The sequence below is a fragment of the Prunus dulcis genome, chromosome 7, assembly GCF_902201215.1.
Source record: "Prunus dulcis chromosome 7, ALMONDv2, whole genome shotgun sequence".
Taxonomy (NCBI): Eukaryota; Viridiplantae; Streptophyta; class Magnoliopsida; order Rosales; family Rosaceae; genus Prunus; species Prunus dulcis.
In genome coordinates, this window is record NC_047656.1 from 2393293 (window position 1) to 2465381 (window position 72089).

General features: G+C 38.1%; 1 protein-coding gene across 1 annotated transcript; it reads right to left on the reverse strand.

Moving 5' to 3' along the window:
* Positions 1-10239: 10239 nt before the first annotated feature.
* On the reverse strand, positions 10240-12976 carry LOC117633513 (transcription factor MYB15). The gene is made up of 3 exons (XM_034367149.1): positions 11763-12976; positions 11126-11593; positions 10240-10961 (listed from the first exon to the last, which is right to left on the reverse strand). The coding sequence occupies exons 1-3, from the start codon at positions 12268-12270 to the stop codon at positions 10699-10701; spliced, it is 1239 nt and encodes a 412-aa protein (XP_034223040.1). The 5' UTR covers positions 12271-12976; the 3' UTR covers positions 10240-10698.
* Positions 12977-72089: the final 59113 nt, after the last annotated feature.

Genomic DNA, 72089 nt, shown 5'->3' on the forward strand with positions numbered 1-72089 from the left:
TTCTATTTATATGGTTGTTGATCGATTTTCTAAGATGGCTCATTTTATCCCGTGCAAGAAAACTACAAGCGCAATCAATGTAGCTCAGCTTTTCTTTCGAGAAGGGTATCAACTCCATGCGTCGCCAACGTTTATTGTGTCTGATAGAGACACAAGATTTCTTAGCCACTTTTGGAGGTGCTTGTGGAAGCTTACTAATACAAAATTAAATTTTAGTAGTGCCTACCATCCTCAAACTGATGGGCAGATTGAAGTTGTTAATCGATCCCTTTGAAATTACTAAGAAGCTTTGTGCGAGATAATTTGAAGTCATGGGATCAAAAGTTGAGCCAAGCGGAATTTGTTTTCAATCACTCTATCAATAGGAGCACTAGGTTCAGTCCATTTTTTGTTACTTATGGCTATAACCTAAAATGTCCTCTTGACCTGGCACCAGTTCCAGATTTGAAGTGAATTAATGTCAAGATAGAAGAATTTGTGGCTACACTTCAGCAAATTCACTCAACAACAAAGCAACGGCTTGAGGATGCCAATGCGAAATACAAGCAAGTGGCTAATGTGAAGCACTGACACGTCGAATTTGAGGTAGGTGACTTTGTTTAGGCTATCTTGACAAAAGATCCTTTTCTGGCTGGGGAATACAACAAGTTGGCTAGAAGAAAGATTGGTCCAGTGGAGATTGTGGCTAAGATTAATTTAAATGCTTACCGCCTCAAGCTTCCTAGGCATATACGTACTACCGATGTGTTCAATGTCAAACATCTTTTTTCTTACCATGGTGATAGTTCTGACGAGGAAGATTTGAATGCAGGGACGAATTCTTCTCAACCCAGGGAAGATGATGCAGCATGCATTGCTCATAATTTTTTGTTTTAGTTTAACAGGCGTATAAGATGCATAACTAATGTTCTAGGAATCTGTTTTAGGCAAATATTTTTGTTTTCCTATTTCAATTAGAATTGAGAGTTTGGTTTAGGAAGTAAGTTTGTTTTCCTATTTCAATAGAATTGGGAGTTTGGTTTAGAAAGTAAGTTTGTTTTCCTATTTCAGCTAGGGTTTGGAGTTTGGTTTGTTTTCCCTAAGTATAAAGCTCTTTTATAGCTAATTGTAAGACAGTTTTTGACGTTGAATATTAAACTTAAAGAATTCTCTCTATTTTCCTATCAACTTGGTATTCTGCAGAAACCAACAAGGCATAGAACCCTTTTGTCCTTGGTGATTCTCATCTAGAAAATCAACAAGGATTGAAGGTTTATTGTTTTTCTTTTGTGTTCTTCATCATTCTTGCTATCACGCGTTGCGTCAAATAGTCTCCAAAATAGCACGATCAATAGCCTGAAATAAATAATTCTTCACCTTCAAATCTTTTAGCCTTTAAACATCAAGTTTCTTTTGTTGTTGGTGTGGTAGTTGTTTTCCTTCTTCTAGCTCTTCGTATCCCGTCTCCACAAGATCCTAATATTCTTTGGAACTTAGGAAGTTCTCCATTAACGTGCTCCAATGGTCATAATGACCATTAAAGCGAGTTATGGTTGGCTGGACAAAGTTCTCTATTGGCTTGTCAGTCACCATGGATTCTTACTGCTGCAAGACACACAAAAATTGTTGTTATTTAGGAATTTTTTAGTCATGACCAGTAGGGGCTTTGATACTAGATGTTGGATAAAATTGAAAATCTAAGAGTATTTTATTGCTTAAATGTTGAACACAAAAGCTATGATTGAAAGCTTCAAACTTAATAAATTGAACTGAATGAAAGAGTACACCTTAAATAGGAAAAACAAAGCTATTACCGCAAGTAACATGATCGTTACTTAGCAGATTTTGTAGGGATGATTGTGTGGTAGATTGAGAATGGACATTAGGTTTACATCCAATTAAATATTGAGCCAACAGGGTCAAGCCTAGTGGAAAATGGCCTTGACGTGCAGATCATTGGTCTCAGGTTCAAACCTCCATGGCATCTTAGCTGTGTGCGTGTGTGTGAGAAACCACATCTCCCTCATAATTTAGACTATCACTTGTACTAAAAATAAAATATTGATTTCGATTGAAAATATCCATAAAGCTTGCCAAAAAGAGCCCAAAAAATAAAAGACCCAAATTATCTGAGGAGGTAGTTGCTCCCAACGACTAGAATCAACAAAGGATGCCTTATCCGCACCTAAAGAGGCTGAAAACGAGTAAGGGAACCCGACCATGCCAAACCAAGGTCTATGTGACTAAAACCCAGCGCACATGGCCCCTACTGCCTTTCCTCAGAGACCCACAAGTGGGAAGCCGAAGTGACAAGTAAAGGCTCACGAGATATTCTCCTTATGTACATTTTTCCCGAAAAGGAGAGACACACTTTAGGCTACCACCAATCACCCACTCAAAGGATACCACGTCATCAGCGACTCCTCAATCCCACATAAAAAAAGGGCAATAGAAAGGTTCAACCTTCCGTATTTAAAAAATAGTACTTTTCACCAAAAAAAAGGTAATCATAATCTCCTCCATACCTTTTGGGAACCTCCTTTGAGGGGTACACTCATTACCACCTCTTTAGAGTGACTCCAGCGAACGGGCCGAGCCCGAGGCGAGGGGAGAAAAAAAAAAATTTCGTTCCACCGCCTAGCCCAAGCCCGGGGGGGTGTGGGACCCACCAACTCGGACCAGCCCGAAGGCAAGACGAGCCCTCGCTCGCTGACGTCAGCGCTCGCGTCACGCTGACGTCAGCTAGCGTGTTCAAAAAATTTTTACCGTTGGCGCGTGGACGGGAAGTTGCCACGTGTCGCCTCCCCAGCCCTCCGATCAGCATCTCCGAATCTATCCTACGGCTGAGGCTTTTTTGGGCAATAAAAATATGAAAAGAAATCGTAAATTTTTTTTAAAAATTCTAAAAAATTCTGATTTTTTTTTTCTATAAATACCTATCAATGCCCTTCACTTTCAACACCAATCCTCATACATTTCATTATACTTCTACTATTATTCACTCTTTACTCAACATTTTCCTCTTTTTCATCTAGTATTTTGATTTCATATTTTTATGGCTTCTTCTATCGAAACCGGAGGGGCTTGGAGCACCATGGAAGATGTTTTCTTGTGTGAGGCTTGGCTCCAAATTTGTCATTGTCCCGTGTCCGGCAATGAGATGAAATTTTTTCATATGTGGAAAAAAAATTCATGCCGAATTTTGTGAAAAAATTCCGGGGTCTACTCGTACGGAGATGGCATTATCCAGTAGGTGGAAAATTCTCAATAAAGAGTTGGGAAAATGGAGAAATGCCCTAGCAAAAGCGATGGACAACTATAGAAGTGGGCAAAATCGTACTAATGAGGTAAGTATTTTATAATTTTTGTTTTATTAAGTTTAATCTCCTAATATATATATTTTGTTAATATTGCTTGCATTTTAAATATTTTGTTAATATTTCTTGCATTTTAAATATTTTGTTCATATTTCTTGCATTATCAATATTTTGTTAATATTTCTTGCAATTTAAATATTTTGTTCATATTTCTTGCATTTTCAATATTTTGTTAATATTTCTTGCATTTTCAATATGTTGTTAATATTTCTTGCATTTCCACTTGTTTCTTAATTTTCTTGCACTTCTAATTTATTTGTAAGGTTAATTGCATTTCCATTATTATTATTTTTTGTTACTTGCATATCCAATATATTTTAAATATTTATTGCATTTCCATTTTTTTGTTAAATAGATGATTCAAGCACAAATGTGGTTCGGTGCAACCGGGGGTGGCAAAAAAAGTTTCAACCATCATGAATGTTGGGAGGTGGTGAAATATTGCAAACGCTTCATAATTATTCCGGCGGGTCCCGCCGTTGTGTTAAACGAGACGCCACTCCGTGATTCAATGACATCGGATTCACCTCTCGATTCTCCTATGAGTCAAGACTCACCCATCGAAAAGGAGCCAAGGCCCATTGGCCGAAAGGCCGCGAAGGCAAAGAAAGCGGGTAATTCAAGCAATAATAATTCAAAATTTTTGGAGGAAATTGCAAGGCAAAACGGCATAAGAATAGAAATGGAGCAAAAATGCCAAGATAATGAGTTGGCCCTTCAAGCTGAGTATGCACGAGAAAGGGAGTATTTGCTCAAAAAAGATATGGACAAGACGGATCGGGAAACCATGGCGATGGATACAAGTCATATGTCCCCTGAAACAAAACAATTTTGGAAGCTAGAACGAAGGGATGTTATGAGAAGAAGACTTTTTCGGGATGATGGGCCTAGCAACACGGATTGGTTAAATGATGGAAACCATTAAATTAGTTAGCATACCTTTTATGTATTTGTATTTTTCATGTTTTCTATTAAAGTTGTTGTAATTCATGTATTTTATTTTAGTAGTAGTAATTCGTAATGACTTGTATTACATTTCGTTATTTAATAAACAAAGCATTCAATAAATTACCTTTTTATTCAACATATTCCATACTTCAAACAAAACATAATAAAAATAAAAAAAAAGTACAAACAAGGCACAATAATAATAACCAACCACAACCAAACCATAATAAATAAAAATACAACACAACCTAACCATAACTAAATAAAACATAACCAAAGCATCTATGCTCCATCATTCATCTTCATTGCCTTTCACCGCCCATAGATGCTCCATCAAGTGAACTTGACGCATTTCATGAATATACGAAGATCTCTGTATATCGATCTATCATTCGGGTCATCAAATGACCATCCCTCACCAACGGTTCCGGCTCAAACGGTTCTCCACTTGGCCCCATGGGCCTTTCATAAATCCGTGTCAAGGCCGTGTTCATTGGATCCGGTTCGTAGACCTCTAAAGCATCATAATCGTACTCATCCTCCACAATCATATTATGGAGGATGATGCAAGTCATCATAATGCTTCTGAGGATCTCCTCATCAAACATACGGGCCGCACCTCGAATAATCAACCACCGAGCTTGAAGGATGCCAAAACACCTTTCGACATCTTTCCTGTATCCCTCTTGATAGGTAGCAAATAATTTTTGCTTCTGGGATCGGGGATTCGGAATGGATTTGACAAAAGTGGTCCACCTCGGGTAGATGCCGTCAGCTAGATAATACCCCGTCTGGTACACTGTATTGTTGACTTGATAGGTGATATTGGGGCCTTGGCCTCTCAATACATCGTTGAAGACCGGGGATTGACCCAGCACGTTGAGGTCATTTTGGGATCCTGCAACTCCAAAGAAGGCATGCCAAACCCATGTGTCGAAGCCAGCAACGGCTTCAAGGATGATACTTTTTTGGCCTTTTCTATTTCCGTAATCACCTTGCCAGGCAGTTGGGCAATTCTTCCATTGCCAGTGCATGCAGTCGATGCTACCAATCATTCCTGGAAATCCTCGAGCTTCAGCTTTTTGTAGAAGCCGTTGGAGGTCCCTAGGAGTAGGTCTACGCAGGTAGTCCCTAGTGTACAGAGTTTCAACTGCTTGACAAAATCTTACCAAAGCCTCCAACGTAGTGGACTTCCCCATCAGGGCAATCTCATCCACCTGATCAGCAGATGCTCCATACGCCAACATTCGTATAACAGCTGTAAGCTTTTGCTCCGGAAGAAGCCCCAAAACCCCAGTAGCATCACACTTTTGAACAAAGTATGCATCATAATTGCAAATATCATGCATGACTTTATTGAACAAATGAGGTTGCATTCTAAATCGCCTTCGAAAATCAACATCATAGTACAAAGAAGTTGGGATAAAATAATCTTCCAAAAGATTCTTACCCCGAGAATGCCTATGTCTTTCCACATTCCGGCGGCGGCCGACTTGTGAACCACGACGGCGACCTTGGTTCTCTTCATCTTGCAAAGCCACTGCTATGAGAACTTGTTCATCGACTTGTCTCTGCAACTCATTGATTTCATCTGCTCTACGGTTTCTCTCATTTGTTTCTCTCTCTTGCCTCTCCAAGCATCTCCTAAATTCTTCCATTGAGAATGAATGAAGTATGAATTCTAAACTATGAGAAATGAAAATATAGAAAGATGTGGTGTGAGAGGTATGAGCTGAGCCTCTGGTTTTATAGAAAATTTTGGCAAGATAGACATGCCACGTGGCTTGATTTTATTGGATGAAAATCTTATCTGAAATTTGAAATTCATCCAGAAATTTGAACCCTAATTTGTATGAAATTTGAATTTTGAAATTCATCCGAAATTTGAACCCAAATTTATCTGAATTTTGAATTTTGAAATTCATTCGAAATTTGAACCCAAAAATTTATCTGAAATTTGAATTTTGAAATTCATCCGAAATTTGAATTCAAAAATCTTATCCGGAAATTTTATCTAATTATGAATAGTCTTGACACGTAGGAACCTAGAAATCTTAGCTGAAAATATTACTCAAATTAATTATTTTTATTAAAAAATAGGGGGGGAAAACAAAAAAATGAATAGTAATTGCCCTTAGCCATGGCAATGGGTGGAAACACAAAATACTATTTGCAAGGGCAACCACTATTCACGTGAATAGTGGCTGCCCTAGCTCCACCCTCGCCATGGCTAAGGGCAAATGGGTGGAGTTGCTCTTAGTGATCGTTTTCGGTCTCTCTTTCAAGAAAGAAAAAGCTAGCATCTGCCTTATTTGGCCACTTCGAGTAAGAAAAAACTATACATAAGTGTAGCCTCCTAACTAAGTCCGTCCTTAGGAAATGATTGACTTAGTTTGACTCACTTTGATTGGTTAAGAGATTTTTACAGATTAACAAATGAGTTTTATATTAACTAAAACCATATTTGAATTGAGGGATATAAGGTTCATTTGATTGAATCATAAATTCTTGATTGAATAGGATTTGGATGATATCACCTTAATTGAAAAGATTAGTGAGAATTGGATACAATTATCCAAATTACATCCAATTTCCTAATTAAGTGGATACAAGAAATAGAGGAGCTTAGGGGCGCTTGCGACATACCACTCATTAGAGAAAGTGTGAAACTTGTGCGCTTCATCTCACTCATAAAAATTAGTATGTTTTATCCCTAAACACTCTTCCAAAAGTTATCACCTTAGCCCTAGGTGTTAGGTATGTGGATTCCTAGTATGATTAGGTTTTCGTAGCCAATCATACACCTTTGCAGGTTCCAAAGCCCTGGTTCATGGGTTCTAGATGAGTGGTCTCATAAATTCTCAATTATTCTTTTCTTCCACAAAGGAAACTCCATTAATTTGCATCACTATCGGTAAACAGCAAATTATCAACATGAAGAGACAATAGGTATTTAAGTGTTACTTTGAGTCCTGATGTACAAAGTGAATTCAATCTCTCTTCTTTGAAATTCATTTTATTGACACCCTACCTCGATTATATGTACTCATTGCTCTATCTTCTAATTCTGGATCATAGTCTGACAGTGGTGGACCATTGAACCCTTAGTATTAAGGAGCCTTCCTATCAAACTCAACCCTTTTCACGAACCACCCAATTTCAAACCTCATTTCCCACAAATATAATCTCCTTCTCAAAATCATACAACATGCATCTTTGTAGAATCGAACTCAACTCAGCATAGATAGTTGGATCCATCGAAAGACCCTCAATCTAAGAGGTAAAACCCTAAGGGAAATATATGTGAGAAACTCTCCAAAAACGCCAAAAAATATTCATGTTGTCTTTGGACAATCAATCCAACTGATCCAAACAGTCATTATCGATTTGGTTTGACTTACCAAGAAAAACTCAAAAGGTTTAAAATCGAACCAAACCGTATATGGTTTAGTTTGGGTCGATTTTGAGCTTTTGTAAACTGGCCTAAACTGAACCAAATTGTCTACTTGTATATTAATTTTTTTATTTTACATGTGCAGTACTCTAATTAGATGATAACTTTTTGAGTAATTGATATTTGAATCGTAGCTATATTAATTATTGAAATTTGAAATTTTGTGGCATGTTGAGATTTAGGATAGTTTGCTACTCTAGAAAATAGAAAAAGTATGTAGCAAGTTGTGCACTTTTTGGTTGCAAATGGGCTAACAATGTTGAAAAAATGCAAAATGACAGAGAATTTGGCTTAGGCCTAAACCAGCCAAATCAAACCGAACTAAACTATCTTAAATTGGTTTGGTTTAGTTTTTTTTGAGAGTTTTATCAAAATCGAACCAAACCAAACCGTTGCAATTAATTTGACTGTGGTTTTAAGGTGAAACCAATTCAATTAGGACCGTATCCACCCCTAATAAGAACTAATAAGACATGGTAGTGCCTGCATTATAAAAGTATGACATGTCCCTACATTATTGAGAATTAGCAAATAAAAAATCTCTCGAATGCCTATATGTAAATATAATTGGCAGTTCCTTCTAGAACTTACACTTTGTACCAAAAGGAAGTAAAATCAAAAGCCAAAGCCCAAGACATGAAAAACAACCTAGTTCATGTCAAGCCTCAGTTCCTTTTTAGACTGGAAAAAAGGCCCAAAATAAAACACATCAATAATGTCCATAACCAAAACGGAATGAAAACCAGGTTCATTATTCATAGTTGCAAGAGTACACGGTTGTCATCCTATTTTGTCATGCGTTTTTGGGGTCAACCTCTCCACGTGATTCATGAATGCTGGCCATTCGATTTTTATCCCTTACTTCCATTAGGTTCTATCACATTACAGTGACCACGAAATGCAACCAATAAAAATAAAACGAAAACGAAAAGAACGTGTTCATAATTGTGGCCCTCATTACAGATCAGTTTATCTAAAAAGAAACAAATTTGAACTACGAAAATGAGACATGAGTGTGCCACTTTTTCCTTGAAAAGAAATGCCAATTAAAAGCAATCGCAAGTGACATGACCATTCCCTCCTTACCACTCTCTCTCTCTCTCTCTCTCTCTCTCTCTCTCTCTCTCAAGTAACATGCATTTAGTAACTATTTTAATTTTAATTTTTAGTTTTAATTTTTAATTTTTTATGCTACAATATAGAGGAAAGTAAGAGTAAGAATGAGAGTGAGGATGAGAGGGAGGAATAACAAAAGTGAAAACAAAAACTTAAAAGTGAAAACAATTTCAAATAGATTTCAGTTTATACTTTTGTTACTCATTCCTCACATCCTCCATTCTCTTCTTCCCTCTCAATTCCATCTTCATTTTCACTTCCATTCTCCCTCTTTTTCCTCTATATTCTAGCACACCAAAAAATTAAAATTAAAAAAAATTGAAATAATAATCAAATAGGCCTATTTTCGCGCCAAGTTTGATTATCTTCAAGTTTATTTTCCCTTGCTTCTCAAGACCCCACTGAATGTAGACAAATTACTATGCGATTATAACACCATATAACATGTCCTACGTAGTGTTATCAATCTAACTAAATCGTAAGACGGGTACATAACTATATGCATAAATTCATTCTTCATTATGTTATTATTTGACTGAATTGGTAATATTTTTTTTGTTTCAGAATTGGTTATTATTTGCCGTCATGAAGATCAAGAAATTTCTGAGTATAGCCGTATATAAACATGTTGTTACTAATCTACCGAGATTATAAGTGGGTAGGTGGAGGGAGTTAAAGTGCCGTTTACCCCCTCAACTATCATGCTGGCTTGCTAACCAAATCCTAACACTTGTACATTAATACATTAATTAATAATGTAACCGCAAGTATAAAGTCGTTCTACAGTGTGTTATCATTTAAATGAATTGCTAATGTTTTGTTGTCAAGCCACCTGAAGTGTGGCGAGTTCATACTTTAAGGTTTATGCTGACATGATGCATGGTGTTACCGTTACATCCAAAAAATTACCCAAACTGACCCCATTAGATGTAGCAAATTACCTATGTGCATACCACTAGTTTTTTTTATCCATCATGAAGGCATTGGCATTTTTTTTTTTTTTTTGGATGAATCCAAGGTATCCCCCGCAGGTAGGCGAGGACTAGTCCCTCGAGCCGGATCGAACCCCATTTGGGGGGCAAGCTCTCCCAATAATGTCTGCTCCATTCACAAGGCTGGAACTCGAGACCTTGCTTAAGGGAAACAAGCTCCTTACCACATGAACCACCAAGCATTGGTAAGGCATTGGCATTATTGACTATACTGGCACATAAGTGCATGTTGTGATAAAGGCAGGGGTTTTAGTAGCAAAACAACCAACCAAACCGTATGCAGAGAGGAGGGTATTAATAGCAAGGGCGTGGAAAACACGGTCAAACAAGTAATACCGAAAAACCAATGACATTGACATTCTGAGATGGAGAGAGCATTAAAAACTAGTCATGAAACATGGGCAGGTTCATTCATTGAGTCAGTAAGTCTGCAACAAGTAGCTTTGGCTCTGCCTCGTGTGCAAAATGCCACAAAACAAACAACATCACATAGAGAATAAAGTAACCAAACCAAACCCCACTGCTGCTTGCTTGCTTCCTGCATAAGTCCGAAGACGTTTTCACAATTATTTTGAAGTTGAACCACTCTCATATCATTTTTTTTTTTTAACTCTCTCTCTCTGCTGCTTTTACCTAGTTTACTGTAGCTTTCTATTTTCCTTTTATAGAACTAACTGTACACATCAAAAGACTGTAGAGATGCCCCTCCTTGCAGACGCACTTTTACCACATCACAGATACATGGGTGTTTGCAATGGTTAAGCTCTTGCACTTTTGCTATAGTTCCAGCCTTTCTCCTTTGTTCCTGCCCAAAACCCACATCTTTTTTTTTTTAACCCATGCCTACTCCAAGAAAATCAATGAAGGACATGCTGATCTTCTCATTATTATTCAGATTTTGGTTTTGATTTTCCCCAGACAATGACACATTCGTCCTAGTGGTGGTGACTGATCCATCTCCTGAAATTTCTGAGTTTGAATCTGATTGATGACCAGATTGGTCCACACCCATCACAGCTCCTTCCAGAGGTCCAGTTTTGCACAAGCCATTCCCATTGCCAATGATCTTGCCAGAACGCCCATCACTTGATGAGCCTGCAAGAACAAGAAGAATAAGTCATCAAATATAAATCAAACCAAATTAATTAGCCCCACCAGAGAAAATAAAAATAAAAATTTTAACCCCAAGAACAAAATGCTCATGCATTTTTTATGATTTATGTATAGAGTAAAAGTGGGGGCAAATTAAGGACACATACCCATCTGAGATCCAAAGTTCTGGTGTTGCTGAAACGGATGGAGCTTGCTAAAAAAGCTAAGAGGTAACCTAGTGGAGGGAGTGAGGGAGAGTTCAGTGCATGTTGAAGCAGATTGAGTGTCGTCAATGGTGCTTATTGAGACAGTTGATTCAGTGCTGGAGGTATTCTTTTGAAAATTGGTCACAGGAGGGTGATAAAATTCCTTAGGAAGCTGGGTGGCCTGAGGAGAAGAAGGCTTTCTTCTCTTGTAAACATTGGATTGCTCTCTGTGTTTTCTAGCCATGATCACATGCCAATGGTTCTTCACAGCATTATCAGTCCTTCCAGGGAAGAGCCTAGCAATCATGGCCCATTTGTTGCCATAAAGTTTATGGGCAGCCAGGAGCCTTTCTTCTTCTTCCTCATTGAAAGCCCTTCTGTTGATCCTTGGATCTAGCTGGTTAAACCACCTCAATCTGCAACTTTTTCCTACAAATAAAAAACAGAACACAGCAGTTGATGAACAATGTTCGATGAATTAGCATACATTCCCAAAATTTAAAAAGTGAATAAATAAATAAAAAAATGTTGCAAATTTAACAAACTATCATATAAAATTACAAAATACCAAATCCAAAGAGAGGAAGAAAAGAGTTACCTGATCTGCCATCAAGATGCTCAGCTATTAAGTTCCAATTTTGAGGACCATATTGGGCCACAAGTTCTTTGAGCTTTGAATCTTCAGCAGGTCTCCAATGGCCTCTGGCACAACTCTTTGTATGCCCACCAGTACCAGTTCTCCCAGCAGCAGCAAGGCTCCTACCTTCATCAGCTTCCTCTCCAGCAAGACTTAAAGGCATGCCCTTTTTCTGATCAATCCCAAGAAGCACAGGATACTGATCACCATGATCAGTTATTCTTGTTCCCCCATTTTCCAGAGGCTTAAAACCCCATGGTTTCTTGCTTCGCTGGGATGATGAGGGGCTGAAAGGCTCAGAAGAAGTACCTGAGTGATCTTGCCCTCCAGAATAAAAATGAGGATGAACCATTGCCCCAAAGGTGTTTGACAGAGAAAGTTGATGAGAAACAGGAGGAGGTGGCAAAAAGTTCAAATCTTCATATCTAGTGAAACCAACACAATCACTCTTCAGATGTTGAGGAGCCATTTTCAATGAGAACGAAGATTAAAAGTAGAAACTTCAGCTGCTAATCAAGATGGGTTTTTTATCAAACAGAAATAGGGCAATGCCACAAGGCAGAGAACAAAAGCAACACTTGGTTTTTCTTCTAGACTTGTGAGAATGAAGAAAAGAAGTGATGATCAGAGGAACAGGAGGGCTACCTATCTGGTGATCTAAACCTCTCTCCACCTGTGAGATCACTCACTCAAAAGAAGGGTCTGTAAGGCAGAAAAGAAAGTGAGAGAAAATTAAACAAGAAAGGGAACAGGTGAAAACAGAGAATTGGGTTGGTTTGTATCAATAACACAAAAAGAAGAGAAGAAACCAACCACACGGTTGTAATTTGATTCTCTCTCACACAAACTCACAGAGAGTCAGGTGGGGTGCTTATTTTGAGACTGATATGATCTTTTCTTCTCTCTCTCTCTCTCTCTCTCTGTTTCTCTCTCTTATATATAGGAAAATGGGCTTGTTTGTTTGAAAAGGCAGAAAGTCTGTGCTGTTGTGCATGCACTTCGAGAACCGCTCGTGTGGGTGGCGGTGGTGGGGGTGGGGGGTTTTCTCTAAACTTCTGCTTGGGGGAAGAGTCTTGGTGTTGGCGTTAAATATGTAGTAATATTTCCACTGTTGCCTGTGCTTTGTCTCATCCTCTTTCTCTTGTGTTGTGGCCTTGGGCTTTGGGGAAAACCAGAATCTGTTTGTCTGTTTGCAAAACGTTTTTTGCTTTTTTGAAAGAACGGAAATTTTCAAGGACCAGAGTCATAAGCATCACCCCCACCACCTGTCAATGTCCTTCTGTGCTCTCTCACTTCCCATAACTGAATACCCATCATTATTTTTTATATTTCTTTTTCCCAATATTTAATTCTATTTAATTTCTCTTTATATTGTTTTATTTATTATGCTCCCATTTTGAGCCTCTTGGTTACCTCTTTGGCCGATGGGGATAGATTTTTTTTCATTTATTATTATTCCAAAATTTTCCAATGGTGCATGCATGTACTTGATCCAGCTCAGCAAATTTCCAGTAACCAGCCTGAGCTAAAAAAATTGCTTTCCTTCACGAGCTTCTGCAAGCCAAACGTACAGCTTTTGACTGAGAATTGAGAAACTTTGACAGCTTAGATGTACAATAAAATGATAATATTAATAGGTCACTTATAACCTCAATGCAAACTCATATTGTAAATTAGTGAACTTATTCCTTTCTTTTTCTTTACAAGGAAATTTGAGCAACTTATGTATAGAGTACCTTTCTATTTAGGCATTCCGTAAATAAATTTATTTAAGGAATTTGTTCTCGACCGCACTCGTTTTTGTAGACAATTTGGAAGCCGTTAACGTATTTAATTTGACGCGTAAAATATACGAACATGGTATTTTAAGAAAATGCTAAAATGACAATAATTTAATTGAGCAATTAAATAGTTGCGAATTCGAGTGATTTGTTACAGCGATGATCTTTGAGGGACTTCCTTAAAAATACACCATTCATATTACTGAAATACAAAGCAAAGCAGGCCCTACAAGTATTTGAGGGGATCCCTTGTGTACATACACCCCCAAAGTCTAATCTTTGACGTTAATTTTGTCATTTGCAAAAAGTTTTGGAAGGAAAATTAATGGAAGGGCAAAGGGTTGTGTGAAAAACAATTCGAAACCTTATAAAGTGTCAGTGAAATTTCCAAAATTTCAAAAGTTTTGTAAAAACATGAAAGAACTTAAGAGGTGTGAGTGTAAATAACTATGTATATATTATCATTCAATTAATCTCATAATTAAATGAATATTTTTCTTAATAATAAAACGTGTTCAAAATGCAAAATCAGATTACAATCTACCTAAATGGTCAAACTCTGCAACAAGTAACATTTTTTTTTGTTAATCTGGTATACAATAAGTTGATTTAGGAGCAAGCATCCACAATGTGTACATTCTGTTTTATCCTCTATTACAAGGCAACAAACAAGATGTACACATTAATTTGCCCCACATAAATATGGTTTAGTTTTTTTTAAAGAGCATTTTTTAATATATTCAGCAACTTATGGGTTCAAGTAATTGGTTATCTGTGTGACTATTGTAATCGAGCCTTTCGACTTTTATCAATGATATATCTATAATTTGACAAAAAAACAAGTATAACATGATGGCCAACAATGCAATCAATTATGAATAATTTGAAGTTACATTCAACATAAATATGTATTATCTTTACTTAATTGATTGTACACTCTCTTCTCCCTAATATGAACAATGCCTTCTCGAGAAGTAGCTACAATTGGCTTGCCGACAAACTTTTCTGGTGATAATATATGAAAACGAGCCGAGAAAGTTAAATAGGCTTAGGGGTTGTCACTCATATATGCTTGTGATTATTTTATCATTACCTTTGTTATTTTCATCAATTTATGCAAATTCCATAGAGAATTAAATATGGGGAACACTAAGAAATTTATTCTTAGAACTCTATGGAGAAAACTAAGTGCTTGAGTGGTTTCAACGATCATAAGCTTTTTTCCTTTTTGTGATGACTCGATCTAGTCTCCTCTTCTAGCCTACTTTTGATTGGTCATTTTGAGTTACTTTTTATTTTGGATAGTTTACTACTATGCCACCCTTTGCTAATTTTACAAGTTCTATTCTTTGTAATGAATCTTTTTTACTACTGAAATGATTGCATTGCTTTGTCACTTTCTTTTTCCACAGTTGATTTTACGTTGTTAAATAGCATAGCATGGTGGAATAGATGGATGATGGCACATGATATGTGAAACTAGAGCTGCGCAATCTCACTGAAAAATCACCCAAACCAGCCTAACCGAATTGCTCCGGAATGTAAGGTTTTATTTTTCTTTAATTCGATTAAAAAATTGAACCGAACTAGTACAACCGGTTTCGATTTTTTTAATATTTCAATTCAATCATGAAGTTTAACCAAATCGACTGATTTTTAAATAAAACATAACTTTTGAAATTACAACTCACTATTCGTCAGCTCTACCATATCTTTTATACATTTAATCTTCACCACAAAGAAACTCTGACCTAACATCTCCTCTTTTCTCATATGCCATTGTCGCTCTCTTTGTGATCTCTCTTTGTTCGCAAACCTTTTCGTTAATGCTCATGAGTTATTGTTCAATCCATTTTATCCTAAATTTTAAGTCGTCCTCCCGAATTAATTTTTGGCTAGGATCTAGTGGGTTTAGGGTTATTGTCCCATACTAGAATATTAGATAATTAAGATAGGGGAACTTCTATAATGAGGGGTAAAAGTGAGGGGTTATAATGAGGAGGTTCAATCAAGCAGTCTAATAATAACTATGCACCATAAAAACGACTATTAAGGAACCCCTCATTATAAACCCTCACTTTTACCCATCATTATAGCCTGCCTGATTAAGATAGTTATCTTAATTAGAATAGAGTTCTAGCCTAGTCCAATATTTTAGCTTCATTTATGCTTAAATTAATAAATAAATATTTAATCTTCAATGTAATATTTAAAATACTTAAATAATATCCAATAATAGTATTTACTTAATTTAAATTATTCTTTGGACTTAATAATAATAAAACTTTGGTAAGAAACCTTGCTCTATGAGAAAACCTTACGGATAAACATTCGAGCCATCGCACCCTAGGGACGACGACTTCCCTTCCCCCTTCTCACCCTTCTCCTCTCCTGCCATCCCCTCTCCTCTCCTTCCCTCCCTTTTTCCCACAGATCCTTCTTTGTTATTTTGTTTTGAGGTGTGGAAGAAGCCGTCGTGAAATGTTGTGATCGTTGTGATAGTAGCCGTCGTTTGGCCCACATACGCAAAGATTTAACTCCAGTTGTCAACCTTCAACATGGATTTGGAGCTGCAAGGAGGGGAAGATGTTAGATTATGTTAGGTTCGGGTTTAACAATATATCACTATGGGTTTAGATGGTAAGACACTATGGTTTTCTTCTGGTTGCCTGGGAGGATGTGAAGTCGTGGTTCTTCTTCTTCTTCTTTTGTTTATGTCTAATAAAAATGTTAGGAACTCTTTAGGTGTTCGTTGTGTCTTTTTTCCTCCTTATAAGGTTTTATTTTTGTTTAACTTTCAGCTTTTAATATGGATTTGTCGTTTATGCCAATGCATGTCGGATTTGTACTGCATGTTTCAACATGTGTACTTCTAGTTGCTGAATCAGAGATTTTTGTCACATTGTGGGTGCGTGATTCTCTCTAGATCAATTCAACTTGTTATTGAATTTGGTCACTTGCGAAGATTTATCCATGTTCGACATCATAGTTACTTTGTACTTTTGTTTTTTTTCATAAATAATTACTATTGTTTATTCTAATAAAAAAAAATGGGTTTGTGTAATTTAAAATTAATAATGAATTTCCAAAATAATTTTAAAAAAATTTTCAAGTCTAAAAATTAGTTTTAAAATAGTTTGAAATTATACCAGTTATTTAAAAATTCTTTTGATTACCAAAAAGTATTAGTTTTAATTATCTAAATTTATTTTCAAATTCCAAAAAATATATTTAAGTCCCCATAACCAAAACCTAAACCCCCTGCAACCTCAAAACTCGTTCTAACTTATTCCAAAACCTCTGACTCTAACCCTAGACCAAAGTTAGGGCAAATAAGAACAATTTAAGCTTGAATAAAAATAAGACCGACTTAGAGCTCTTCGATTAGTATTTCTATTTCAACCTGGGGTTAGTAAGACGTAACTGAACCTAACCCTAATTATTAATATACATTTTTACAACACGTGTTAACTCGTGAATTTTTTTCGAACTAGGAACTCATGTTCCTCAATAACGGAGCTAACGACATGGTGTACTCGGGAAAAGGTGTGTGGAGCAAGCTAAGCATTGGACTCCATGTGTGTATTACATAGTATCTATCAGTTGCAAGAGAAATGTGCATTGTTTTGTATGACATATCTTGCTTGGCTTTGGTCGATTGAAATCTTACCTTGTTTACGATATTTTTGTGTAATGTGCTGAGGTGCATTTGAGGATTCGATACATTAAACCTCTAAAGACCGACTAGCCCAAGCCCCACAACTGGTAAGGCTAGGCTATCGTGTATGACCATTGAAGACACTCTCATGATCTTACCACGTGAGTTGGATTATGATTTGTTTTGTGGTAATATAGCAGTTAGCCTATGGAACCGAGAGATGTTACTTGGTTGCAAAAGTTATTTGAGCATGCAAATTATTTTGATTTGATAAATTGCTTATGTTGTGCGAGTTTTTTTACCTTTTTTTAAAAAATTTTATAATTACATTATTAAATTTAAATGTCATTTAACCTATTTACTTTCAAACTTGGTCGGGTTACCCAATGTTGGACAAGTAAACGTATTTGATCACCCCCTTCTTTTGGTGTAGAGCACATACCTGCTAACGGCCTGGATTAGGTTTGCTAGCGCATTGTTTTAGTTTTTTCGGTTTTGTTCTAGTTTGTTCAATAAAATTCTAGAAACCCTATGAGTTTTCTGTGTTGTTTTGTCTCTTCATTCCAGAAACTTAGTTGAGTTTGATGGATGTTCCTAGTCTCTTTAGAAAAGTCATGTCGATTAACATCCAATTTTATCCTTGATGTAATTGTACTAGATTCGGGTAATTGTGATGGTAGAAAGGAGTTATAGAAAAGTAATTTTTTAGAGTAATTCTCTCCGCATCATTTCAGCTAATGTCCGTTTTACTCATGTCTGTCGTATTGCTAATGAGATTATTCATTTACAGTCTTTGTCTTTTGTATAATTTTAAAAAGTTATTACAAACACTAATATGTTATTTGATGAAAATGTAGGATTTAAATTGAAATTGACAAAACAATGAACGTAGCCACCCAACAAAACAACTCATGATTACATTTTATTTGCCCCAAAAACACATATCATTACATTTCACATTAAAAACAATAAAAAGAAAAGAAAGTGAAAGTAAAAGAAGCCAAAGTTAAGTCCATCTCATGCACAAAGAAAGATCATATCAGAAAAGAGTGAGTGAAAGATCTCGTTTTCATTGCTCCGAATCTGAGCAACAGAAGAAAGAGAGCAAGAAAAGCACCAAAACCCACAATGCCAACAACAAGAAACCCCAAAATAAAGCAAAACAATCACTACCGACTGCATTTTCTGATACGCACACGTGTGAGCCATGACATTCATTTTTAAAGCCTCTGCGACAGACAACGGTTTCATCGGTTCGTGTCTTTGATTTATTTACATCTTTGGCATCGGTATTACTGTTGCTTGCTTTTATGAGCATTGGCGTTTTGTCTCTTTCCCGAAACCGTTTTGCTTTTCTGTTTTGGCTTAGGTTACACGTGCGGGTGGATCCTTGTCGTAAACGTGAACGGAGCAACGAAATCTATGAGGATATGGAGTGGGTCCCACGCTTGCAAGAGATGTTGAGAAAGTTTATTGAGAATTGGATGGACGAAAGTGCCCATTGGGTGAGGGGTCCCTTTTTTTCCTCCTGCATTGCTACATTTATTTACACTATGTGCACCCCTCGTGCGATTTAGAAAATTGTGTTCCAAATTTACAATCTTTTCATTTTTAATAGGCTTTAAAATGTTAAAACAATTCCGGTATTTTACTAATTTGGCCAATTTAATTGCTTTGGTCATTATGTTTTATTCTGTTAGTCAATTTTGTTAGTTCTGTTAAACTACTGTTAAAAAAAATTCATAAATATTATTTAAATTAATTAAAAATCTCTAATTATTAAACAAACATAAAATTTCAATTTAAAACTAAAAAGACTGGTTTTAATAACAAAAATTATTGACTAGTTGGAGACGCCCAGAGAGAGTCTTCCTCTACATCTCTCTCTCCCTTTCTTATAGGTTTCTCTATCTAGAAAACTAAAGTTTTATAGATTATAAAGGGAGAGGAGGTACTTCTCTCAAAGCTACTTTGAATATAAAAAAACACAAATAATTGACTAATCAAATATGCAATGGGAAGGACGGACCAGTGTAAGGGTGCAGCTCGGTGGGGGTCGAAAGGCAGGAGATTGACGTTGTGGTGGAGGGAAGGGGGAGATCGAGGCGAGGTGGTAACGGGTCGTGGGGATTACGCGGCCAAAGAAATCGACCAAATTGAAAATACGAGAATTACATTGGCCAAATAAGTAAAACATAGGAACCATTTTGACATTTAAGCCTTATTAGTACTTATTTTTATGATTTTTTCATTGAATTGGATTGGACTTGAGAATTCAAACATCGATATTACTTGATTAGATGACGAATGTCTCTTTGTGATAATGCTCCAATTAATCCTAAAGATGAAGGTAGACTTTTATGTAGTCTTTGGGTGACTAAGTTTCTCGTCATCATGTAGTGGAGACTCATTATTGCCCTCATCATGTCAACTAGTCTTTTGACTTCAAACTTGAGAGCTCATTACTCACATAATGGCTATAGTGACCCTGCTCGATCTTTCCTTACATGGCCCTGCTTGGGCTCCATAACCGTGCTTGAAACGATGTCGTCTGTTCCTAGTCATGCCTGATTAGGTATGGATCCCTTCCTCATGGGGTTGAGGAAAATTGTGTCTAAGGATGTCTGGTTTTGCCCATGTTTCATCAGGTTACCAGGTGGTGAATTGGTGCTCCCACACTCGTATTTATTTGGTCTTAATTGTTCTAAGTATAGCAGACCGAGACAAAGTATATACGTATTTCTTTATTGGTTGAGAGAACTAACAAATGACACATCCACTATCAAGAATTGAATTCCTCCAAAATCGCATTTTGACTTCCGTTTGTTATTGCCTACGTTGTTCACAAAATCATTCAAAATACGATGACAAAGATAAAACATGTAAGGATTAGTTAGGTCTGTTCCTACAGAAACAAAAGGACAGAAAGAGCAGCCATTGTTGAAAAAGAATTAACAATATGACCCATTTACAACTTTATTTGACTGGTAGCCTATTATAAAAATGACTTTTCCTAACAACAACAAAAACTTCTCTGTAATTTCGGTGGCATATATATAACAAAGAAACTTTGCTATTAAAAACAAACATCAAACGAAAAGAACAAACGTAGCATAGAAAGAATCAAATACATGTATGCTTGTTGTTATTTGACCATGCACATAATTAACTCTAATACAAATTATGGAGTCCAAAGAAGAGGATCGCATCAACAATTGCACATAATTTCCGTGTTAATACGATAACGACATCTCGTTAACCACTTCGTGACGCACCATGTTCGTTACTAATGTTGGTTTTACAACTTATATCGACGAGAACAAGGGGAATATGAGAAACTATAGATTAAGGAAAATGATGATTTGCTATTTCACCATAGATTAAGGAATATGATATACTTCTCACATATATCATGCCGTTAGCCAAAGTTATCTTTGGTCACCATCCTAGTGCATGTTTGTGTCCCACCCAATGTTCTTTTGTCTGTTCCTTTTCCCCTTTTTTCTTGCTGATAGCTGACCCCTAGTTTGTTGCATGCATGAACCCTTCTATATTTTTGACTCGAAAGAGACCATGAGCTACAAAAGCCATTTTGTTTCACTTGGAATAATAATTGGTGGAATCAGTACGGTTAACCAACAAAGTCACCAACCTAACCCTAAATTAAGAAACGCTAAGAAAGCGACGAAAATTAAGAAATCATATAGTCAGTCTATAATGTCTTATATCACATCTCGGGTCACCATCACAAAGACAGGTCGTTATTCTCAATCGCTGAGTCTCCTCATTTTGGTAGGTAGACGCAAAAGACATGTTTTAAACCACAGGTTTTAGGGTGTCACCTTCTGCCGACTAAATCGAAACCCTTGCCCAGCTGCACTGCAACGAGTATATATCAATGCTACTGTTTAGCCATGTGCCAATGTTAGGAATTGTGGATAAAATACGATTGTCCTCAAATCAAAACCAGATTGTTCATAATTGTACTTGGACCTTCTGAAATAAAACCCTACATCTTGATGTATCCATGAACTTGATCCATCCTACTGGACCTAAATGGTGAAATTAAGGACAATGTCGGTATATGAGGACCCCACCTATGAAGAACAATATGGAGTGAGAAGTGGAAGTTGTTGGGAAAGAATCTCATGGGTCTCTTAATAGGCTATATTCAGTCACGTACGTACATTCCTATGTCACCGAATATATGTTGTTTACGTATTTGACTCAAATCATATCACGAGCGAGTATTAGAAAAGAAAATAGAAGAAAAAACTAAAAGAGCCACGGATCATCCAAGGAGACTTGTTGAGAGAAGCTCATGTCATCAGAAAATGAATGGTGATTGATGCATGCACACGTACCCTCTGCTTAATTTTTTAATTATTTTTTATGTTGTTTTTTCATACACCTTAGAAACTCACTTGGAATATGTGCCATGTTTCTTGAAATTGTCACTAGTGGGTAACACATGCCGTTAATACCAGAAAAACTTTGGATTCCACATACAAAGTAAGATGGTTAACAGATGTAGGTGGTTACTTAACAAGAACGTACACTTTTTATTTTTGTTGATAAAACTGCCTGGTCAAGTCTACTTATACGAATCAACATTGTACATAGAAAATATCGATAGTCTCAACCTTTCACATCGCCCTGAAATCGATCCATTCCTACCGAAATTGTCGCCTACATTATATAAAAGACATCATCATTAATGTATGTAAGTATTTTTTAGTGAAAAATTATATCTCAGATATGCATATACTATGGGCTAACCTAACGACTATGATGTCAATTTCTTAACACTTGTTTTTCACATCATATCACTGATTAATCTAATAACATTATAATATATTAATAGAAAAATAAAAAATAATCACAAGAAATTCAAATTTAGGCAGGATTTGTTTTTTTTAATCCGAATTTAGGTAGGATTGTTGACAAGGATAATGTAACTTCTAACACTAACCTTGATAAGACATGATAGCAAATAGAGGATCTTCTTAGTCTATGTAGTTCTTTAATACTCTTTTTCTAGATGGGGTGAGATTTATTTGAATATGTATTTAATTGCAAGGGAAGGGACCTCTATTTATATGCATCACCCGCATGCCTTGCCCATCAAGAAACATACGAGTGTTCTGTTTGCTTTAGGTTAGGTTGTTTCAATTTATATAGAATTAAGAATCCTCTTAGCTTTTGTGTTTGCACAAGAGATAATCCGATAAGCTTGAACTTTACTTCTTGATCAAGCAAAATACTCGGGCCCTTATACAATTAGAAGACCACACTTAGTGGATTAAGACAATAATTGTCTTACATGCTCCCACTTAGTCAATTAATCACAAGAGACTTTGTATTGTTCACTTTAAGGCCATGTAAAATAAAACTCAAACTAATTCCAACTAAGGAATTGTCAATTATGAAGAATAAGAAGGAACTATCAAGACTTTATTGAATATCCAATACTTCAAGGCCTTTATAGTCAAACAAGAAATCAAAGAACCCCCAAACTTGCAGTTAAAACCCTAAAAGTTCTTTGAGATTCAATGTATCTATCAAATACCTGATAACCATTGAAAAGAAAAAATAAACCAAAAATATTTTTATATTTTTGCAAAATTAGGGCTCAATTATTTTTTGGTTTAATTGTAACAATGGTCCCTGAATTTATACCCGATTTGTAATTTGGTCCTTGAATTTGCAAAATGATAATTGTAATCCCTAAACTTTACTTTTGTTAGCACCATTGGTCCTCACGTTACATTTTATGTTAAATTTAGGGACAAAACCTTACATTTCTAATGGGCAAAACACTAGCAACCCACCCTCTTCCCAATAGACCCACCCCCATTCCAACAATTCCGTCCCTAACCCTTCCCACCCAACCATAGCCGTTGACAACCACCTTCTCTGACACACGTAGCACCACCCAAGCTACCCTAAAGCACCATTGCAGCACCCCAATCCACCCAAAAATTAATCTCCCCACCGAATCACTCCCAACCCATCGCATAAACACGACACCCACTCTTCCCCTTCACCACTCCCACCAACTCTTCCCGTTGGGGTTGAGATTTTAGGTTGGAATTTATTGAAGTTGATGTGAGATTTGATGTGGGTTTTCATTTTGGCTAAAGTGTAACATATCACATCGACCAACGGAGAGGGGGTGATGTGCCTTATATGTGCATGTCCACCTCCATCTAGCACGAGGCCTTTTGGGAGCTCATTGGCTTCGGAGTTATGCGAGTTTGGGGTAGAGCAATCCTAAGATGGGTGACCAATTAGGAAGTTGTTCATGAGTTCCCAGAAACAAAACAGTGAGGGCAGAGAGGGGGACCCAAAGCGGACAATATAGTGCTACGGCGGAGCCGATCCGAGGATATGACATAAAGAGAGTGATGGATGGTTTCCTGTCAAAGTTAGGGAGGCTGGTTCTCTGTTGTAGTTGAGTTATGGGGTGGTGGGAATGGTGGGTACAAAGTGGTGGTTGGAGTGGTAAAGCTGGTTTACCCTTAAATTTAACCACACAAAAAAGTAGCAGATCTGACGATAGGACTAACATTGCTAACAAAAGTCGAGTCTAAGTTAAGGGACTATATGGTAACTAAAAAGCCTTTAGTTTTTCCTACCACAATCTCTAAAATCTCACGACTAGCGAAGCTATTCATCTTTCAAGCTTACAACCACACGTTAACTCCCACATTACTTACTATATGTTCTTCACATATTTGGTTCAATTACTATATGTTCTTCACATATTTGGTTCAATTCATGTCGTACGTGAGAAGATATGTTGAGAAGACCTATCAATGCATTTTATATTTGTATATTCTAATTGTGTTTTTGTTGCACAGTAAACCCAAGAAAATGAGAAGTTAAACCCTATCAGTGTGTTATATATTGGTTTTTGATTGTATGTTGTAATTGTGTCTTGTAAACTATAATGACTGCACATGATACACATCTTTGGTCTTCTATTAGAGTTGTCAAATATCAAGAATATACAAGAGCACATCTCCTCAATCTAATCCCTTCATACACTGATTCTAGACGGGGTGAAGTCTTTTGTGTGGGTTGACTTGATCGGTTGAGTAGGAGCACTTGTATTTATATGCATCTACCTAAGAGTCTTGCCCATCAAGAAATTCTTAAAAAGTCCTTATTGCATTAATTTTATAACTTCTAATCCACAATTAAGAGAGGAATCTTTCTAGCTCATATATTAGCCTTAAAAAACTAACTTTAATAGAGCGGCAGGTTTAGTCATATTTGAACTCCTAATTGATATTAAGTATTAGAATCATTTGATGATTATAAGACCACACGTTAATGAGATAGACATCTATATGTCTAATAGTCTCCCACTTGGTCTAATGATCATCAATAACTCAAAATTAATTACTGTAAGGCCCATAGAATTCAACTAAACCATAATTACTAATCAAGTCACTGTCATTCAAAAGAACAAGCATGTTACTATCAAGACTTATTGAACATTTCAATATTTCAAGGTCTTTATAATTACACATACAAGCTCTGAAGATCACATGAGACTTCCATCAAGACTATTGAGAATTTATTATAATTAATTTATAAGTCGGATTAGCATCAAGTTTCATGGAAACAAACTAGAGACATTAATCTTCATACAACAAAAAATCGGCCAGCGCATAGCCTTATAAGCCAATTCTTAAACATGCAATTATTCTAGTTTTAATATATACTGTGTTGCGACATTTAATTATTTGTCATGCTTGGAGAAGACAATTGCCTTAAGCTTTGAATATGTACACATGTATTCTTTATGTTGCTGGAAAACTATCAGCAAAACATGATGATATTCCTTCACCAAAAAAAAAACGTGATGATATTAAATTAACAATAACTTCAATCATGGCAAAAGGCAAAGTACCAAATTAATAAGAGAAAAAGTCGCGGCTTTGGATTGAAACATGGCACAGGTCTTTATTGTTCATAAGACATGTCAATTATTTAGGATAAAAATTGATCAACCGTGATTAATTCACACTAGTCCTTAATAAATGTAACATAAATTCATGCTTGTCTTTCTTTAACAATTTCTTTAAAACATGTCACAGCAATCTGATAACAACAGTAGTTTGCCCATTTTTTCAGAAAACTTTAGTTAATTCAATGTAGCCATTCATGATCCATACTTTTGTATCTGGCTATGGACATGGGCAAGAAACAAATTGGGTTGGGGATACTTATAGGGGGATGGATTAGGTAGGAGATATTTTATCACCCAATTGCTGCGGTAGAAAAGGTGGACGATTTCTTTTGGTTCTAAAATGTGCAACCTAGGCTCTGATACCAAATGTAAACTATAATGACTGCACATGATAGAACACACATCTTTGGTCTTCCATATTAGAGTTGTCAAATATCAAGAATATACAAGAGTACATCTCCTCAATCCGATCCCTTCATACACTCATTCTAGATGGGGTGAAGTCTTTTGTATGGGTTGGCTTGATCGGTTAAGCAGGGGCACTTGTATTTATATGCATCTACCTAAGAGTGTTACCCATCAAGAAACTCCTAAGAAGTCCTTATTGCATTAGGTTTATAACTTCTAATCCACAATTAAGATAGGAATCCTTCCAGCGCTTATATTAGCCTTAAAACACTAACTTTAATAGAGCTGTAGGTTTAGTAATATTTGAACTCCTAAGGTTTAGTAATATTTGAACTCCTAATTGAGGATCCCGAGCCTCTGCATTTAGGTTTCGAGTTTTTTTTTTTTTGCTTCCTCTCTCGAGGGCATACTATATATATATATATATATATATATATATATTTTTTGGGTCTTATACTTCTTCATCTCATGCTTCAAAAATTTCAACACCCATCGATCTACTACTCCACGTAATGCGTAGATTTCTAGGTTTTTGTTTTACTATTCTCCCATTAACTGTTGCTTTATATGTGTGGAGTCATAATAGGAATTGAAAGTGTTGATACCAATCAAGACTTTGAGCAAGGAGGAAACAAACTAGGCAGTCATGGTCTAAATTTGAGGAAGAGCAATTGCTGACAGTGCTTGAAGATTTTGTGGCTGGAGGCCATCGATGTGAGAATGGTAATTTCAAATATGGTACTTTGCTCCAAATGGAGAAAGTTTTGAATATTCTATGTCCTGGTGCTGAGCTAAAGGCAAGTCTACACATTGAATCAAAGTTAAAGTGGTGGAAAAAATGCAAGTGGATTTGCATGGAATGATGTGAAAAAATGCATTGAAGTTGACAGTAATAAAGCTTGGGAGACTTATGTGCAGGTACTACTTGCCTATATTTCATTACAAAGATTTTTTTTTGTTCCATAGTTAAACATAAATTAAGTGGTGTCTTATTTTATTGTAGCACCACAAGAATGCAGTTGAATGGAGGAACAAATCATTCCTATTATTTGATAGACTTGCTAATTTTTTTGGAAAAGATCGTACTAATGGAAAAGGGGCTGAAGTCATTAGTGAGATGATGGAAGAGCAAGGGAATAATGAAGTTGATGCTAGTGATGACAATGATACATTTCCCATGTCAGTAAACAAGGAGGGCAACCGATCTGTGGTTAGTCAAAACAAGAGGAAAAGAGGCTTAAGTGATAAAGACAGAATTGTGACTGCACTTGAAAAATTGTGACTGTACTTGAAAAATTGTTTGAAGTATCTGAAAAAATGATGCAATTGGTGACTAACGCTTTCTTAAAAGGTAATGAAGATCGATCTGATATTGCCAAAGAAGTCAAGGAAATTGGGTTTTCTGCTATGGATCAAATTAAAGCATTAAAAATCATTTTAGATAAGCTACAAACAATATCTCTATTCAAGTCACTTGATGCAGATATCAAAAAAGCCTTTGTTGAGCAAGTGCTCAATGAAAATGCTTGAACGAGGCAGCATATGATATATTGGAAACACCACAAGTGCATCTCCCACCTTAGAAACACCACAAGTAGTTGCTGCTACTTTTGTTTTTGTTGCTTCATTAGTCTTAGTTTGGAATTGTGGATGTTTATTTATATATGTTATTTAGTGGATTTTTGGTTAATTATTATTATTGTTAGTCTGTGCGCTTGTGGAAAGTAATACGTGAACTTGAATTTGTAATTTCAAGCTATGTGGATGACTTCTGCATATATATAAAATATCTAACTTTTGCATCTATAAATATTATATGACTTTTGCTTTATATGATGTTGGGATGGTTTGGAGCTTGTCTCACCACCATGTTTGAACGAAGAAAGGAAGAATAAAAGGGTAAAGGTCATGTGGCTAATGGTTCGGCAATTGACAAATAGACATTTTGTTTTTACAAACTGTGATTGCAATTACTTAGTGACAGTTTGGCAATTTGCATTAGGAAAGTTGAGCTTTCACATTCAGGAAATGTTTTTAAAATATAGGCAAATTTTGGAAAATTTAATTCCAATTTTTGGCCTTGGAATTATAGTAAAAATAGTTGATAATTAAAATATTATCACAAGAAAATTTTAAATTTTTTTGTCCTAGACTGAGCATAAACTAAACACAGGATAATATTATTTTCGTTATCCAGCTTCTTAGTCCGATACAGCACTAAACTTAAGTTAGTACATCCAGCTTAGACCAAACCAAGCCAATCCACAAAATTCTAGAATTTAATCCAATTCATAACAGTCCACCGTCTAACATGTCTAAGTTGCATAAACTTTATGTGGTGATTAATGAATGAACATACCCCTTGCTTTCTTAAATATTATTTTTTAGAAACTCACTTCCAATTGTAGGCCATGTTTCTTGAAATTGTCATCCCTAGTGTGATACTTGCCGATAATACCAGATAAAATCTTGGATTCAATAACTGACTAAGAAATCTAAAGGTTAACAAACCTAGGTGGTTACTTAATGTAAGTACGTAAGCCTTTCTTGATAAAACAAATAGCATGTATTTAAGCACTGCAGTTATAGAGTGTCCGTGCATTTAAATAAATATTATGCATAGCAAATATCGATAGTCTCAAGCTTTCACAATGGTACATGCCCCATATTCGATCCATTCCAAACAAATTTGTCGCATATATATAAAAGTTAAAGCCATTTAGTTAAAACATCATCAATGTATATAAGGAAAGCTTTTACATAGTTGTTTTATCTCATATGCTTATGTGAAATATCATCTAATTGGGTGAATTAGGGTTTGAATTGGGGGAAAATAACTACTTATATGGAGGAAAATGGATAGCATAGAGCTGGGTAGGTCGTTTTAGAGGATACTTGTATCCAAATTGACAATTTTACCTCTCAAATAGAGTTGAAAGACAACTTCAGACAAAATAAAATTCAAGTATAAATTCAAAGACGTCTATTATAGAAAGTCCTATATACCCATACATTATGGGTGGGCCAAGCTAACAATCAAGATGTCTTGACTCTTGTTCTTCACATCATATCCTTGATTGTATTTCCAAGAATCTAACTTTAATGTATGGCCTTTAAATTAATAAATAAATAAAAAATATTCCAAAGAATCAATATATGTGCAACAAATTCAAATTTAGGTAGGAGATGTTGACAAGGAAGTGCTCAAATATTTGAACATTTGCCACAAGCCATGACTACTCTTAGCACGAGGTCTGCGTAGATTCCTATAAAACTAAACTAAAGTGTCTGATTTTGTATTACTATACAAAGTTTATGGTTACAAAACTAATACCTTTGTCATCTACTTTCAAAATACGATTTTATAATCCCTCAATCTCAATAATGTCGGCTAAAATTAATATTCCATTCACATATAATAACATTATACCAAAACTGCAGTCGTTTTCATGGTTGTTACTTATAGATATGTGTCCAAAATAAATACATAAAAAAATGTAATTCGATGACCCCGAGAGGTGCCGACGTGGTATCAATCACTTAACAAACATTTCCATTTCTCTGTTATTTAACAGAATTTTCCTAATCCTTATTGTTTTGTATAAATATATATATATATATAATGTTTATTTTACATGAAATTTTTGTTACGTGGATCAACAAATAAATGATTGTCTAAATTAGTTAATGTTGGCGAGTCCTTACTTAGTTAGGATTTTGGTTCTTTATTTTATTAGAATTTTGGTTATTTACCAATAATTATTTAGTCATATTGTAATAGAGATTTACTTCCTATTGTAATTTAGACATATTTCCTATTTTATTTAGGGTTAACACATCTTTGTACTTGTATAAATACCTCCCTATTGGAGAAGAATAATAATATGAGCGTATCTGAGCATAACTGAATATTTACCCTACTTTGTTTAACATGGTATCAGAGCTAGGTCGCTAACCTGTGATAACCCCTGCCAAATTGAGAGTTGTTGGCACTCCTCATTCCTAACCCATCATGGGTCTTCATCTTGTATAGTCATCTTCTTTTGTTCAATCCTCTCATATGTGTTTTCACCGCACCTAGCCTTCACATGCTTCTTTGCTACTGTTCCCAATTGTTTTAATTTTTTTTAATTTTTTTCATCTTTGTATACCACATGATCTTTCTTGATGTCTCAGCTTCTCTATCTTTGAAACTTCATAACAGGTCTCTTTATTCCGTGAGTTTCGTCACTGCTCACCTAGCCTTTCCTTTGACTGTTCTGCCGGTCTCTGTCTTCTTCGGCAACTCTCTTGAGTTGCCTTTCTGCTTCTTAGTTTTGAGCACCCTTTCTTTGTTTATCTCTTTGCTCTATTTAGCTCTATTTTATTTATGTTTATCTCTTGTGTTTGTCTATGCCCAATGGCTGGTGTTTGTTGTGTTCTTTCCCCCGCCATCTCTCCATCTTTGTTACTCTAACTTTTCCCGTTGGGTGTTTATTATTTATTTTTCTATCTCCTTCCCTTTTACCCTTATGCTTATTTCTTTCTACCTTTGGCCTTTTTCCAATATTCATCCCTTTCTTTGTTTGTCTATTTCCTCACAGACACCTTCCTTTGTCATTATTTTCCTTCAATCACAACATTATTCTCTCCTTTTTTCTGTTCTAGCACCTCACTTTCTTCTACTAGTTGCCTTTTAAAAATTGTCACATGCAATTTCCCATGCTTTACTGTTTTAACATCTTTAGTTTCTTCCTCTTTGATCTACTGATGTGGTTTCCCCTGCTATGCAGTCGAATTCTTTTCAGGTCCTTTCTATTTCTCATCTTTCTTTTACCAACCTTTTCCATTTTGGGTGCTGCAACTTTATTTTTCGGTGTTGCTTTCTCCAAATCTCGACTCTCATACATCATCAGATTTGAGGGGGAGTGACACCGCTGCAATTAGCTATCTATTTGCCATGGCTGATTCTTCTACATCTAAGCGTCAGTCAACTTCTGTTTCTTAAGTGCCACTTCTCTTATGGTTCCGACGACCCCTTCTCTTCAGGGGAGTGAAGATAAGTTGTCTGTGCGATAATGGAAGTATTTGTCATCGTTATTGCTGCTAACTACTATGTCCTTTGCTGGTACCAGTACCGTTGCTCATCCATGTTATGTCTCTTGTTGGGGACAATGTTATTGCTCTTGCTTATTATGACTCTTGCTGGGGACAATGTTGATTATTGTTGATGATGTCTGTTATGTCCTTGCCTTGTCGCTCTTGCTGGTGCCAGTGCCTTTTATTACTGTTGTTTGGTACTAGTATTATTGCGCCTGCCTATTATGACCCTTGCTGGGGACAGTGTTGATTACTATTGATGATGCCTATTATGTCCTTGCCTTGTTACTCTTGCTGGTGCCAGTGCCTTGTATTGCTGTTGTTTGGTACTAGTATTGTTGCTCCTGCCTGTTATGGTGCCAATATTGTTGCTCATGCCTTTGCTGGTGTGTTTCTGTTGTGGTCGATGTTGTCGTCGTTGATGTTGCCTTTGCTTGCTTCGCTTTCCTTTGATGTGGTCATTGTCGTTGTTGTTGTTGTGGCCTTGCCCTTTGCCTTTGCTTCTGCCTTACCTACTATCGCGCTCACAGGGTTTCTGTGTTCTGTCTTACCTATTGTCATGCTAACAGGGTTTTTGTGTTCTGCTATGTGCCCTATTTTTTACTGTTTGCTCTTGTGTTTCTGCTGCGAACTTTGCTTTAGTTTGTCACTTGTTTCACTTGTGGTTGACGAAAATACCTTCTCTACAATTGGTGCTTCTCAAGTATGGTGTTCTGTGACTCGCTTGTCAAGTTGGATGTGCAAAATATCTTTGCCCAACTTGAGGGGGAGCGTTGGCAAGTCCTTACTTAGTTAGGATTTTGGTTCCTTATTTTATTAGAATTTTGGTTACTTACCAATAATTATTTAGTCATATTGTAATAGAGATTTACTTCCTATTGTAATTTAGATATATTTCCTATTTTATTTAGGGTTAACACATCTTTGTACTTGTATAAATACCTCCTTATTAGAGAAGAATAATAATATGAGCGTATCTTAGCATAACTGAATATTTACCCTACTTTGTTTGACAGTTAATACTATATAAAGGGCTTGTAGCTAAAGCGGTTAAGAATAGTTAGATTTGCAACTGGTGTCCTATGTTCGAATCCCCTCTTCCATTACGTTTGTATGAATCAAAATATGAAAAAGAAAAAAAAAGTAGTTAACACTATATGGTTACATAAATGAATCATATTTTGGAAAATTTTCAGAGAATGCAATTTGAAATGTGCATTTGTATCGATGTGGAATGAAGACTTTTTTTGGGACAAAAATGTCCGCGTAGTTCAATGAACATATGTAATAAGTTACATATCGCATCTTGGTCAAAACATTGGGTTGCATAGTTTGCACTAAGGAAAGCAATCACATATAAATCAAGGTTCCATGGGACCAAAGTTAATATTGTACTGGACCAGGCTGGCTGTATACATACATAGGCTTCATAAAGTTTGATAAAGGGCTCGGCCTTCATTAGCAAGGGCTCTAAATTAATCCTACCATACAATGCTTTAATTATTTGTGCACAGTGACTACCATGTCATACTTCTTAGGCTAATAATTACTATATTAGACATTTTAGTTAATTTTGATTTGAATTTATAAAATATTTTCTTATCTATCCATTTTAATTTTGAAAATCCCATAAATATGCGCGGATACAAAAAATAATAATAATAATAAATTTCCTATAATATTTCTTCTTCATCTTGTTCATCTTCTTCTTTCTTCTTCCTTCTTTTTCTTCTTACAATCCTATGGAGGAGGTATAATTATCTATGGACTAGGAATATACATGAATGTTAATTAGGTATGAATAGGTAAACTACCTATGGAGGAGGTATACATATGAATGCTATTTATCTATGGAGGAGGTATACATATGAATGTTAATTACCTATGGAGGAGATATATGATATGAAATTACCTATGAATAGGTATACACAAACTTGCAAAGCAGGTAAATCAAACCATCAAAAGACATATATATATCTCACCAAAAGGTATTCACTGGTTGAAAGCGTTTGATAAATTAAGATCAATTGTAGAAATTAAGATTAATTGTAGAAATGTGATATTAATTTATTGATTAAAGTCATTAATAAAATTTAGAGGATTGACTGTACAATGGCACTATGTGTAAATGTTTTAAAAACAGTGACCAAGACTTTACATACTTGGTTGGCCTGTTAAGTTGCCAGACCCAATTCAATGTCAAAAGAGAGGTGGACTGCATTCATAGTGCAAACTCAAAATCGGACCTATATCCCTAAATATTTTGCCAATAGGGTGTAGTTAAGTGAAAAAGGGTTTTGACTTATAGACTAGTGGTCTCAGGTTCGAACCCTCATAATCCCTTGGTCGTGTGTGTGAGAAATCCCCCTTTCTCTTATAGTTTATATTGGCATGACTTGTGGACTCACCGTTACTTCCTTGCATAATAATGATTCCTATATTCGATGTAATTAATTTACTTTAATTCATGATTTCCTACTATAAATAGAATTAGGAGTTATCACTTTCCTTGACCTACAAGGGTTTATTGTATTATAAACACAACCTCCTATGAGGAGAAGAATACACAGAAAATTCCCACAAATAATATTCTCTCATAAGTTTCATATTTTGGCATGGTATCAGAGCAGTAATCTTGGGATTGCTGCTAAACTCTAGCCAACCACATGCCAATGCCGCCATGGGGGATCAATATACGATCATCCCTCATGGAGGTAGCATCACCGATTTTTCTACCACCCAGACTTAGAAACTAAAAGAATTGATGACCCAGATGACCCAATTTTTAAAGATACAGAACTAGGCCTCGGCCCCAACCATACCTCGATCTTAGAAGAATTGCTGTTAAGAATGACCTAGTTTTTGAAAAAGACCTTGACCCTGACCCTGACCCAGACCCAGACTCCGACTCATACTCAGACCCATATACTAACCAAGACTTAGATCCCGACCCCAACCCTGAAACAAACTCAAACCAAGATTCTAACCCAGCCTATACCATATGAATTTTCCGCTGCACATATTATGACTTCCCTCACAGAGCTCCAGACAAGTGGAATAAATTGTACATACTGTGGCGATCCAAAACACATTCGTGAGACTTATTTCAAATTGAATGGCTACCCCAATTGGTGGGATAAACTCAAAGATCAAAGACAATGTGAAGCTGCCATAAGTGATTCTGGTTATGTATTCCATACTTTGAATACGAGTGCTTCCACATGATGGATCATTGACTGCGGCGCAACCAATCATATGACGTCTGATCCTAATGATTTTCTAAGTACCACCCAACCCAGACGAACTAGTATTGCTAATGCCAATGACGTAACTTATCCTGTGACAGGGGCTGACACTGTTGCTCTATGTAGATGACTTCAGTACATGCATGGCTAATAGTGTGACGCATTCCTCTGATAGCAAACAAACACAAATCTGGTTGTGGCACTGTTCTGCACTTCCATCCTTTAGTTATATGAAGCATATTCTACCCGATTTATTCTCAAGTTTCAAAGAATCCTACTTCAAATGTGACACTTCTATTTTGGCTAAGAGTCATCGTGTGTCCTATTCGTTGAGTACGAGCAAGTGTATTATTCTATTTACATTAATTCACTATGATGTTTGGTGACCCTCGCCTATCACTACTCCTTCTAGTGTCTGATGGTTTGTCATATTAGTTGATGATTGTACATGGATGACATGGCTTTATTTGATGAAGAATAAAAACGAAGTGTTTTCATGGTTTCGTTCGTCCACAAACACATGCAAGCTCAGTTCAATGCTCAAATTCAGATTCTTCATTCTGACAATGGTAGAGAATTTGTCAATCATAACTCAGACTTACTTCCAACAATGTGGAATTATCCATGAGTCGACTTGTCCTCATACACCACATCAAAATGGTGTTGTTGAACGAAAGAATCAACATCTTTTTGAAATAGCATGAGCACTTCTAATTGGTGTTCATGTTCCTCACTGCCACTGGGATGATGCTATTATCACCGCAGTTCACCTAATCAACCACATGCCTTCTGGTGTCTTGAACTTTAAAACTCCCTTACGAGTGCTCGCACAACACGGGTGCCCTTTGTTTCTATTTTGATGCTCACACCACGAATCTTTGGATGTATGGCCTTCGTTCATCTTCACAAAAATTAGCGCAGCAAACTTGATCCATGTGCGCTTCATTGTGTTTTTGTGGGATATGTCATTCATAAAAAAGGCTACATGTGTTATCATCCTCCTTCCCAATGCACGGATGTCACTTTTTTGGAGTTTGAGACATTCTTTCATGACCGAGTATCTAGTGCTCCGCTTCAGGGGGAGACACGGAGTAAAGCACAGACTTGGAGCACCTTAGAAGATGGAAAATTTGAAGTATGGATGAAAACGACCGGTTATTTTGACAATAACGATTGGTCGCTTCAAACAGTAAGCTCTATGGACAAAACGAGCCTCGAACAGTAGAACAAGATAGCTCACCTCGCGATAAAACAACCGATCGCCCTGAATAATTGAACCGGTCGCTTGTGTTTGAAATGTCCCATGATTTGACTACTTCTGACTCCCTTGAGAAAAAAGACGAACCTGAACACACTGAAGACCCCCTTCTTATTCAACAGTACCAGACAACCAATCTCCTGAGAATATCCGTGAGGTAAATATCCCTACAACTCCTGTGAATTTAGTTGATGATTCTATTGTATACCAATTACCTTTCTGGCAAAACAGTGGAAAACCACCAAACCAGTATTGTCCTAATATGCGAAGACGTCGAAGTACCCAATTGCCAATCATGTGTCAACTCAAAGATTGCCTGAACCACTGAAGACTTTTGTGCATCAATTATCTACTATTGTCATTCCCACTAAGGTGACTGAAGCATTGAAAGATCTGAAGTGGACCTAAGCAATGAAGGAAGAAATCAAGGCTTTGGAGAAAAATCAGACATGGACACTAGAGATATTACCTCCAGAAAAAAGAACAGTTGGATGCAGAAGGGTGTTTATTGCCAAGCACAATGCCGATGGGTCTGTTGAATGATACAAGGCTAGACTTATGGCAAAAGGGTACACACAGACTTACGACATCGATTATGAAGAAACCTTTGCTCCCGTACCAAAGCTTAACACAATCAGAGTGCTACTATCTCTTGCAGATAATCTGGATTGACCTCTCTATCAATTTGATGTAAAAAATGCTTTCTTACATGGTGAACTCACAAAAGAAGTGTACATGGACGTTCCACCTGGATGTACAATATCTACTCAGATTAGTATGGTGTGCAAGTTGTGAAAAGCACTATGGCCCACGGAACGACTTTGATGAAAAATAATTTCCCATGTCATTTTCCATGTAATTTCCCACGTTTGGTAATGCTAGGAAAGTAACCGGGAGATAGCACTTTATTTCCTTTCCTACCTTTGTTTTGAGTAGGAATGGAAAACAAAGTTTGTATAAATTTTCAATTATACCCATATTAAATTAAATAAAAAAAGAATGCATTTAATGATATATTGTAATTCTAAATTATTAATGGGGACAAAATAATCATGAAAAATGTGTATTTAATGTTGGTTCATTTCCCCAAACTTTCCCATGAGGAGGGAAAACAAAATCCAAGTTGGGAGGATGACTTTACTTTCCCCCTTAATTTCCCATGGGCTAGACAACGATTTCCCATTCTTGGACTTACCAAACATGAGAAAGTAATTGATTTCCCATTCTCAAGTCTCCTTTTCTATGAACCAAACGAGGCCCATATGTGCAACAGTCCCCACGTGCATGGCTCAGACAATTCACTTTGGCAATGAGGAATTATTGGTTCAAGCAGAGAAATTCAAATCATACTTTGATCTTGAAACATCAAAAAGGAAAAGTAACAACTTTAATAATCTATGTTGATGATATGATTATTACAAGGAATGATGAAAGATAAATATCTTGAATGCAAGACTCTTTAGCTATTGAATTTGAGATGAAGAATCTAGGTGGACTCAAGTATTTCTTGGGGATTGAGGTGGCCCGATCAAAGCAAGGCATATTTCTAGCTCAAAGGAAATACGTCGTTGACTTGTTGACAGACATATGAATGCTATATTGCAAACCTGTAGACACTCGTTACTATTCAGAATCATCATCTTGGAGAATACCCGGAACAAGTTCCAAGTAACAAGGAAAGATACCAAAGGTTAGTGGGAAGATTGATCTATTTGTCACATACTCAACCAGACATCGCTTATGCGGTGAGCAGAGTTAGTCAATTTATGCATTTATCAAATGAAGACCACATGAATGCAGTTATTTGAATACTTAGATATTTGAAGTCTGCACCCGGAAAAGGACTTATGTTCTCAAAACATGGTCATCTGAATATTGATGGTTACACAAATGCAGATTGGGCAGGAAGTATAACGGATAGGAAATCTACATCCGGTTACTTCACATTCGTGGGAGGTACTTTGGTTACATGAAGGAGCAAGAAACAGAAGGCGGTCACCTTCTCCAATACAAAAGTATAGTTTTATTGTTAAGACCAAAGGAATTTGCGAACTCATTTGGTTAAAGAGGTTGCTTACTGAACTTGGGTATCGACATATGTCTGCAATGAATCTCTTTTGTGACAACTAAGCTACAATAGCTATTGCATAGAATCCAGTTCAACATGATCGTGCCAAACATGTTGAGGTGGATCGACACTATATCAAAGAAAAGCTTGAAGCTAAAGTGATTCAGTTTTCGTTCGTAAAGCCCGATGATCAATTGGCAGATATTTTGAAAAATGCAATTTTAGTAGAGCGTTCCATAATTCACTGGACTAGTTAGGCATTGGCGACATCTATGCACTAATGTGAGGGGGAGTATTGGTGTGACTTGAGGACCCGCCGTTACTTTCCTTGCACGCCAAGGATTCCTATATTCAATGTAATTGATTTACTTTAGTTCATGATTTTCTTTGTAAATAGAATTATGAGTTATTACTTTGCTTGACCTACAAGGGTTTATTGTATTATAAATACAACTTTCCACGAGAAGAAGAATACACAGAAAATTCTCACAAATAATACTCTCATAAATTTTATATTTTAGCAATTTAAACTATCGCTTATATTAAAAATAAAAATAAATAAAAACACCGACTCCAAATTCCAGGTTCTTACATTGAACGCATGCAGAAAGATTTTAAAGAGCAAAAAACAAAGTGTCCATCAAAAAAGAAAGACCAGATTTTAAGGTGCCAATCAAAAAAGAGAGAAAAAAGTCATGAAGTGAGCAGTAGTATTTCTGTGAAACTAACAAGTTGTCTTCTCAATCACCAAGTGTAATAATTAAACCCAACTCAAAAGAAAACATTTAAAAAAAAAAAAAAACAAGAGGGAGCAACTGACAAGACAGTGGCATTTGTGAGTGTTAGTGACACCTTTTGAGATTGGTTGGGGTTTGTCACTTTTCTGTAGCCAAAAGTGACACAAGACGCAGCCTTTGTTGAAAGAAAAAAAAAGCGGCTTTGGGCCATCACCATTTACTGCTTTCTTTGACTATCGCCCTTTTTACGAGGGAATGGATTTAGCACACCATAAAAATATGTCACAATCTCTCAATTGAACTTCCACCGCCATATAATTTTCTTGTTTTCTTTTAAAAAAAAAAAAAAATCTTTTTTTTAACGACAACACTTGGTGGTGGGCTATACCTATGTGTTTTGCACGTGAATGAATATATATATATAGGCGACAAGTATCCTCCCAACTTTACCTAACAAAAGTACTTGTGTTTGTAAATTTTGAAAAAGAGTTTCAGTCAACAGTGTAACGAATTTGATGGAAGGGCTATGAAGCTGGAAATTTCACATATTGGACTCTGTGGATCGAGTTCTTTGGGCTTTGAATGAGTTGAGGACGTAGTCTAAATGGCAAAGCCTCCGCACACAACTGAAATACTTTGTGCTTGGGCTTAGTTTATTTCTATTTTTCTAACTTTTAATTTTTAATTTTTTTTGTATTTGAATTATGAATTTTAATGTATAATCTACATAATTTTTTTATTCATTATGTGTTAGTAAGTGAAGGGGAAGTCAACAATTTGAAGGGAATAGTTCCAATACTCATTTCATGTGCGGAGTCTAGCCTACTGTAAAAGCGCCTTGCAGACTAGTGGTCTCAAGTTCGAGCCTCTATGGCACTTTGATATGGTGTGTGTGAGAAACCTCCTTTTTGTAGTTCCTCATAGTTCTTTGGAGTTGTTGAATCAGATGGAAGATTGGGATGTTATACCATCGACTTCAAGGGCTCCCATGGCTATTTGAGAAAATTGTATGAAGCAAAAGATCTCAAATTAATATATGTGCATTAAGATTAGAATAAATGTAGGGCTAATTATGGCAATAAAAGAGAATCAAATCTTAATTTTTGTTTTTTTGGGTCTGAATCTTTCTTTAGCCTGTTTTGCATGTTTTTAATTACAATTGGTGATGTCTTATCTGAGTACTGTCCAGATCATTATGAATTTCTTCTCCACCGAAACATCAATTCTAATCCATCCTTTTTTCTTCTTCCTCTTATTGATAATCCAATCACATCTATTCAAACTGATTCAAAATAAGTAAACCACATTTCCAATGAAGCTTGAGCTAGACACCTCAGTTTCAAAAGAAAGTTTTCTGAACAGAGATTTGACCCAAAACACCTCAACAACAAAAGTATGCATCCCCAGGAATATTATTGCAAATGAGACAGCAAGTCAAAACCAATGAGCCCACAAGGCTCAAGCTAAGCTGATTCACCATGGAATTCATATTGTCTCACCCGCTCTAGACCACTAAAGTTTGTCCACCTTCCAATCAAGCTAATTTGAACGACAATAATTTATATATAATCAAAAATGAAAAAGTTACAAGCTCAAACCAAATTGTATCCATGACTTCAAACATAATCATGAGAAACAAAGTAGTTCCCTTTTCTGAAGGTTTGTAAGCTTAAGGGTCTTCAGGTTCTTCATCCTTGTCTTCTGCATCGTCCCACCACGAAACAGGGTCCAAACCATCAAAATCAATTGACCCCTGCAAAATCGGAAACTAAATTGGAGGCTCATAGAATTCATTAGAAATCTACTTGTGAAAAGGGAACCCTCATTTAATTTGGACAAAGATTTGACATAATGTAACAAAGGAATTAGAGTTACTATATATGAACAAAGGAATAGCATATTTTAAAGAGAACAAAAGTTTCACAAAGCAGCATTTTTTCAATAGTTCATTGCCTTTGGAGAATTGTAGAGAACTAGAGATCAAGTGATGCTACAGCTAGATGCAACAACTCATATGATAAGGTTCAAAGCATGAACTTACTGTAACCACCGTTGGGGCAAATGGTTTTTAGTCTTCTGGGTGCTCAATTAGAATTGGAGGATAGTTCACACTGTGAGCTTGGAATTTTATCTGGCCTTAGGCACCATAAATTTGAGTGTGTATCTGAATACTTCCACGTCCCATCAATAGCAAGTTCTGCATCTGAATACTTCCACGTCCACACTCTGTCCCTGTAATCCTCAGCGAATATAATGAATGACATATTTGAGAGTAATTTAAAAAAACACCAATAAACAAGAAATCATGCAGGATTATGCATATAAAGCTCTATATGTACTTCTATCAAAGCAGACATGGAAGGGTCACCTCTTTTGTGTGTCAGGCTCGGAGTGGGATGGAACAGGCAAAAGATGAATAGGTACATAAATATCATCAAAAAATTCAAGGGACACTGCCAATTAGAGTGAGAATTGCTTGCACCGAAGAGAAACTAAGAAGGAAAAACTAAATGAGACCTAGAACTAAGCTACACTCAGTTCATCTCAGTAGCATACATACGATGTAAACCATTTGCAGCAATTATCTCTCCCACAAATGGACGAAACATAATCAGTGTGAACTACACTTTCCAATTATTATCACATGATTGTCAACTTCTTGTATGAGTTAGGAGTCCGGAAGCACAACAGGCTAAGTGTTGTAAAAGGTAAAAAAGGAAACAAGAAACTTTAGAAAGGAAGAAAAACATTGCATAGTACATACTCAAATGAAAGGAGTATTCTGACATTAATTCCTCTGGTAATCAGCTCTGCAAATTAGATCTTAATTTAAGCTGACAATCTTAATATAGTCTAAATGCCTAACCGACACCCATTCAGTGTGAACAACAAATAATCAGCCTATCTCAGTGACACTCACTTCTTAAGCTGGTGAGTGGATATTGACAACTCTAAACTCCTGCAAATAGAATCAAAAGCATGCTTTAGAGTTTTCAAGAATACTTGGACAGCTCAACCCCTTCAAGGTAATTAGGCACTTCAATTTCATAAAGAAGAAGAAGAAGACAGGCCCTTGTTGTCAGTTTGGTCACCCAAAGGGAATGAGGTTGTTGATGCAAAAAAGTGGTTTGGCATCTTTTGGCTCAACTTAGTGATGTCTGGGCCTTTGGAACGCTCTGGGCCTCGGTAGAATGATTGCTCTGCTAAATGAGAAAACGCTCGGTAAGACCTAGGACACAGGTGTTGTACTGGCCGATGGCTCTCCGATGCTTGAGTAAGTATGGATTTAGTAATAATCCAGAAAGAGCGATGGCTTAGTATGCTGAAAGTTCTAGTTACCTCAATTTTGGGACTTGTGCCCCTTTTTATAAGTCTTGGGAGGTGTGAATGTTGTGTAGAATTTCGATGTGGGACTGTAGACTTTCGTTGTGGGTGCTCCACGTGGTCAGGGGTTGCATTCGTCCTAACCTTGGCATCGGCAGCCTAGGGTGCCGAAGGCTACCTTGCTAATGCTCTCTTTTGTCCACGTGTCTTGCCCTTATTGGTCCATTGATTTTGGTATAAACAGGAGTCCCCCAAGTTCCCAATTGAGAGAGCTTCTTAGTTGGGTACTTGCTTTTATCTTCCAGGCTTGTGGGTTGCTGTAGGCATTGCTAATTTTTCGTTTGTTCGTACGGTGCCGTTCGATGACCTTGTGGGGGCCGAAGAGCCTAGGCCTCTATTGGAAGGTATGGTCTCTTCATACGACGCATCCTCCAGGGTTCCCAAGGGTCACAAAGTCTCGTTGCGCCATCCTTTTCCTTCTGAACGGCATAGCTGGCTGTTGGTGTATCCATTCTGACAGTATGATCGTCGCTTGAGCTTTTGTAAGTGGCGTGCACATTGGAAAGCGGAATCGACTACACGAGATGACGCTTAGTCTTCTGGGCCTAGCGTGCAGACTGCCCTCGTATGTGATTGGTGCCATGTGTTCGAGTGCGCACGCGGGACAGGGCCATTATGACTCTGGTTGGTTTTTCGAGGTGTACCGGTTGATTCTCCTCTCTATAAATAGGAGTGACTCCGGATGGAAGAGTCACTTGCACTATGAGAGCGATTCGAGAGCTTTGAACAAAGGCGATTTCCGGCGAGTGTCTTCGGTAGTTCAGGCGATTTTCGGCAAACTTCCACCATCGTAGAGACAAGGTATTTTGGCTGTTTCATTTATTTTTCCGATCAAATGCACTTCAACTACTACAAAAAGTGAAAAAGACGACCATAAAAAAACGACGGTTTAACAAAAAACCGTCGTTGTGTTTGAAAAGACGACAGTGTCATAAAACCGCTGTGTATGAGTAACTTAAACACCTAAAAAATTGAGATTCCAATGGGTGTTTTTAAAAAATGACGCACCGAATTAAAAAAGCGTCGTCTTATTGAAAAGGTTTTCCTCAGAGGTAAACTCTTAGCCCAAAAACAACGGCAGAAGTTATGAATCCACCGACGTAGAAAGTAAAGACGATGGTGTGCAACAACAAACGCCATTTTTACTTCGTAATAAACACGACCAAGTATTCGTATTTGGCGCTGTATAATTTCAAAAAAATCAACGTCGGTATATTACAAAATACCGCCGTATTAAATTAATGTACAACGATGGTAAAGATAAATTTATTGACTTATTATTTTGTATTGTACTATGACGGTATCTATAACTCTAACCATGTCGGTTTGTTCAATTAACGCCATATAATAAAATTTACCATGTCGTGAAGTTAAAATTACTATCGTATTTATTCACTTTATACAGCTAACCTTCTATCTAAACTGTCGTCTTAATATTAATGTTTTTTTATGATTTATTTCTTGGTTTTTAGTAGCCTACGATGGTAGATCAACATAATGACAAGAATTGAGAATAACCACAACGGTTTATATAGAAAACCACCGACAGAATCAGATTATTCTGAGATCCCAAGAGATATGAAATCTTACCAGAGGGAACTCTGTTCCTCATCATAATCGGAACACCAATGTGAGAGAGACAATATTTGAGACGTTGATGATGTGTGCGTCTTTGTGTCTTTGAGATACACAAAGGCACATACACATCAACATCCAAAAATTTGCCTCTAAAATTTGACGACTGAAACACATTAAAATCCAACAAATTTGCCTATGAAATATGAGAGAAAGACAATATTTTAGAAGTTGATGATGTGTGTGTCTTTGTGTTTTTGAGATACACAAAGGTACACACACATCAACATCCAAAAAATTTGCCTCTAAAAATTGACGACGGCAACCACAGATTTGCATTCAGAAAGACAGTTTTTTAGAAGTTGATGATGTGTGTGTATTTGTGTCTTTCAGATACACAAACGCACACACACATCAACATCCAAACTATTGCCTCCAAAGAGGTGAGACAGAGCCAAGGTCAAGAAGAAGTTGGAACCCTAATTGAAAACTGAACTGAAAGAACGCGTGAAAAAAACCCAATTTATAAAAAAATCTTCACATCCACGTCAGTTATATTACACTTACCGACGTGTAACTAAAGTAATCTACGTAGGTTATTGAAACATAGAAGTCGTATAAAACAAATACCCACGTCGGTCCGTAAACTAAAGGCAATGATGTTAATACACACAACTTCGGTTACTCATAAAAAACCGACGTGGTAACTTGTAATATCACTTCTTCAAAAGTAAACTTTTGACATGTAGCGCCCAACTAACCATGTCGTTTTCGGAATACAAATAGTCAAATGGCTTTATTACTAACCACTTTTTTTCTATTATTTTATTGTCATGGTAAATACATACTAGGGCGGTTTTTGTCACTACTGTCGTTGTATTTATCTTTGGGACAGTATATAAAATTTTTGGTCACCTGACCTAAACTTTTACGTTCTCTCTAAAATTATCAGTTTTCTCTCAGTTTCCCTCTCATTTTCGAAAAGCTGCGTGTTTGATTCTCAGTTTCCCTACCTTTTATGTTCATACTTGTCTTCGTCTCCAAAACTCCAAAATTTGATTCCGAAGAAAACTTTCTTTGTAAGCCAAAGGTATTTTCTCACTTCGTTTTTTTTTTTTCTAGTTTACCTATTATTTGAAGTTTTTATTTATTTAAAAGAACGAGTCCCACTGATGTTTGAAACAAGACTCAGGTTTGAAAAGGCGAAATCTTTCACTGTTCTCACTCACAGGTCATGTGAGAACGACGAGTTTTTCTCGTATTTGACGTTTTTATTGACACACCATGACGGTAATTAAATTCGTGCTATTTCAATAGCACGGCTATTCATAATAACCGACGTGGTTTGTTAATAAATACGACATTTGAAAGAGAAAAACCGTCGTCTGATTTGAAACGAACGTGGGAGAGAGAAATCTGGGCGATTTTTTTTATTTGTGAACTTATAATATTACGACAGTTTTATTTAATTCCCGTCCTGTTACGTTGATGACCACGACGGATTTGCACATCCAAGTTTCTATAAATGAGCACGACGGTTTGTTTTTTTTGCCGTCGTATGAACTTTCATTTTACGTTTGGTTTTTATCTAACCGTCGTTGTTTTTCTTGCAGTTTGTATTTCTCTCTAAACATGGTTTCGAAATCTCAAAGTGAGGAGGCTCAAGCGTCAAAAGGTCAACGCAAGGACATTGTAGTTTCAAAGGCACAAATGGGTGAAGCCAAATCAGTTCCAAGCAATCCCGCAAAGAAGATGAGATTTACTTCATCCTCCGAGAAAGACCCAAGCTCTGCGACATTTGATGAAGAGAAAAAATCGACTCGCGGTATTAACACAATGAGCCATGTTGTGAAGAGGAAAATCCAGAAGATTAAGCCTGTGGTTGAGTACAATAAAAGTGGCAGACCACATGGCAAGGCTGCTATTGAGATGCAGAGTTACATTGGTGTTTTGGCATGCAGTAGAGTCCCTCTTGTGGACAAGAAATGGACTCAATTGCCCAAGGACCTGAATGAGCAGATTTGGGAAGCTATTCAAATGGCTTATGTTGTTAGGGAAGGGGGCAAGAAGATGGTGCTGTCTTCTGCCGCCAAAAAATGGAAGGATTTTAAGTCTACCTTAACTAGGCAGTTTATCCTTCCATTCGGAAATGAGAAGGAGAAGTTTAAAGAGCCCCCTTAGCTTTATAACTTCATAGAGAAATCGCAATAGGATGCCTTTGTAGCTTCAAGGTTATCCCCAGATTTTGAGGATGTGCATTCTGAGCAGTACTCCCCCAAGCTCGCAGTAAGAAGGTACTTCTTGATTGGGGATTTGTAATTTTAAGTGCACTGGCCGAGCAACACCGTAGTTTATCTTCCAGGGCATATAGTGCACTACCCACAACCCCCCAAGTCCTTGGGAAAGAAGGACATTGGAGGGAGGGAACTTGCAACAAAAAGTCAAGTGGTTTGCAAGTCCCCATTTTGTTATGCAAGGGTGCCCTTCGGGGGTGCCGAAGGTACAAGACTTGCATGTCGCAGACAAGGTGTTGAAGGGAATGTAGGTGCCGAAGGCATAAGACTTGCATGTCGTAAGGTAGGGCTCATTAATGGGCCGGGCCGAGCTAGCCCTGCCCAAATTTAATGGGCTTGGGTCGGGGTGGGCAGGGCTTTAAAGAGAAGAGAGAAAATATCAGGCTGGATTTTTTTGGAAAATTCAAAGCCCAAGCCCGACCCATAGGCCGGGCTTGAGAAAGCTCAACGGGCCGGGCCGAAACGGGCCTACTTCATTCGAAAAAATCATAACTTAATCATAAGGGCATTTTAGTTCAAATTTGAGATTAAACTCACTTAATTCCAATATTTTCACATCAAACCAAATTCATAAAACACCCAATAAAATCACACAACTTAATAAGATTTTCCACAAAAATAATAAATCAAGTATTATTTTTGAGGTTATTACATAATTAGACCGTAATACGTTTTAAGAAACAATTTAAAAAAATAATAAGTATCAATTTTTTATTTATTTTAAAGAACAGTATGAATAAATATGCAAATGTTTGGTGATCTGTTCAAGGAAAGCATTATTATATTTGGTGGTTCGATTATATTTCGTGATATGATTATATTTTGTGATATGATATGTTGTTCATCTTATTTGTATATATAATTGTTGTATTAATAATTGACACAAATTAATGTGCTAATCGTCAAATTATAAACTAGGAACGAGTAAAAAAAAGTAAATGAAATGAAACAAATTATATATGTGATTTAAGTGATATAATCCTAATCCTAAACTCTTATTTATACATAATTGTATATGTACGCAGGCCTAACAGGCCGGGCTTTTGTAGGCGGGTAGAGCCGGGTCGGGCTTTCTTGGGCTTAATCGGGCCGGGCCTATGGGTCGGGCTGAGCTTCAAACACCCAAGCCCAAGCCTAGCCCTGCCCAAGACGGGCCGGGCTCCTATCGGCCCATGAGCCTGCGGGCCAAATGATGAGGCCTATCGTAAGGCGATGTGCCTAGGCACGAGGGTGCAGAAGGTGTAAAACTTGCGTGTCGCAAAGCGATGTGCCTAGGTATGTGGGTGCCGAAGGTGACATCAAGCTTGCATGTCGTAGGCCAATGTGGCTAGGCACGGGGGTGCCCGAAGGCGAATGGATGCCAAAGGTGACACAAAGCTTGCATATTGCAAGGCAATGTGGCTAGGCACGGGGGTGCTGTAGGCAAAGGGGATGCCAAAGGCGACACACAGTTTGCATGTTGCAAGGCAATGTGGCTAGGCACGGCGATGTCGAAGGCACAAAACTTGCATGTCGTAGGGCGATGTGACTAGGCACAGGGGTGCCGAAGGTAAAGGGGATGCCGAAGCACAAAGCTTGCATGTTGCAGGGCGATATGCCTAGGCACGGGGGTGTCAAAGGCAAAGGGATGCTGAAGGGGACACAAAGCTTGTGTGTTGCAAGGCAATGTGGCTAGGCACTGGGGTGCCAAAGGCAAAAGGAATGCGGAAGGAACTAATCTTGCATGTCGCATGGTAATGTGCTTAGGCACGAGGGTGCCGAAGGAAAAGGGGATTGCCGAAGGAGAAGCGGGTCGTGCGAGCATCTCCTGCATGATAGGAATGGTGCTTGTCGATCGGCAGGGGTGTAATGTGCTTAGACACGAGGGTGCCGAAGGCAAAGAGGGTTGTTGAAGGCACAAAGCTTGCATGTAGCAGGGCGATGTGCCTAGGCATGGGGGTGCCGAAGGCGAATGGATGCTGAAGGTGATACAAAGCTTGCATGTTGCAAGACAATGTGGTTAGGCACAGGGGTGCCGAAGGCACAAAGCTTGCATGTCGCAGGGCGATGTACCTGGGCATGGAGGTGCCGAAGGCGAAGCTTGCATGTTGCAAGGCAATGTGGCTAGGCACGGGGGTGTCGAAGTCAAAGGGGATGTCGAAGGAATAAATCTTGCATGTCGCAAGGCAATGTGCTTAGGCACGGGAGTGTCGAAGGAAAATGGGATTGCTGAAGGAGAAGCGGGTCGTGCGAGCATATCTCCTGCATGATAGGAACTGTGCTTGCCGATCGACAGGGGTGTAATATGCTTAGGCACGAGGGTGCCAAAGGCAAAGAGGGTTGCCGAATGCACAAAACTTGCATGTCGCATGGCGGTGTGCCTAGGCACGGGGGTACCGAAGGTGAATGGATTCCAAGGGCGACATTAAGCTTGCATGTTGCAAGGCAATGTGGCTAGGCACAGGGATACCGAAGGCAAAGGGGATTGCCGAAGGCACAAAGCTTACATCGAAGAAAGGAGAATCGACAAAGGCATCTTGTGTCGATTCCCACAGACGGTGCCAAACTGTTGATGCTCTTTTTGGGAGGGTCAACTTAGGTAGAGATGGAATGGTGGATGATGTGTGAAGATGTGGGTTCTTCAATATGTGCGTGAAAGTTTTGGGCCAGCGATAAAAATACAGAAGACAAGATATACGTGGTTCACCCTTGATGGATGGGCTACGTCCACAGAGAAGTATATTCTCATTATGATAATGTTTGTTTATATTTGTACAAGGGGATTAGACCTAAAGATAAAGGGAAGAAGGACCAAGGCCTAAGGTACAAAGCCCAAGAATCCAAGACTCAAGACCATTTTTTAAGAGGAGAGTAGTCTTCTTTTATAGGTGAATGGGAGTCTCTACCTCTTGTAGTCTTCCAATGTGGGACTCTTGACATTGCCCCTAGTTGTGACTTGTGGCAAGACTTCTTTGGCTAAGGTGATGACCTCTTAAAGCATGGCACGTGGCTGATCTTGCTTAGCTAGTTGCTCGGTTAGTCATGGTATCGACATGCTCAATTCAGCTGAGGTAGAACATTAGAAACCTTTGCATTGGCCCAAAAGAAATTAGCATATCCATCAGCTGTACATAACTCAAATCCTATTGTACAAGGTGATAAATACAAAAAGTTGACAAGGAATGGATTCTTAAGAAAGAAAATTTTTAACCACAGAGGGTAGCTAATACCAATGAAACTATATGTAAGGAACCAGTAATTACAACAATTCCTAAAAGATCCATAGTTCTTCCTCTGAGAATCTGATTTGCTGTATACAGGGAAGCTTGAAAATGAAGCCTCTGTGGCCAATATGGGTTTATTTCCCAACTTGCTTAAGCAAATTAACTAATCCACAGACAAATCTTGATGTTATGACATTTCGTCGTGGAGAACATCTATTCCCAGTTCCATGGAAGCTTGGATCCAGCAATTCCTTAACAATGAGGTTGCAGTTGTCCGAGATTTTGACCCATCAATGCTATCTTCTGTCAAAACAACACCTTTAACATGACCACCTAAAGAGAAGTGGTCGAAGTCTCTATCATAAAGGTAACATTACAACCAGGAAGTACTGAAGATATAATAATCATAGTAATTGAGTACCGACTTTACCTGAAAGGCACTCCCTTGCAAAACCAAGTTGATCTTTGTCGCTATTGTTAGTTTCTAGATTTACTGAGAGGAAACAGAGTGGGAGAATTGAATACTTCATTAAGTGAAAGATGGCTATTAAATAGCCTTACAAAAACAGAAAAGAAACTTGTACGACTCCATGACCTACTGCACGATCACATGACCAACAACTTCTAAATTTAAGAGATCTTCCTAAAGAAACGTTCAAACCTCAGCTACTTCCCTAAAACATAGGGTTATTCCAACTAAACAGAAATACTTTAATAAATATTAAATAACTTCACATCCTCCCATAAACTGAAAAGTAATTGAACTTTCAATTTAAACTCGAACTCGAACAAATCCCAAGTGCTTCTCGCATCCTTATGTAAGCCTTCAACTTTAATGGCTTAGTTAGAATATCAGCCACCTGCATATTTCTTGGACAGTGTTCTAGTTCAATGACTTCATCTCTCGCAAGATCTGGAAGAAAATGAAATCTAACATCAATATGCTTACTCCTTCCGTGCATTACTGGATTTTTTGATAATTTGATGGTAGAACTATTATCACAAATGATCACAGTAGGCTTTTCCTATTTAAAACACAATTCTTCGAGTATCCTTCTCAACCAAACAGCTTGGCATGCACATGAGGCTGCAGCTATGAATTCAACTTCTGTTATAGAGAGAGTGACAATAGGTTGTTTTCTCGAAGACCAAGCTACAGCAGCTGAACTTAATAGAAATACATATCTAGATGTACTTTTCCTATCATTAAGATCCCCAACATAGTCATTGTCACTGAATCCCATCAGTTTTGTTCCAGCTTTCTTCTTGTAAAATAGACCAAGATCAGTTGTTCCTTTCAAATAGCGTAACACTTTCTTAGCTACTTGAAAATGAAGTTCAGTGGGTGATTCCATGTATCTGCTAATAAGGTTCACATCAAACATTGGATTAGGCCTTGTAGTAGTTAGATACATTAAACTTCCCACTATTTGCTTGAAGTAAGTGTTGTCAACTTTCTCTCCTCCCTCATCCTTGATGAGCTTTGTTTTCTGGAACTATGGGATTTTGAATCGAATTGCAGCCTTCCATGTGAAATCTTTTGAGAATCTCCTCAGCATATTTCTTTTGTCCAATGAAAATCCCATTGCTTGACTTCTTCACTTCAATTCCAAGGAAGTAGTGCATTTTCCCCAAGTCTGTCATCTCAAATTCCTCCATCATGGACTTCTTGAAGTCTTTGAACATATCTGCACCATTTCCTGTGAATATTAGATCATCCACATAAAGACACACAACGAGAATCTTCCCTTCTTTACCAAGTTTGACAAACAAGGCATGCTCATAAGGACACTTGATAAATCCAGTCTTCAAGAAATGTGACTCTATATGAATATACCAAGCTCTCGGAGCCTGTTTTAGTCCATATAGAGCCCTTTTTAGTTTGTAGACCTTCTGTTCTTTTCCTTTTTGCACATATCCAGGGGGTTGATCAATGTACACTTGTTCATTGAGCTCTCCATATAAAAAGGCAGACTTCACGTCGAGTTGGTAAATGGACCAATCATTATGTGCAGCTAAAGATATAACCAAACATATGGTATCATGATGAACTATGAGAGAAAATACTTCAGAATAATAAATACCATATTTTTGAGTATATCCTTTAGCTACTAACCTGGCTTTGTGCTTGTCAATCTCCCCATTTTCTTTGAACTTAGTCTTGAATATCCACTTCACTCCAACTGTTTTTTCTCCTTTAGGCAAATCAACCAACTCCTATGTGTTGTTTCTTTCAATTGCTTATATCTCCAGGTCCATGGCTTTTCTCCATTTCGAACTCTTTATAGCATCATCAAATGTGTTGGGATCATTGCCAACAAACAAGGCAAATTGAGCAATATTGTCATCATCTGAGAGCTCATCACCAGTCACATAATCAGTCATCCAACCAGGGGGTCTTCTTTGCCTTGGTAAATTTGAGGAGACTTCATTAAATCTTGGCTCAATAGGTTCATCTTCACCTTCTTCAACAATTTGCTCAGTTTCAGTCTCTTCAAGATAAACACTAGCTTCCTTCCTAGGCTTATCATTCCAGTTCCAACCACTAGCTTCATCAAACACCACGTCTCTACTAATTATGATTTTTTGAGTCTCTGGATTGTATAATCTGTAGGCTTTTGATTCATTGCTGACTTCGAGCATCACACATTTTGTACTCTTGTTATCAAGCTTGGTTCTTAAACTATCTGAAATATGAGCATAAGCTAGACAACCAAATGTTCAAAAATAGCTTACTTCAGGCTTCTTACCACTCCATGCTTCCTTCGGTGTAACATCCTTCACAGCATGAGTAGGACATCTGTTTAGAATGTGACAACTCCAGTTCACAGCTTCTGGCCAGAATTCTTTTGGTACCTTCATTCTCGCAAGCATACTTCTTACCATATTCATAATGGTATGGTTCTTTCTCTCGGCCACACCATTTTGTTGTGGTGAATAAGCTGCTGTTAATTGCCTGTGTATGCCATTTATCTCACAAAAATTAACAAATTCATTAGAAGTAAACTCTCCTCCTCTATCTATTTGAAAAGCCTTAATAAACACACTAGTTTCTTTTTCAACAGATGCTTTAAATTTCTTGAAAGTCACTAAAGCTTCAAACTTTTCAGCAAGAAAGTATGTCCATGTTTTCCTACTAAAATCATCAGTAAAGGTTATAAAATACCTTTTGTTGCTGTTGGAGATGGGGTTGATTGGTCCACATATGTCAGAGTGCACCAATTGCAGCACTTGTGTGGCTCTCCAGCTACTTTCCTTGGAAATGTTTCACGATATTGCTTTCCCATATACATTCCTCACAAACCGTTGAGGGAGCTTGCAATAGAGGAAGTTCTTTCATCGTGTTCTTCTGTTTGAGTGCTTTGAGGCTATTGAAACTCAAATGCCCAAATCTGCATTGCCACAGCCATGATTCCTCTTTAGTTGTGGATTTGAAACACATTTTTTTCTAAGCATATGCTTCTGTTTTGAGTATGAACATACGATTCGAAGACATATCAGCTTGAATAATCAAACCCTTGTTAGGATGATGTATGTGACAAGAGTTCTTTTTAATCAAGATAACCATTCCTTTCTCCTGCAACTGACCAAGACTAATAAGATTGTTCTTCAGCTCTGGAACATAAAATACCTCAGTTATGCAGTGCATCACTCCATTGACTTCAATTCTTATGTTGCCTTTTCCCATGACACACAGATTGAAATTGTTTCCAAGTTTCACATTATCCCTGAATGATTCATCCATCTTTGCAAATAGCTACTTGTTTCCACTCATATGATTGATGCAGCCCGAGTCCAAGTACCACATGTTGCAGTTCTGGTTATTTCTTTTGTCAATAGATGCCATCAGTAACATCTCCTCCTCTATCTCAGCCACATTAGCCTTGTTCTCTTTCTCCTTTTGAGGACACTCATATTGGAAGTGTCCAAGTTCATGGCAGTGGTAGCACTCCACAGTTGACTTATCAAATGGACCTTGACGGCCTCTCCCTCTTCCACGACCTCTGAATCCGCCTCGACCTCTTCCTTTTTCTGATGTGTAATTCTCATGACTAACCTTGAGAGCTTGCTCTTCAATATCATGACAAATCATCCTTTGCTCATGCACCAACAGACTACTTTGAAATTCATCAATTGAAAGTGTATCAATATCTTTTGACTCTTCAATCGAACATACAACATAGTCATACTTAGATGTCATAGACCTGAGAATCTTCTCAATCACAGTGACATCTTCCATTCTATCTCCATGTATCCTCATTTTGTTTGCAACAGTCAATGTTCGAGCAAAATAGTCAGTGACTATTTCTCCATTCTTCATTTGCAACATCTTGAACTCTTTGCGAAGAGCTTGCAGTTGTGCACGTTTAACTCTAGCCGTGCCTTGATACTTTTTCTTCAAGGAATTCCAAATATCCTTTGCCATATCCTTCTTCAAAATTTTCTCCAAAATGGCTCGAGCAATGGCTTGAAACAAGTAATTCTTGGCCTTCAAGTCTTTGAGCTTATGATCCTCTAAGGTTTTGAGTTGAGCTTCTGTCAACACTGTTCCTTCTGCATATGTTGTGATTCCATTCTCCACAAGACTCCAGTATTCTTTTGATCTCAAAAAATTCTCCATCAACATGCTCCAATGATCATAGTGACCATCGAAGCGTGGGATTGATGGTTGAACAAAGGTGCTTCCTTCGGTCGACATTGATACTTGCTACGACAAGAGTTGCTGCTTTCCTTTGCTCTTCAGGCCCCAATTTGGAGCTCTAATACCAATTGTTAGTTTCTAGATTTACTGAGAGGAAACAGAGTGGGAGAATTGAATACTTCATTAAGTGAAAGATGGTTGTTAAATAGCCTTACAAAAACAGAAAAGAAACTTGCACGACTCCATGACCTGCTGCACGATCACATGACCAACATCTCCTAAATTTAAGAGATCTTCCTAATGAAACGTTCAAACCTCAGCTACTTCCCTAAATCATAGGGTTATTCCAACTAAACAGAAATACTTTAATAAATATTAAATAAATTCACAGCTAGCCATTGGAACCACAAGAGTCAATCCTGCCCCCGTAAATGTCATCTTTATAGTCTCCATCAATGCTCTAGCAGATTCTTTGGTGTTGGCTGAAAAACAGTCTTGGAAAGTATTAGCACTGTAGTTACACATTGGTAGTAATAAATACGACATCTGAAAATGGAACTGTAAACATTCTAAGGAAATATTTGTATATTCCAAGTCACTGGGGCAAATGATAGCCTCATCTAAATCTATTTAGAGTGGAGGGAAACTGTGATATCCCGTTCCTAAATTAATATTCAATTATTAAATTATTCATAGTAAAAGACAATTTTACCCTGAGAGTATTTTAATGGGTTTAAAATTGACTTTTTGTTTGGAAAAGAATTTGGGGAATTGAGTTGCACTATTGCATAGAGCGCATCAATACGAGTTTGTAAACACGTAGTGGACTCAAATTGGAGTTTTAACGAAGAAGTTACAATCAACGAAAGTGCATTGACACAACCGTAATATTTCAAAGTTAGACTTTTTTAAATATTAGATCAGACTCTTTTCTCTTCTCTACATTTGAGTGCTACATTAACCCGAGAGCTACAGTACCAGCGATTGCTACAGCAACTTCCATCTTCTCATCGGTCGTTTGTCGTCATCCAGCCATCTTAGACCACGAAATTGGTACCAAAAGTTTTGGCTCGACGTCGTCTTTCTATTCCACCCATTTTCATTGTAATATCTTGTTCCTAAATTAATATTAAATTCTTAAATTATTCAACTAAATGAAAATTTTACCCCGAGAGTATTTTAATGAGTTTTAAATTGACTTTTTGGAGAATTGAGTAGCACTGTTGCATAGAGCGCGTTGATATGAGTTTGTAGACACGTAGTGGGCTCAAATCGGAGTTTTAACAAAAAAGTTATGATCAACGGAAGTGCAGTGGCACAATCGTAAATATTTCGAAGTCAGAATTTTTCAAATACCATATCATACTCTTCCATGTTATTTTCTCTCTTCTCATCATTTGAGTGCTATAGTAACCAGAGAGCTACGGTACTAGCAATTGCTACAGTAACTTCCATTTTCTTGTGGGTTGTTCGTTGTCATCCGACCATCTTAGGCCATGAAATTAGTACCAAAAGTTTCGGCTCAACGCCCTCTTTCTATTCCACCCATTTTCCCTCTTCAAAAGCCCGAGGATTGACGGCTGAACCACGAGAAGTTTCGTCCGTTTTCCTCCTCCATTTTCCGGCGACTCCAGCCACCAATTCAAATGAGTGAGGTATGATTTTTCATCCTCTCGAAGTGCTCTATCCGTTTATGTAGGTAGTTTCGACTGATTTCGTGATTTGGAAGTTTGATTTAAACACCCATATGCTTTGACGGTTTGGCCATGAATTAGGCTATTTCTGGCCACTTTTTGGCCGGGGTCCAAGAGTTAAAAACACTCCATTTTAGGTGCTTAACAAATTGCCATTGGTATTGGTAGGAGATTTTGAGATTTTCCAATCACTAGAAATTACTCAACGCACCCGCCGTGGCAGCCTGTGGTGGGGCCCACCTGCGTATTTTTAGCCTAAAATTATCCCTAGGTCATCTCGAGCATGGTGGTATGCTCGGATTAATTATTTGTTATCATTTGAGTACAAAACCAATTTTTACATATTATGCATAATTCGGGTTCGATATATTCGGACCGTCGGATCTTGACGAAACTCATAGGATAGGTTAATTGGATTTTTATGAACCTACAGGAACTTTTAGATTATTAATCGGAGGTTGTGGACCCCATATGGGGGATCGAGTTGACCAATATAAGAATTTAATCATATATTTAATCTCGAGTCTTTTTAGACCATTCCAACTGTTAGAACTGTATTACAGTAACATATCAATATAACACCAAAAAAATAATAAAAATATAACAACAATACCATAGTAATACAACAGCAATACCACTACAATACAACCACAATACAATTGCAACAGCAAATCAACAATGCTATCTCACTATGATATAATCATAACAAGTTCATAGAAAATCCTAATACCAAATGCAAGAATCAATCGACAATGAACAAACACATTTGTTTTTTCAGACAAACAAAATCAATCCCAATACTTCTACACAAAATACAGACAAAATCAATCACAATTCCAATTTCAGTAATCAAATTCAATTTAACATCAAAACTTACATATTTCCAACAATTCATTTTCTGGATAAGCTGTTCTTGAAGAGGGCATGTAAACGCGGACTTCAAAATCCCCCAAAATTGGACCAAAATGCTCAAACAATGGCCACCTAATGCCAAGACATGCTGTCATATTCAGAAAGATGGTTTTGTTTGGGTTTGTTTAGGTTGCAAAAGGGATTCAAAGAGAGACGAAGTTGGGGTTTGGATTTGGGTAGAGAAGAAAACAAAGAGGAAGAGGAAGAACTGGGTTTTGAGGTTAAAGCTGTGGGTTTTGTAGGTTGTTCTTGATTTTCTTCTTCGTGAGGAGGCGTAGTTAGCTAGATAAAGAGAGGAAGAGAGAACTATGAGATACAGTTCAGAGAAAGAGCTAAGAGAGAGCTGAGAGAGAAAACAAAAACTGACCAAAAGTGTTAAGTGGATTGATAAGTAGGCAATAAGGAATTATTTATAGGTTATATTTGCAAAATGTGTGGGTAAATGTGGTATTTTCAGATAAAGTTTGGAAAGCAGTGGCACTAAACGTTATTTCCCAAAGCAAAAAGCTTCGAAACCTATTGCGACCACCCAAAAAAACCGAGATGGTAAACATAATCCTACTAGTGAGTAATCTTGTACGGTAAATCTAAAGTTCATCGGAAAAGTAATTCATCTTGATAGGAATAAACAAAAAAGAGAACATAACAAACAAAAAATGAGTAGACCTGGCGTTCGTGTCATTTTGCAGTGTTCGTATCGTTTTCATGTAAACCTGCTTTTCTTAACGGGCTGACACGATACGACACGATAAGAAAACGGGTTGAAAATGTCAAACACGAACACGATCTGTTACAATTCACGAATCACACGACACGACACAATAATCCTTTAAGAATTAAAATAAATAAATAAATAAATAAATAAACAGAAATTTTAAACAATTAAAAAATCAACCAGTGCAAAATAAATAAAAATAAAAATCAACACAGTCCATAGACGAGCTCGAACATGAGATTGGAGATGCCCTCAAAGGTTTGGGCAGTGGAGATGGTGGGAGTGGAGGAGGAAGAGTCATTGGAGAAGGTAAGGGAATGGGTGGGATCGATTGGTGAGGGAGGGAGACAAAGGGGGAGGTGGCTGGGATGGCTCATGGTGGTTGGGTGGTGTGGTGGCTGCTTAAGACTCTCAAGTTGAGAGAAGAAGAAATCTCAAAGGTTGCTGGGTTTTGAAGAGAGAGAGAGAGAGAGAGAGAGAGAGAGAGAGAGAGAGAGAATCGGGGGAATGGGGGAGGAAGAGACAAAAGAAAAGAAAGAGAAGAAGGAAAAAAAAAAAAGAAGAGATAAATTTACAAAAAATGCCCTGAGCTTAACGGGTTTATGGGTATTTGAGAATTGACACGATACGACATGATAGCTTAACGGGCGGCTAACGGGTGAACACGATATCAACATGACACGATAACTCAAACCCTAATACTGAATTTTTCATGTGAATTCGTGTCGTATTAAAGGGTCGTGTACAATATTGTCACCTCTAATAATGAGAATCAGAGGAGCTACCCCTGCTTGTTGATAAGATTTATACTAGATTATAAATTTTAAAGTAGGATTCAAGACAGGACCCAAATTCCACTTTGGAATCTGTGCCGAACTTTGTGCGTGTCTGACACCTGGTAGGTGCCAAACACACTTGACCAAATTGCCCTTCTAACAAATCCAAAATTTCTTTAGGGTTTGACTTCTGCCGAACATTCAGCAGAGTTTCCCCTGTAAATTGCTCGTTCCCAAACTTTTTCACTGGTACAAAACTCAATTTATAAAGCCACAATTGTTCAGCATGCACAATGTTTGAATTCATGCAACCAAACATCAAATCTTTATGGCCTTAGGCCTTACAGTAAGCCCTAGGGCAATTTCAAAGCAATACTAATCAATTTAATTTACAGGAATTGTTCAATTACAGTAGAAATCCTACATAGTGGAAAGGATGAGTGGTGAGTGAAGACCGCCTTGTGGTGGTGCTCTAGTACACGACTATTGTCTGGGGGTGAAAACATTAAAAATGTGAGTTGAGGTGGTCCTGTAGGTACTGGCCTTGTGGTCGGAGGAGGTCGGACGAGGCGGCGGGAGGAGATCGGTTGTTACAGTCGGGGGAGGGGAGTCGTGCGCACACAGAGAGAGAGAGAGAGAGAGAGAGAGAGAAGAGAATCTGATTTCTTTTAAAAATCCCTTTTTTAAATATTTACAATTGTGCCACTGGACTTCTTTTGATTGTAGCTTCTTCATTATAACTCCTACTTGAGCCCACTCCGTGTCTACGGTCTCATCTCGACATGCTTTATACAAAGGTACTACTAAAATCTCAAAATTCTTTCCTGAACAAGAATATTCCCGGGGTAAAATTGCCTTTTACTTTAATAAATTAATAATTTAATACTAATTTAGGATCAGGTTATTACAATTCACGCATTAAATGATTCGTTATGTGTAAGTTAGGTAAACAATGGTGAAGTCAGGAATGAAATTTGTTCCTTTTCTTCTTATTCCCAATTACTAAAGGGATTCAGATTTCCTTGTAATTCTAGGATTCTAATGTATCCAGTAAAAACTAGTATATATAGAGCACATGGTTTGATGAAATATCAACCTGTTCTACTGCCCCATCATCTTGGACACCATAGCATAGCTTCTCATCTCTTGTTCCGTTCTTTTCAACTCCAAGACAAGACACGTGATGGCTTTTTCTTCAATAAAATATTTGAACGGGCTAACGATTACTGTCATTCTAATCATCTTTTCTCTCACACTCCTTCCTTCCATTTCAGAAGGTAATTCAATGGCCGTAAATGTTTGGGTCTAATTTGGCACACCCAGTCCAATATCAAAAAGCCCATTTCAATTTTGGATAGCCACCAATGCTCCCCTTAAAAATGGGCCAAAATTACACACTCAGCCCAACACTGGAGGCCCAGAAGGACGAGGCAAAATCAGACCTAGGTAGTATGGACTAGAATTGGAATCGAGGGCCCAAAGTCAAAGAGCCCAAACCCAAGTCAGATTCTTACCAAAGCCCAAATTTGAAGAAACCCAAAACAGTTTTTGTCAAAACTACCAGCTCTCTACCCAAACTGAAGAATGCGTCGAAATACCACTATAAAAAGTAAAGGCACTTGATCCTGGATTACAGAGGAACTCACATGACTACCTAGCTTTGAAAAGTCAACAATTTCAACTAGGTTGATAAGGAGTTAATAAAGGCAGCTATAAAAGAAAGACATCTCTGAAATCTCTGCCACCAGAAGATCAAAGTCCCTTTTGTATATTCAGAAAAATTTATGCTCCAAAGCAGGCACCATTTTGAAGAGATAAGCAGACTACGTTTTGGGAGATAAGTAGGGTGCAAGGAGTTGTTCATCTGGAAGATCAAACTAACCATCACAGTTTGAGCTCTTACAAAAGCAGTTAAATTCAAAGAAGGGTTAGGTTTTCTTTCAAAGAAAAACAGGGAAGTGACTGCCTTAGGAACGGACTGATGATGGTCTACTTGCCAGAATAGATAACTTCCCTTTTCTTTGACATTTGAAAATAAAAGATCTTGTTTTTTAGAAAATCTGCCACCCATTTTATAAATTAAAAATCCCACTCCAGCATTTCCTATAAATATGAGAGAAGGTGAACAGAGCAAAAGACAACCAAAAAATCAATCAAAGACAAAAACTCAAAATGATCACTTGATCTCAAAGAACCTTCAAACAAATTGAAGCAACCGAAAGCTCATTGAGCCATAAGAAAGAAGCCAGCTACAAATCAAAACTTCTAGTTTCAGACTTAGACAAATAAGTCATTCAAAACGAGATTTCTCTCGTTACAAATTTGGTTTAGCAAAAGCCAAATCAAGCAGAGTTTGGGTTTTTATAAATATGAAAACCTCAACAAATTTATGGAGAGTCCTGATCAAGCAGAACAGGTACCACAGTGCAGCTCCAGCTCAGTAATCCTCAAGTCCAGCCACTTCTGCCCCTTTCAGACTGAAGATGCCCCAATTCTGCCAGTTCAAAAAGCCTTCCAGGGCTTGAAATAGATTAAAACTCTGCCAAACTAGAACGTTGGTATCGATTTACAGTTGAAACTTAGCAATTGAAGTTGTTGACAGTCCAGTCTAGCACATGCATACCCAGTCCAGTCAGGATCAGAAACTTCTATCCAGGCAGAAATGGAAGCCCAACCTTCTTTTTGTATTTCTAGTGTTAGTTTTTCCCTTTTGAGTTTTGTAAAAGGCAGTTTCGCCTTAAAACAGTTCACTTTCTTACCATTTATTCTCGCCAGAACTACCACTCTTGTACTGTGAAAAATTGTGAAGTCCTCACCAGTCTAAGGCAAGAAAAGAACTTACATGGGAGATATTCCTCACCCAAATTCACAATCACTTGTTTAGAAATTAGTAACTTGAGGCGCAAGTTATCTATTTTTAAGAAGTCTATTAGGATTTTTCATTACTAGCAGTGGCACGCTCGCACACTAAAGAAAGTTGACTTGTTGACTAATCAATGGTTTTCAAGGCAATGGGGAACTTTGCACTACCATCACAGGAACAAACATAAAACTGGTGAACAATTTGGCACGCATAGTGGGACTTCTTAGTATACATACTCCTAGAGAAATCTTCTAAGGTATATGAATATTGGAAGTTCTAGCCAGAACCCACGCTGCGCCATGGAAAGAGATCAAGCTGCTCTCCGAGAAGGACTGGAGTTAGAAGAAAGTGATGCTAGGCAGTCAGCCCATGGTAGCACCAGGAGTAGATACAGGAAGCCGTGTTCCAACAGGAGGCCACAACACAAAGAAGCCAGGATACCCTAAACAACATGACAGCCATGATGCAATGGAAAGTTAATAGGCAGTTCAGGACGTGAGGCTGCCATGGCTAGAATTCCAAACCCAGATGTTGCGGTTCAGCAGCTAGACCTCCCTTATGGACCTCCACCAGGACTGGCATGGCTATACCAAGAGAACCCTCTCGTCGCACAGATAGTTGGAATACCAGGGCATGGAGAAATCCAAGCTGAACAGAGGGGATGAGGCCTTCCCGTCCAAGAGCATGATGTTCCAGTTCTGCCAAAAGGCCCTACAATAGTCCAGGCCCCCTAGAATCAGCCAGAACCTCCACCTATTCCACAACATGTGGCCCCACGTGATCAGCCCCTGGCACTTCTGCCCGAAACACTGGTTGTGTTACCCTACAGACCCAGAAGGATGGACCCCAATCCATTCCCTCCAAGAGGCAGAAGAGACAGAAGAGGTAGATGGGGAATTAACCCCTTTGCCAACAATGATAGGAACAGACCAGGGGCAAACTGGAGGAATCATCTAGATTTCAAAGAAGAGGAAGAACACAGGGAGGAAGTTCTGCCCAAGCCATACAAAATGGAGCACATGATTGACCACATCCAGCTAAAACATGGGCGAAATCCGCACCCTATTAATGCTTGAATGACATGGGGGCACTTTAGAAAATGATTAGGGAGATGATGGAGCCCGAAGCTAGAAGAGAAGAAAGGCCCATATACAGAAAGCCATATCCAGCTTACATTGATCAGATACCTCTATCCCTGGGATTTAAGGTACCAAACTTCACATTGTTCAACGAAGAAGATCCCCATGCTTCATCAGTTGAGCATATAGGCAGATTCTCTGTTTAGTGCATAGCCATAGAAAATAACCCTCTGTTAAAACTGAGGCTTTTTGGAAATTCTCTCTCTGGACAAGCCTTCACCTGGTATTCTAGCCTACCAGCCAATTCTGCTCAAACCTGGGAACAAATGGAAAATGTTTTCCATGGCTATTATTTCAGGATCTAGCTAGAAGTCACCATCAGTGATCTTGCTGCCCTCAAACAGAGTGAAGATGAGCCTGCTTAGGACTTCATAACCAGATTCAGAAAGCTCAAGAAGAAATGCCGAATCCCTATGGAAGAAAGGCACTTAATTCAGATGGCTCAAACCGCCCTTAAAATCTCTCTGAGAAAGAGATTTGATGGGATGCTGTTTGGACATCTGGCAGAACTGGCGGACAAAGCATCTAAATATAAGGAGCTGCTCAGGAAAGAACAACAGAAGAGGAACTCTTCCAAAGGCACATACTACAAAACCCCTTCTTCTTCTTCAGTACATCTGGTTAAGGTAGAATTAGAAGAAGACACAGAAGGCTCCGAGGAAAGAGAAATTGCAGTGGTAGAATGGCAAAGTTGAAACATCCCATCAATTGCAAGGCTCTTACAAAGCCACCAAAAGACCAGAAGCCTCCACCGTTCACAGGAGGGTTTGTTCCAAACAAACCAACACAGAACAAGGTTTATTCTTTCGATCTAACCAAGGTTAATGCTTTGTTTGATGAGATGCTGCTGCAGAAGGCAATAGAGACAACCCACATGTTGCCTAAGCCAGAGGAACTCAAGGGCAGACAATATTGCAGGTGGCACAACTCATGGAACCATTCCACCAACATCTATGTTGTTTTCAGAGATGTCATATAGGAAGGAATAACTGCAAGAAGGCTAAAACTGGGGAGAAACCTCCCTCAATTACAACAGATCTTTTTCCCCAACCTCAAGTCAACATGGTCAACTTAAATTGGCCAGAACAGAAGAGAGACAAACCAGCAACAGAGGCTAGCTCTAGCAGAGGCAGAAGAGTCACAAGGGAGACTAATCAAAGGCCAAAGGCAACCATCTCGGCTGGGGTAGTGCTGTGTAGCAAGTGCAAGTGTGAAAGTGAGTTAGAAGTGACTCTGGACAGGCAGAGTAAGTCCACACCTAGCATTTTTGACAGGATTGGAACATCATACCAGCAAGGCCTAGTTTCGGATCCATCTAAAGACAAGGCCAGACAGAAGGACTATCTAAGGCCTGCTCAACGCAGCAGAAGAATGACAGAGCAGTCAAAGAAGGAAATACTAATTAAGATGCCCATAAATGAAAAGCCTTTGGCAACTATCATAGAAGGCATATGATATTCTATTGGAAAAAGCGGTGGACCAACTTTGGAGTTAACCAGAACTCAAAAGAGGAGAGTTCAAAGGCAATATTGCACCTTTCTCAAGAACAGGGATGACACACAGGCACTTCCAGAGACCAGTTTTACCAGAAGAAGGAAAAGTCCAGAAGTAGCTCCTCAGGCAGAACAAACAACATATCAGCCACAAGAGCTAATGAAGACAGAATCTCCAGGCATACCTTCCATCCATCCTGCCTCATCCCCAATCAATCAGCTTGAACCTTCACAAATACAAGGTGAATCTGAACCTATTCTAGTAGAAGGAGAAGAAGACTGGACTGAAGAATATGAAGAGGAGCAGTTGGACTATGAACCATCTGCAGACGGCCAGACTGGGCTCCTAGAAATAGGGGAACAAGAGGACTAGACAGAAGAGTATGGGGAAGAACAGATGGAGTACGATGGAGAACTGGATGAAGAAACTGAGGTTTTTGGTGCAGAATTGGAGAGCGTGTTGCAGGGTGATCTAGGCATTAACATGGTGTTCATCTTGCCAGAAAAATTCAGGGCAGCAGAAGGACAACAAAACACCATGGAGGGGGACTTGTTCTCCCAAGAAAGTTTTGAATGCAGATTGGCAAAGGTAGAGGAGGCGCTAGAGCAAAAAACACCTACTGCCAAGACAAGCGGAACTGCCATGAAATTGGCTGTAGAACAGATTTGTTTCTCCAAACCAACCAAGGCGATGGCCAATCACCTCAGACCTCTATTCATAATAGCAAAATTTGGGGGTATTCCTATTCCCAAAGCAATGGTGGATGAAGGTGCAACCATTAATCTTCTGCCTCACAGATTACTGAACAAGATGGGCAGAACAGAGAAGGATCTAATTCCAACGCGTTTGATTGTCACCAACTTTGCTGGGGGCATCACTAAGACTAATGGAATCCTAGATGTGGACGTCACAGTTGGAGCCAAGGAGCTGAAGATTGCATTTTTTGTGGTAGACACCACTTCTACCACTTAAAATACATTGCTTGGCAGGGACTGGATCCACCAAAGTCTACGTGTTCTCCCAGGAAGAGAGTCTACAGGAGGAAGTGGAAGATCCATTACAAGAGATAAACTTAGGGACAGAAGAGGATCAAAGAACTACTTTCGTTAGTGCGCTGTTGAAAGAACCACTCAAGAGTGAAATCATTGCACTTTGGCATGATTTTAGAGACTATTTTGCTTGGCATTATCATGAGATGCCAAGATTAGACGAAAACTGGTAGAACACAAGCTGCCAATCAAAGAAGGCTACCTTCCGATCAAATAGGCCAGAAGAAGGATGTCTATGGAAACAGAACTGAAAGTCAAGGAAGAAATAGAAAGACTGGTCAAGGCAGGATTCATCAGACCAGCCATTTATGTTGATTGGCTAGCCAATATTGTGCCAGTTTTGAAAAGAAAAACAAGGGCAGTTAGGATCTGTGTGGATTATAGGAATTTGAATGAAGCATCTCCCAATGATGAATATCCTATGCCAATGGCAGATATGCTAGTAGATGGAGCTGCTCATAACCAAATGCTATCTTTTATGGATGGCAATGTAGGACATAATCAGATTATGATAGCAGAATAAGACATCCATAAAACAGCCTTCATGTGCCCAAGACATATAGGTGCTTTTGAATACACTCTAATGCCTTTTGGCTTGAGAAATGCAGGTGCCACTTATCAAAGAGCAATGAATTCTATTTTCCATGATATGATAGGCCATTCTCTAGAGGTGTATATAGATGATGTGGTGGTTAAATCCCCAGAAGAAGGAGATCATGTATCTAATCTGAAAAGGGCATTCCTAAGAATGAGACAACATAAGTTGAAAATGAATCCCAAGAAATGTGTTTTTGCAGTTCAAGCAGGAAATTTCTTAGGTTTCTTGGTCCACCAAAAAGGCATAGAGATCGATAAAAATAAAGCAAAATCCATCATAGAAGCTCTACCACAGGAAATTTCTTAGGTTTCTTGGTCCACCAAAAGAACAAGAAAGCGTTGCAGATTCTTCTAGGAAAAATTAACTTTCTCCTCCTTGTTAAGATTGAAGCAGGAACAGACATTCATGTGGGAGGAACAGCACTAGCAGGCTTTTGAGGAAATCAAACACTACCTCTCAAATCCGCCAGTTCTGTCCCTACCAAAGAGTGGTAGACCACTCAAAGTATATGTTTCTACCTCATAAGTGTCCATTGGGAGTCTGCTAGTTCAAGATAACAAGGAAGGGAAGGAAGAAGCAGTCTACTATCTGAGCAGAACTTTGACAGAAGTAGAAAGGAAATATTCTGCTATTGAAAGACTTTGTCTAGCCCTATACTTCACTGCTGTGAAACTCAGACACTACATGCTTCCATTCACCATCTACATCATTGCCAAGACAGACCTAATCAAATACATGCTAACAAGGCCAACGTTGAGAGGCAGAATTGTCATGGACTCTGGCTTTGACATAATTTGCTTTCAGATATGTTCCTCAGAAAGCTGTCAAAGGACAAGCTGTAGCAGATTTCCTAGCAGATCATCCAGGGGAAGAGATTGAAAACATGGATTCTTTAGATATAGCAAATGCAGATCTGTTGCCTAGAGCTCATACTTGTCTAAACAATCCCATCTATTCAGTTCACCTCACACCTTGGAAACTGTACTTTGACGGATCAAAAATTGATGTAGCCTATGGGGCAGGGATTGTTTTGGAGGAGCCACTGGAGATCAGACACTGTTATTCTTTTTAGTTAGATTTCCAATGCACCAACAATAGGGCTGAATATGAAGCTTTAATCATTGGCTTTGAAATGCTAGTGGAATTAGGAATCCAATCTATGGAAATTTTAGGAGACTCTATGCTGGTGTTAAAACAGATTGCTGGAAAATACAAGGGTCTAAATCCTTCTCTAGCTGTCTATCTAGTGGCAGTTAGGAATCTTCTGACAGAATTTAGGGAAGCTACTTGGGAACATATCCTAAGAGAGGAGAACTTCGCAGCCAAAGAAATGGCTCATATAGCAACAGGGATACAAATGCCTGAAGACTGTGTGCAAAGGATCATCAAGGTAGGAAAGAAAAGTCTACCATATGTTCTGACCAGAGGAATGGAGATAGATGTCAATTCTGCCATAATCACTTAAGATGACTGGAGAACTCCCATCATAAATTACTTGCAGTATTTGACCCTGCCTTATGAGAAAAGAGTCAGGATCATGGCTTTAAACTACCTTATGTGGAATGGAGATTTGGTTCGAAAAGCCAAAGATGAGGTACTTTTGATGCACCTGGGGAAGAAAGAGTACATGAAGGTCATGGGAGAAACCCATGAAGGAATCTGTGGATCTCATCAAGGTGGAAGAAAAATGTGCTAGTTAATTAAAAGGTATGGCTACGTCTGGCCAACTATGATGAAGGATTGCATTAACTATTCCAAGGGATGTGAAGCTTGTCAAAGGCATGGCCTAATCCAGCAGGCTCCTTCAGTTGCCATGAATCCAGTAGTCAAGCCATGGCCATTCAGAGGATGGGCAATGGATCTCATTAGCAAAATTTATCCAACCAGTAACAAGCAACACTGTTTCATCATTGTAGCTACAGACTATTTCACCAAATGGGTGGAAGCCAAGCCTGTCAAATCCACTACATCTCAGGAGATCATCACCTTCATAGAGGAGCAGATTATACAAAGGTTTGGCATTCTAGAATCAATCACAACTAACAAGGGATCTTCTTTCATATCTGGTGAGATGCTAGATATGGCAGAAGCATTCAAATTTAAGCTACTTCAATCCACTCCTTACAATGGCTCGCACACTAAAGAAAGTTGACTTGTTGACCATTCAATGGTTTTCATGGCAATGGGGAACTTTGCCCTACCATAATAGGAACAAACATAAAACGGGTGAATAGTAAAAGATGGAGATCATCAGTGGTTAGAAAGCATATGAAGATGGTCTTAGGTTCAAAGCCTCCTGGGTGCGTTAAAAACTGTGTGGGTTGCATAACTTGCACACCCATTGAAGTTGTTTCTCCACCTGATAAGAATTATAATCTCAAGGCAACATATACAAATCAGGGAGATGAGGGCTATTATCTCCTCTCATGCAAATGCGAATGTAGGAACAAGTTGTTCGAACCTTGAATATTTTGTTTTAGCTTAGCCTAACAATGATGGTTATGTTTTGTATTGTTTTTAGGCTTATTTACTATAGTTCTCCTTGAAACTGTGGTCAATTCTCACTTTACCCCTTGAAGTTAAAGTGACCCAAAATGCCCCTTTGATCAAGGTTTGGTAGTTCACTTTACCCCTCACCGTTAACTCAGTTAAAAATTCTGTTAAAATGATGACATGGCACGAAAGGGACCCACCTTTGTGCTGAAATGTGTCACATATGAAAAATAATAATAATTCATATTTATTTTCAAATATATATTTTTAAAATATTGTTTTTTTCGCTCTTCATCTCTCTCTCTCTCTCCGTTCTTCCCAACCCGCCAATTCAATATTCCCCAGCGCCGGCCCCCAACCCATCAACCCTTACTGCCCCTCGCCCTTCACCTGACCACCCCCTCCCCTTTGCTCCCTACCTACTGAAACTTCTCTATGCACCCACCCCACATCCTAAGACCACCCCTCCCACATCCTCGTAAAGAATTTGCCATATCCTCCCATATCCAAAAATTCTTAGCCCTACTTTTTTATTTCTCAATTCTCACCACCAAAACACCATATTGTTGTGTTTTATTTGATTTGGGAACCAAGAGTCTCCAAATACTAAAATAATGTCCTGCACCATATGAAATTTTTTTTTTTCATCAGACCTAGAGAGACAGAGAGAGATAAAGAGAGAGGAGTTTGAGTTAACATGGTGGCTTTATGGGTTTTCTAAGATGATGGGTGGTTATTGCATCATTGGGTGTGTTATGAATGTGGGTGCACAATTAATGGGTCAATTTTAGGATTTTGAAGGTAGTGGGTTTTAGGATTTTTGATTTGGTTTGTTTGATTCTGGAAGGTAGTGGGTTTTGGCAATAAGAATTGAATTCATGACAGGGAGAAAGACAAGTCACGGGGGCATGGATTTTGGGTGCTCTGTCTGTCATGGATATACATATTTAGATTTAGGGATTTGGAAATCACCAAAGGAAGAAAAGAGAGATGAGTAGGGGTTGGGCTGTGTTGTGGGTGGGTGGCTGTTTGGGTGGGGCTGTGATGGCTGCCCCCAAGTGGGTTGGTGGGGGAGGGTGTTGGATATAGAGAGAGAAAGAGGGAGAGAGAAGAGGGAAGTAAATATTTTATTGGTTTTTCACAGGTGGCACTTACATGGCATACATTTCATCAAAAGGGTGGGTCCTATTTATGCAATGTCATCATTTTTTAATAGAGTTAACGGTTGGGAGCAAAGTGAACCACCAAACCTTGGTCAAGGGGGCACTCTGGGTCATTTTAACTTTTTTAGAGTAAAATGAGAATTGACCATTGTTTCAAGGGGCATTACAGTTGTCATATCCCGGGATCGACTCCGCCATAGTACGATATTGTCCGCTTTGAGTCCCCCTCTTTGTCCTCACGGTTTGGTTTCTGAGAACTCACGAGCAACTTCCTAGTGGTTTACCCATCCTGGGATTGCTCTAGCCCCAACTCGCTTAACTTCGGAGTTCCCATGACTCCAAAGCCAGTGAGCTCCCAAAAGGCCTCGTGCGAGATGAAGGTGGGTATGTACTTATAATGCACATAACTCCCTCTCCGTTGGTCGATGTGGGATGTTATAACAGTAAATAAGCCTTTTATTTTTATTTTTTATGCAAGTAATATTAGGAAAAGAGAAATTCGAACACAGACCTTAGGTGAAGAAGTATCTAACTGCTCTTAATAACTTGACTTACGAGTCCTTTTGGTCCTACGTTTTGTTTTAGCATAACCCAGCTATGTTTCTATATTTTGTAGTAGCTCGACCTAATAAAGTTTCTTACTAATATTAATGTACACTTTGGATGGATGGCTAAGAGCATCTCCAACTCTATCCTCTCATCCCTAGCTACTTTGGCTAAAAAGAAGAAAAATCCTCCTCCAGCAGACTCCCTACTTGGCTCTCTATTTTGGAGAACCAACTTTTGGCTCTCTACATGTAGAGAGGAGGAGAGAGAATTTGGCTAGGAGGAGAGAGAAAAAGGGAGAGAGAGATAGAGACATTTGGGAGGTTGGTGGGGTTGTGTTTTAATTTTTTTAATAAATATATTGAATTGGCAAGAGAAAGAGGAGGAAAAAGAAATATAAAATAATAATAAAATATTTCAGATTAGCCATAGTAGAGAACATTGCTGGAGGAAATACCTTTTAAGTGGTTTACTATAATAGCTTTCTAGCTATTTTAGCAAGAATTTGGCTAAAATTTGGAGACTCTTCTAAAGATGCTCTAATGCAATAGATAATTCTATCAACCCATTATCGACGAGGGCTTTGTCTTGCATGAGAACGTTCCCAAGGCCTAGCCCTTCATTCTTCACCTACTTCGTGAAGTGAAAGTTACTATAAAAGTTCTGCTGTTTTGGTTGGTTAGTTGCAAATTAGTGGTATTAGATTTGCACATTAGAAGTCTTTGACAAATAACAAGAAGAAGAAAAAAGGACAAAATATGCTACAAACTTTTCTTGTGCAACTAAGAAGTCTGAAATGTTATTGGGTTGGTTAGTTGAAAAGTCTGGTGACAGGACCCGACCCAATTTCCGCTTTGGAATTCGAGCCAAGTCCTGTGCGTGTCCGATACCTGGCGAATGTCGGGCACAAAAGACCTTTTTACCTTTCTTGTTTCAAATTCTCTTTAAAATGCCCTTAGACTTCTGCCGAAATTTCGGCAGAGTCTCCCCTGTATTTTGACCAATCCCAAAATTTTCCACCTGCTAAACAATCAGTAAATCCATCCCAACAGCCAAAACATCTCAAGTAACAGATCTCATCTCCAGTTTTCCACTAATACTAGATATCATAGCATACTTTAAAGTTTTCAAGTTTTCAAAGATTTTCTACAAACTCTACCTTGGTGCGGAAGCTATAATTGGCCCGGTGGTGGATCCCGCGTACTTCTATAGCCTGGGGGCGAAAACAGTTTGAAGATGTGAGTGGACCGAACATAAGAATTCTTGAAAACAGTTTAACAATCATAATAACCCCCACTATAAAAATTGTTAAATAAACTAAATACGTACATTCCATTTAAAGCCTTCTAAACTCAAAGCATTCCATGTAAATCATAATCAAGCTCGATAAATTTTATTCAAAAGCACTGAAATCAAAGCTTGTATAAAACACTGAAATCAAACTTGTATAAAAGCACTGTACTCAAACCTTGTATAACTGAACAAAACTGTATAAATGTATCAATGCCCGAAAAATTGGAGAAGCTGATATAAAATAACTGAAAGTCATAATTAAATAAGAGAAAACCCAAAATCCTTTGAAAATACCACCTATTTGTACCCCTGTCATAACCGTCAATTCCCTGGCAGGTCTCGGGCGTCACACAGGCTACCCGAGCCGCAAACTGGCGAAATCAAGGGACTATGATCAGCCTGTCCCGCCGGCAGATTCCTCGATGACACCAAGTCAGCTCGAGTCGCTCTGGCAGGATGCAGGGGACCGTAGTCGGCCTGATCCGCAATCCTGGCAGGTCTCGGGGACACAGAGTCAGCCGAGCCGCAATCCTGGCAGGTCTCGGGACACCAAGTCAGCCGAGCCGCAATCCTGGCAGGTCTCGGGACACCAAGTCAGCCGAGCCGCAAATCCTGGCACTCACGGTCCGAGAGTCCCCGAAACTCGTGAGGCAAGTCAAGTGCACTGACTAACTGAAATCGGACTGAATGTCCGTAGACATCGGTCCAACTTTGGGTAATCACCAAAAATGAATGGGTACGAGGTGGTTTTAAAATAAATTCCTTTAGAAAAATCTGAATAATAACTGAAATCTCAAGTTGTGCTGCTGTCTCATCTGATTCCAACCTCAAACTCTGTTTCTATAACTTGTAAATAAGCAGCACAGACTTATAGAACTGTTACTGTACTGATCATGTTCAGAACCGTAATAAAACTTACTCAAGATCAAATAAAGAAATTTATCCAATAAATTCATTTCAAAAAACTTATTTATATAAAATCAATATAAACTCATTTATAAAACTTATTTATACAAAATCACATCAAATCATTCATGAATTCTGATTTATGAAAGAAAGTCCACTCACAGATGGTCCGAGCTACTTCGACCCTTCGAAGGTCTCTTTTGCAATCCTGTCGGGCTCCTGGTGCCTTACTCGATTGATTTGGTGGTCGGAAGTGAGAGAACGAGCTCCCAAAAATTTTCAGAAAAACTGTTGGAACCAGCCTGTTTCGTGGCAGTTTCCGGCTACTACAGTAGCGGATGGAGGCTGAGGAGGGGCAGGGCTGATAGAGGGAAGTGAGGTGGTTCGTTTGGGACCGGTATTGCCTAAAACGGTGGCCTGAGTTGGGAGAAATCGCTGTCTGAAGTTGGCTGGTCGAGATGGTTCGAGAGAGAAGAAAGTTGGGTTTATAAAACTGAACTTCGAAATATTTACGGTTCTGCCACTGAGACTCTTTTGACCATAACTCCTTCGTTACAACTCCGATTCGGGTCTACTCCGTGTCTACGGACTCGTTTCGCCGTGCTCTACGCAACGGCATAATTGGAATTACCAAATTCTTTCCCGATCAAAAAGTCAACTTTTTCCCTATTAAATAATGCGAGGGTAAAATTGTCTTTTTGCTAAAAGATATTTTCCTTACTTTTTTAGATATTTTCTTTCTTTTTAGATATTTTGTTTTGGGTTATTACATCTGGAGCATATTTTTCTTTTTTCTTCTTCTCATTTTTTTTCTTCTGATTTGTCTCTCCCTGTATTTGTAATCAGTTAATAAGTAATTTAATAAGGAAATGACTCCGTCACCAAGACTTAAAACAAATCACCATATTGTATAGTGTGTTAATATGTAACTTTTTTATTGTTAAAAAATTCACTAATTTTGGTTATATACAATTATTTGAGAAAGATTGGAGAAAGAATCCCCAAAATACACGCTAGGTGTGAATGTTTTGACAAGGCAACAAAAGTAATTGTCACAGACTTGGACTTGACCAAAAACGCAACATTGACATGAGATATTTTTTTTCCATGATTGGACTTGGACTAAAAATTAGATCCATTTTCCACCTATAAAAGAAAACTGCTCTCTACTTAGAAAGGGGTATGGGGCTTGATCTTTGGATCCTTTAGTCTTGAGTCTTGAGACCTAAGTCTTGACCCTTGGGCCTTGGGTTCTTGGGCTTTATACATTAGGCCTTGGGCCTTCTTCCATTTAACTTTAGGTCTAATCCCCCTGTACAAATGTAAACAAACAT

Excerpts from the sequence above, each read along its gene's own strand:
- LOC117633513 (XM_034367149.1), bottom strand. The coding sequence starts at position 12,270 with ATGGCTCCTCAACATCTGAAGAGTGATTGTGTTGGTTTCACTAGATAT. Across the intron at positions 11,594-11,762 it reads GCATCTTGATGGCAGATCAG|GAAAAAGTTGCAGATTGAGG; the intron begins GTAACTCTTTTC and ends TTTTATTTGTAG. Across the intron at positions 10,962-11,125 it reads GAACTTTGGATCTCAGATGG|GCTCATCAAGTGATGGGCGT; the intron begins GTATGTGTCCTT and ends TTGTTCTTGCAG.